This window comes from Sceloporus occidentalis, unplaced genomic scaffold (genome assembly GCF_023333645.1).
Source record: "Sceloporus occidentalis isolate IW3139 unplaced genomic scaffold, rSceOcc1.0.p SCAF_45, whole genome shotgun sequence".
Lineage (NCBI taxonomy): Eukaryota > Metazoa > Chordata > Lepidosauria > Squamata > Phrynosomatidae > Sceloporus > Sceloporus occidentalis.
Window position 1 is genome coordinate 691,432 of NW_028317025.1, and position 64,946 is coordinate 756,377.

Consider the following 64,946-nt stretch of genomic DNA (forward strand, 5'->3'; position numbering starts at 1 on the left):
TCCAAACGGTTTTGGTCCAGAATGTTCATTTCGGTGCATCCCTAGTGTCGGTGTGGCAGAGCCTGTCCTGGTGTGTGTGTGTTTGGGTGTCGGTGTGGCAGAGCCTGTCCTGGTGTGTGTTTGTTTGGGTGTTGGTGTGGCAGAGCCTGTCCTGGTATGTGGCTGTCGGTGTGGCAGAGCCTCTCCTGGTGTGTGTGTTTGGGTGTCGTTGTAGCAGAGCCTGTCCTGGTGTGTGTGTTTGGGTGTTGGTGTGGCAGAGCCTGTCCTGGTATGTGTGTGTGGTTGTCGGTGTAGCAGAGCCTGTCCTGGTGTGTGTGTGTGTGTGTGTGTTTGGGTGTCGGTGTGGCAGAGCCTGTCCTGGTGTGTGTGTTTGGGTGTCAGTGTGGCAGAGCCTGTCCTGGTGTGTGTGTTTGGGTGTCAGTGTGGCAGAGCCTGTCCTGGTGTGCGTGTGTGTTTGGGTGTCGCTATGGCAGAGCCTGTCCTGGTTTGTGTTTTTGGTCATCTGTTTTCTGGCACTTTACTTACTGTAGGAATAAATTGTACTACCGTATTTGCTCAATTATAAGACAAAGTTTTTTTCAGAGCAAATGCTCTGAAAATACCCCTCATCTTATAATCGGGGTCATCTTCTAATCAGACCTCAAATAGAGGTCTGACTATGAGACTAAGATCCAGATCCCCTGCAGCGCTGCAGGGGACCTGGATCCTCCTGTATGATAACCTCAGCTGCTTCCGGCACTTCCACCGTTGTCTATCACCGAGGACCGGCGAAAGTGCGGACAGCAGCGGAGATTGCATATGTGCGTACCTTCTCAGTGCCGGGATAGCCCGCCCACTGCCGGGGAAGCAGAGCCGGTCGGAGAGATCAGAAGAAAGACCGTGGACCCCGGCGGCACTGTGTAATTTTCTGGAGGAGGCGGGGCCTAGCGGGGTCACACAGCGTCATTGTGTGTGATCCCATGGGAGCTGCAGTAAGCGCCTGCTGAGGCATCACAGTGAGTGAAGTGCCTTAGTTGCTTGAGTGTATATTATGGTCTGGGTATCTAAGTGTCAGAGTGGGTATGTTAGTGTCAGAGTGGGTATGTAAGTGGGTATATTAGTGTCTGTGTGTGTAAGTGTCCCCCTATATGCCACTCTGCCCCATGTTATGCCTTTTAACCCCCTATATGCCCTCTGTCCCATGATATGCCTTTTAACCCCTTATATGCCAGAGTGGAGGCAGAGTGGCAGCAATTTCACTTGCCCTGTAACACAGAGTGGCAGCAATTTCACTTGCCCTGTAACACACACAAAGTACCTGTGTTCAGGTTTTTTTCTTCATGGATACACCTTCCAGCGTCCCCAGGCTTCTGCACTCATTGAATCCTCAACCAAATCAACTTCATTATATAGGCACCACCAGTGGCAACTCTAGGAACAATATATAGAGGGGGCACATAAGATACCACAGTCAAAACAGTGGGGCACTAATAAGTTCCACCACTAAAACATGCCACTGAAAAAAAAAAACTTTCCTATTGGATTAACATAATGCTTAAAAGACAAGCTTTCAAAAGTTTTCCTATCTCCCTCAGGTATTGCTTCAGACCTGAGAAAGAGAAGAAAACTCTCAAAAGCTTTTCTTTATAGTTTAGAAATATACGTGCAGAGACAGAGCGACAGGCTCTCGGTCTGCCTGGTTGTTGTGAGCAGAAAATTCTGCCCCCCCCCCCATTTTTTTACAGAGGTTATTTTATTTACACTGCCCTTACACACACCTGCCCATAAACACACATATACTCATACACTGCTCTTACACACACCTGCCCATACACACTGCCTTAACACATATTTGCCCCAAAACACACATGTACACATACACTGCCCTTACACACACTTGCCCATACACACCGCCTTAACACATATTTGCCCATAAACACACAAGTACACATACACTGCCCTTACACACGACTGCCCCATCCCTAACCTTTCTCATCTTCCATTCTGTGATGGGAGCCCAAGGTCTGTCATTTCACACCTCTGCTTTAGTGCTCCCTAATAATTACGCGGCGGCTATTGATGCTGAGTGCGGGAATAAGACGTCATATCCCAGTGCTCAGCATCAATCGCCGTCACATAGTGTTTAGGGAGCACGGAAGCCAAGGTCTGAAGTGACAGACCTTGCACTCCCTAATGTTGGGCCGGTAAGAGGATGAGTGTGATCTCCCCAAACAGCCCTGCTCATCAGGCGCCTCCTACCCAGACCAGCGCTCAGCGCTAAACACCTCTCTTTTAGGACCTTACCTCTTCCCAGTTCACCATATATGTATTCTACATGAAATTTGGCTTTCATTTAATAATGGCATCTATTTCAGGCAACATCCATCACGGAATTATTGGGGGTCAAGAGGCAAAACCCCATTCCAGACCCTATATGGTGTATCTAAAAGTTGGAAAGGTGAATTGTGGAGGTTCCCTTATTACTCCCAGTTGGGTGCTAACTGCCGCCCACTGTTATGGGTAAGCACATGTCAAAAATATGCATTGTATGACAATTAATTCTAGTAAGCAGACAGAGGTTTGATTGTATGTAAAGATTGGTATTTTACAAAGTACCAGAGACCACATGAGGCATCAACTATAGATAATTTTTGAATAATTATAAAATGATAATAGTAGGTACATAATTGACCGTGATAATCAACATCTTGTGAGGAGGGTAAGCAGTAATGACATACAGTGAAGGAAAAAATTATTTGATCGCCTGCTGATTTTGTACGTTTGCCCACTAACAAAGACATGATCAGTCTATAATTTTATTTGAACAGTGAACGACAGAATAACAACAAAAAATCCAGAATTGCGCATTTCAAATAAATTATAAATTTATTTGCATTTTACTCAGTGAAATAAGTATTTGACCCCTTTGCAAAACATGACTTAGTACTTTGTGGCAAAACCCTTGTTGCCAATCACAGAGGTCAGACGTTTCTTCTTGTTAGCCACCAGGTTTGCATGTACCTCAGAAGGGATTTTGTCCCACCCCTCTTTGCGGATCCTCTCCAAGTCATTAAGGTTTTGAGGCTGATGTTTGGAAACTTGAACCTTCAGCTCCCTCCACAGATTTTCTATGGTATTAAGGTCTGGTCGGGATTATACAAGTTTAATGCAATATTTGCACTTTTAACTCATAGCCACAGATATGTTCAATCTAACAAATAAGCATAAAATGGTAACAGGTTGGCAAGGTAAGGTGGACAATAGTATCATGTGAAAGGAGAAATTCGGCATTGGTGAGAAAAACCTTGCCTTTTTATTATTGATGGATTGATCATGTATGAAAAAATAAGTTTCAATTAACTTAATGAATGCCTGCCCAGGGATATCACCGCCATACTTGGAGCCCATAATGTGAGTGATCAAGAAGTCTCTCAGCAGGCCATTGGAATCAAAAGCTATCACGTGCACCCTGAGTATTATGATAAACAGCACATACCATTTAATGATATCATGCTTTTGAAGGTAAGTACATTTTGGGGAGAATGCAAGCGAGTCCTGGAAGCTCTAGAAGGGATACTTTTTGATTATTAAATGTTGTCCCTCTTTGGGACCAAACCCTCTTTCGACCCCAAACATCTCTTTTTCAAGAGGGGACCAAGTCACAATCAATGCTGCAGATTGTGTCTTGCCCCAGCAGGTCCCTTCCCCCTCTGGTCAGTGAGTGTCAGAGAGAGAGGGGTCACCCAAGTCATAATGGGAAAAACACACACATTATTAATATTTTTTTTATGTTTTATAATTATAATTATTTTTACATTGATATTACATAACTGATTACTATCTGATTAGTTAAATTTTAGGTCACTGAATATTGATTCACAGATCCATGTCAATTGCCTAAGCTTCTTAGTTTAATTTTACAATATTTATTTTCTTTTTTAAATTTTTTTAACCTAGTAAATAGTTATCTGATCAATGATTAATGACTTTAGGTCTCACTCATCAATAGCTATTGACCTAATCATATTATACACAGGTGTGTAAAGTTATTCCTGCCATAGGTAAACAAGATTTATTAAGGGCTAACCTTAATAAATAATTTTTTAATCCATTCATTCTTTCGCAAATGTTAGCGCCTTTTTCCAGAGTTCTATAGAAAAAACAATGGAATGTTAGCATTTTGCGTACAAATATTGTCCATTATCTCATAATTTATAAGTATGTTGTGAGCTCAGTAGTGTGTTTGCAAACTATAAATAAAATTCAACAATTTTTCATGTTCTACCCTCACTAGCTTTCAACCAAAGCTACCATAAACCGTGTAGTGCAGACAATTCGCCTCCCACGCAGAAGGATGGATGTTCCCACAAATACCCGTTGCAATGTAGCAGGATGGGGGTTTATTGAAAATGGAATGACCACTGACAACTTATTTGAGACCAATGTCACTGTTGTGAGCCGCAAGAGTTGTCGACATTATGTTCCCCAGCTTGATGATGGAATGATTTGTGCAGGAAATGTCAGTGAGGAAAGTGATGCCAGTCAGGTACAGTATACGTTGGCTGCACATTTCCACCAATAAGCAGTTCCTCTCATTAAGATCACTCCCTCATGCGCATATGAATACCAACAATATAAAATAAGCATAAGCACAATGGGATGCACAAGCACAAGGAGATGAGTATTGTAATACAATTCACTTACCTACTATTAGGATGCAGAGGGGGGTCTAGGGATACAAGTGGGAGTCCAGTATACAGATGGGTGGCAATGGTGGGGAAAAATCCTATCACACTCCTATCATGCCAAGTCAGCCAGTACATGCTGGAATCTGGGTATGCCTGGGCATGATAGGGGTGTTATTGCTGTTAACAATCATAAATATATATATTGTTATAGATTTTTTGTCCAATTTTAGTGTGTTACTTACTTTTAATAAAAGTGGGGGGGGGTTGAGGGGGGTTATTTTCGGTTTCGGCAAAGTGAAAACTGAATTTTTGGTTTCAGTCCAGAATTTTCATTTCAGTGCTGTATATGTTTGCTTTCTGGCTTATCAGAAAGTATTTTTTTTTTATCTTTGGCATGTTTTAATATATATATATATATATATATATATATATTGGGTGTATATATAAAATATACAGTCTTTTGAAAAATAAAGTACCCCCCTTTGACTTCTATGGTTTCTTAGCAGATCTAAAAATTGTGTAAATACATCCTCAGATGAACAACATTCGTGTCATGATTTATTCAACAATAATAAAGCCAAGATAGAGAAGCCATGTGTGAAAAATTAAGTATACGTTATGATTCAATAGCTTGTGAAATCTATGTAGATCTTGTAAAATTTAGCAGCAATAACATGAATTAATCATGTTTTGTATGCTTCAGTCTCTCATATTTTTATGAAGGAATGTTAGCCCACTCTTCTTTACAACGTTGCTTCAGCTCATTGAGGTTTGTGGGCATTTGCTTATGTACAGCCAGGGCCGGCCGAAGACTTAACGCCGCTTGGGGCGAAGTTTAAAATGCCGCCCCTCGCCGACGCCGGGGGGGGGGGCGGCATTATTACCCCACCGGTACTTACCCTTAAACAGTCCTGCGGCGAGTCTCCCTGTGCTGCCACGGTGCCGGCTTGTAATGCTGAGCGCCGGAAATTCACGTCACTTCCGGCACTCTGCATTACAAGCCGGCACCGAGACCGAACAGGTAAACTCGCCGCAGAGGAGAGAGAGAGGGGCGCCGAGCGGGTAAGCGAAAACCACTCGGTGCCCCTCTCTCTCTCCTCCGCTTCAAAAAAAACCGCTTGGGGCGGCAAAGTGCCGCCCCTTCTGAAGTGCCGCCTGGGGCAATTGCCCCAGTCGGCTCCATTGTAGGGCCGGCCCTGTGTACAGCTATCTTAAGATCCTGCCACAGCATTTCAATTGGCTGTGCCACGTTTCCACATCTCCACTTTGGTTTCATCTGTCCAAAAGGACATTGTTCCAGAAGTCTTGTGGTTTGTTCAGATGCACTTTGCAAACCTAAGCCGTGCTGCTGTGTTCTTCTTAGACAAAAGAGGCTTTCTCCTGGCAGCCCTTCCAAACAAACCATACTTAGTCTTTTTTTTAATTCTACTGTCATATACTTTAACATTTAACATACTGGCTGAGGTCTGTAGAGTCTGAGACTCTTGATTTTTTGCAGTTTCTCCGAGCATTGCACAGTCTGACCTTGGGCTGAATTTGCTGGGATGCCTGGAAAGATTGGCAACTGGCTTGAATGTTTTCCACTTTTGAATAATCTTTCTCACTGTAGAATGATAGACTTTAAGTTGTTTGGAAATGGCCTTATAAATCTTCCCAGATTGATGGGCAGCAACAATTGCTTCTCTAAGATTATTGCTGATGTCTTTCCTCCTTGGCAGTGTGTTAACACACACCTGAATGCTCCAGGCCATCACAATGCTAAATCTTAAGCTTTTATGGCTTCCTCATCTTGGCTTTTATTTTTGTTCAATAAGTCATGACACAGTGTAACATGTCATGTGTTGTTGTTCATCGGAGGTTGCATTTATCAAATTTTTAGACCTGCTAAGGAACAGATGATTGTTATTATGTCCTGATATGTAAAACCATAGAATTTAAAGAGGGTATACTTTCTTTTTCACACGACTGTATGTATGTATGTATATATACTAGACTTGTGCATTCGTATTCGGGTTAACATGAAAACAAACAGGAACTTACGAACATGGCGGTGACAAAATCGCAGGGGTTAACGGAAGCGGAATTCCGTAGGCTCGCCGTCAGGAGTTAAAGAGCCGTGCGAACGACTCTATTGGCAACCTGCAGGCAACCAAAAGGCTCACTCGTACGGCCCTTTAACTCCTGACGACGAACCTACGGATTTACGCTTCCGTTAACCCCTGCGATTCTTCGTGTTGTGTGTCTACGTTTTGCCACCGCCATGTTCGTAGCGGAAATCTGTAGGTTCGCCGTCAGGAGTTAAACTTGAAGCAGGGAGACAGGCCAAGTTCCCCGTCAAGAGTTAATGGGCCGTGCAAGCGACTCTATTGGTCCAGTAGGCTCACTCGCACAGCCCTTTAACTCCTGACGGCGCAACTTGCTCCAAGAGTTAAAAGTCCGTACAAGCGACTTTATTGGTCGTTCGTAACTCTTGGAGCGGGGAGACCAGTGGTCTCTCCCGGCCAAGTTGCGGCACCAGGATTTTAAAAGTCTGTACGAGCGACTCTATTGGTCATCAGCAGGGGGCTCGTCTGGCATAAACCCATTGGTTGATGTCAGAGGAGGCCCCTGCAGGCGACCAATAGGCTCACCCGCATGGCCCTTTAACTCCTGATGGTGGAACTTGGCTTGGGCCTGCTCCAAGAGTTAAAGGTCCGTACATCGACTTTATTGGTATAGGTGGCGCCCAAGATGGATGCCTCACCTTTCACTACTCCTAATCTTCCCCAAAACATTCTAACTTTCCCTTCACCTTGGCTTCAAAATCTCTGCACTATCCATGGACTCTTCATCTTCTGGACTGGCTGCTCCTATGGACACCCTCACTTTTAACGGATTGCAATGTAACTCAGAGATACAAAGTGGATTGAATTTGCAGCCCTGAGTCCCAAAAGCCCCTCATAGAAGCTGAACAGACAAGCTACAAGCAAGGAACTGTGAAATCCTGTCAATCTTCATAAAAACCCAACTTTTAATCGTCCAGAGGTTCCATCCTGTTTACCTATTAACAGAGCCCCAGTATTACCTATTAATGTAATTCAAATATTCCACTATACACAGGGGATATACATTGGATTTATACAGATTCCTCATAGAATTACAACATCCCACAGAAGGCATGTTATATCGGTAAACTTTTAGTTTCAGTTCTACAGCCACCATTTGTCTGCTATCTGCATTTGCATTAAAATCTTCAAAGCCCTTTCACAACTCCTGCTGCTTTGATTTAACATCTATCCTGGATTCCAATGTATGCAACCAACAACTCCCCAGAGACTGATCTCTAGAACATTAATCCCCTCGTTGCCATGATATCCTACTCACCAAACTTTCTGCATTCACTCTGCCCTTCACAACCTGCAAAGATCCATTGTAACCTACATACCTGGCTTAAATCACTTGGCATCCTTCGGAAAACTATCAGGGGCTGTCGGGGAGGTGCTAAATTTCACAGACTTAAATATTCCCCCACAAATGACCCATCAACCAAGGACCTGCCTTTACAGAGAGAGACCTACCCAATTGTAATGGTCCAGAGTAGGAAACAGCAGGTTCAAAAAGCTGGACCAATAGATAGCCGCTGCCTAATTCCCATCTCAAAGCATGTTGCCTAAAATCTGCAAGAAAATCTGAACTCTGCAGCCAGCCCTATCAGAACCTATGCAATGCCAGATCAAAAAAACCAAGTCAGTCTTGCTTGCATTACTGAAACTTGGCTGGATGAAAATGCAGGCCCCATCTTGGAAGCAGCAGTCCCAAGCAATTATTCAGTGCATCACTGTGCTAGACTGGACTGCAAGGGTGGAGGAGTGGCAATCTGCATCAAATCCTCTTTAAATCCTAGGCCACTCTCAGTTAATACAACAAAGCATTTTGAATGCATAGCTGCCAGCATCTCCTCTGTGAAAAGGTTCAGGATTCTACTGATATACAGGCCACCTGGCGATGGAAAGGGTTTCAAAAAGGAACTTGCAGATCTTTTAACAGGGCTAATCCTGGAACACCCAAAATGGCTAATCCTGGGGGACTTCAATGCCTGGATTGATGACACAGCTTCCCAACTTGGGCAGGATCTCCTAAACATGATGAGTAGTCTTGGCTTCACACAAACTGTCACGTCTGCCACTCATAAAAGAGGCCACATACTCGACCTGGTGTTCCAACTTGAACTTGAAATCCCTGCTGTAAAAGTAAACCCAGTAATTTGTCCAGATCATCACTGCCTAAACTTCTCCATCTCCTCAGAGCTAACCAAACTTCCCCCTCCAAGGCTAGCCAAACGTCGCTCATTAAAGGGTTTGACTTCACCAATCTTTTTATCAAACCTCGACCTAACAAAATAATTGGGCAACTCCAAAGACCCCAACTTATTAGTCAACAGTATAATAAGAGGGTGAGCGATACCTTGAACAGCCTTGCTCCGCATTGAACCTATAAAAACCATCCGCCATGCTCCATGGTTTGACGACACCATCAGAAGGCTAAAGAAAAAAGGCTGTAAGCCTGAAAGAAGGTGGTGTAAAACACACAACCAGGATGATAATCGTTCCTTAACCGAGCACATTACCGACTACCAACTCTAAGAAAACAATACCTAAGAAAAATTCTACATTCCTTTCTCGTGAAATCAGCCTTGCACACAACAGACCGGCCCAGCTCTTCCACACCGTAGAAAGGCTCTCCAAGCCATCCACATATCTCACACAGTCCAAATATGAAGATTTTGCAGCCTACTTTTGAGATAAGATAGCTTCCATCCGGACCTCTATTGCAGAAGGACAGCCAAAGGCATTACAGAGGTACAAAAACGGGGGTTCAAATTCCCCCACCTTGTGGACAAGTTTTAACATCCTGGGCAAGGAAGAAATCATCTCAACCTCACAAAACCTGCGGGCAACCACCTGTCATTTAGATCCTGCACCTACATATCTCCTCCCTGCATGCTCAGAAACAGTAGGCCCAGTTTTTACAAAAATAGTCCAATGTTCTCTGGACTCCGGAGTTTTTCCAGACCTACTGAAAGAAGCAATCGTGAAACCTCTTATAAAAAAAAGCCTTCCTTAGACCCAGAATGCTTAATGAACTATAGGCCGTCTCTAACCTCCTTTTTCTGGGGAAAAATCATTGAAAAATGTGTGTTAATGCAACTAGAGGCCCAACTGTCAAGTAATAATATCTTTGATTCTTTCCAATCAGGCTTCAGAAAACATCATAGCACTAAACTGCCCTGCTTCACGTTCTGAATGACCTCCTGATGGCATGAGACAAGGTTGATCATTTAATCCTAATTCTTCTAGATCTGTCAGCAGCATTTGACAATGCTGGCTCGTCTGCCATCAACCAATGAAGTACAGGTGTACTTCATTGGTTGATGGCAGAGGAGGGCCCTGCAGGTGACCAATAGAGTTGCTCGTACGGACATTTAAAATCCTGGTGCCAAAGTTCGTACCACATTAACCCTGTATTAACCCCTTCTACAAAAAATGAAAAAAAAACAAACACGAAGAATGTACACGAATATTCGCGGTATACAAAGATCCACCCCACAAAGACGAACACGAAGAGTTGGCTGGCGCCCAAGTCTAATATATACAACATATTGGCCCGAATAAAGGCCAGTATTAGGGGTTTAGCGCAGGGATGCTCAGTTCATATCGCTTGACGTGCGAGACATGCAGTTCCGGGCGCCGGGCAGGTGTTTTTTTTCTATTTCATTTATACCTGCAGCAGGGTTAGGATCCAGATCCCCCACAGCGCTGCAGGGGACATGGGTCCTCCTCTCTGGCAGCCGTCGACGTCTGCACGATGCGCGTAGACAACCTCCGCTGCTGTCACTTCTGCCAGGGCTTCCATGGTGGAGCACCGGCGTGACATAACCTTCCGGTGCTCCACCATAGAAGCCCCGGCAGCGGAGGTTGTCAAATGCACCTCCAGTTCTCCCTGACGGAGAAGCACTGGCAGAAGTGCCGGCAGACTTTGTCTACGCGCATCGCCGCAGCTGGTGAACGTCTGCGCGTAACGCGCAGATGTTCACCAGCTGCGGCGATGCGCGTAGACAAAGTCTGCCGGCACTTCTGCCAGTGTTTCTCCGTCATGGAGGGATGGAGGTGCATTGGTAAGTCAGGGGGGTGGCATTTCTAGGAAGCAGAGTGGCATGTCTAGGGGCATACAGCATATCTGGGGGGTCAGAGTGGCACATCTGGGGGCATAAAGCATATCAGTGGTTATAAAGCATATTAGGGGCAGAGTGGCATATCTGTGGGGCAGAGTGGCAAATAAGGGGTTATAAAGCATATCTGTGGGGCAGAGTGGCATATATGTGGGGCAGAGTGGCAAATAAGGGGTTATAAAGCATATCTGTGGGGCAGAGTGGCATATCAGGGGTTATAAAAGCATATCAGGGGAGAGAGTGGCATATCAATAAGAAAGGTGCATTATGAATTAAGAGGGGGACCTTAAAATGGCTATTGGTTTTATATATATATATATATATATATATATATATATATATATATATATATATAACATATGCTGACAAACTGTATAATAGATACCAAAAATGTTAAAATACATGAATTCCTGTTCATTGAATAAAATACTGTTTTACCATTCCACTAAAGTGTATTTTTTCTTTAAAAATATTTTTTCTTTAAAATATCACCACACTTATATCTACGGTATTTACTCGATTATAAGATGAGGTTTTTTCAGAGCAAATGCAAAATGAAAAATAACCATTATCTTATTATCAAGGTCACCTTCTAATCAGACCTCAAATAGAGGTCTGACTACAAGACTAAGATCCAGATCTCCCGCAGTGCTGCAGGGGAACCGGATCCTCCTCTCCAGCATGACGTCACATGACCTTTCCGGTGCTCATTCATAGTGCCGGCAGCAGCAGAGTTTGTCTGTGCATATCGTGCAGACCTCCACCGGCTGCCCCCACTACACACCATGGAATCTGAAGCACGGGGGGAGAAGTCTAGGGAAGCACTGGTAAGTCGGGGGAGGGTAAGAGTGGCATTATAGGGTTGGTATAAGGGCTTTCTAGAGGCATAGTGGCATATAGAGGGTTAAAAGAAATATCAGGAAGGCAGAGTGGCATATAGGGAGTTAAAAGGAATGTCAGGGAGGCACAGTGGCATATAGAGGGTTGAAAGGAATATCAGGGAGGCAGAGTGGCATATAGGGGTATATAAAGCATTTTGGGGGAGCAGATTGGCATATGGGGGTATAAGGCAAATCTGGGGGACAGAGTGGCAAATAGGGGGTCAAGAGGCATATCTGGGAGGCAGAGTGGCATATAGGGATTTAAGGCAAATCTGGGGGGTAAAGTGGCAGATAGGGGGTCAAGAGGCAAATCTGGAGGGCATAACTGGGGGCAGGTTGGCAAATAAAAGGAAATAAAAACCCCAAAAAAACATTTTTCTCAATCATAGTTTTTATTAAATATGAAAAAAATTGTTTACATGTGAATTAATATTTACTAATAAAACTTTTTGCTTAGTCTTTTATTCAGTCTTTTTCTTTTTTTCCTAAATTATTATTCAAATTTTGGGGCGACGTCTTATAATCGAGCAAATACGGTGTGTGTGTATATATATATATATATTTATATTGTATATCAACCCAAGATTTGGTCGTTAAGCAAAAGCCATTGTAAAAAAAAAAAAAAAAGACTCTTTCCTGGCCTGGGACCTCCCCATGATAGCACATTAGCCCGCTGAGCAAGGACAGGTGCCTACAGGGTTAAATCCCAGGAGACATAGAAACCTAGGACCTTACCCATGCTACCTATAAAGTCCCCTTAAACTAATGTGTGTGTTGGCAAGCCCTAGGTGTGCAATTGCAAGTCTGTTTTTGAATTTGGTGATGTAATGTGTACCATAACTAGGTGGAGCTAAATTATGCTAATTATGTGAGTTGGGCAGAGTGGGCAGAGCATAAGGTAAGTTTTAACACTAAAGAGCAGAACACCAAAACTAAAAACATAAATATCCAGTCCAACATCAATGCCTGACCTCACAAATGCTCTACTGGTTGAATGGGCAAAAATTCCCACAGAAACACTACAAAATCTTGTGGAACCCTATCTAGATGAGTGAAAGCAGTTATAGCTGTAAAGGGGAGACCTTTACAGCCTGTATAATAGTGTAAGTTTGCTGTCCCCTCAACACACAGATCCTCAGAGAGTTCTTTGCCATGAGGTGCCATGTTGAACTTCCAGTAACCAGTATGAGAGAATGTGAGAGTGATAACACCAAATTTAACAAACCTGCTTCCCCATTCACACCTGAGACCTTCTAACACTAACGAGTCACATGACACCGGGGAGGGGAAATGGCTAATTGGGCCCAATTTGGACATTTCCACTTTGCGGTGTACTCACATTTGTTGCCAAGGTTTAGACATTAATGGCTGTGTGTTTAGTTTTTTTAAGGGGACAGCAAATTCACACAAGTGTGCAAACGTTTTTTATGTGAGCATGAATGTGTATGTCTTTTTCTATTAGCATGGATGTGTATGTGTGTTTATGTGTTAGCATGAATGTGCATGTGGGTATGTGTGTGTGAGAATGGATGTTTATGTGTAAGTGTGTGTGAGGGAGTGTGTGTTAGCATTAGTGTGTATGTGTGTGTTGAGTATAAGTCTATGTTAGTTTAAGTTTTAGCATGAGTTTACATTTGCATAAGTGTTTATATAAATGTCTGCCAGTGCATTTGCAGAGGCCAAAAGGCCTCCACAGCCCTCCACAACACCGAGAGGATCTTTCAACATCTCTGTCGAATTCTGTGAGACATTTGCTGCCCATCTTGTGAGACACTAAACAATTTTTGTGTACTCTTATGTACTTTATTCATATCTACCTCTCTTCACAGGGTGATTCTGGGGGTCCGTTGGTCTGTAATGGTTATGTGGAAGGTATTGTATCTTTTGGATTAGACCATCCACCAGGAATCTATGTGAGGGTCAGCAAGTACTTGAACTGGATTGAAAAGACCATCTATAGCAATGAAGACTAGACATACAGAGAGCAGCTGTGTGGGGTTACTCTTATTATGCATGCACAGAAATAACATACTTCTTCTCTGTACCCATATCTCTATAATAATGTGTACAGATATTTGTCTAACAGGGAAATAATTATAATTTTTTTATGAATGCATCATGATAAGAATTTGACCCCAATTTCAAAATGTTCAATGGATGAAAATAAAGGATAATATGGATTCTGTGTACATGCGCTCACCGTACTATGGGCTCTGTTTAATTCCTTATCTAAAATCCATACTTTCACTGAAAATTAAAATCTCACGCTAGATAATTACTAGTATAATGTGCTTTGATTATTCACATTTATTCTGTCAATCACAGCACATATCTTGTATTGATTCCATGTGTAAACCACTTTACACCTGATAATATCAAAGGAGAATATCTAACTATTGTTTATGCTTGTTGTTGCCACAGCGGAAGCTCATTGCAGACAAATTAATAGTGTGGGTACTTGCTTTTATGCTTAGTGACCATAACTGAAGCTCTTGAAAGGTCAAGCTAAGAGAAAAAAATCGCAGAAAGCGATCTGTGATGTCGATCTGTGTTCAATAGGAAACTTCAAGCATCCATCCACAGCTGCCTCTTTAACAGGTGATTGTCTTTAAATGACCTGGCAGATCTCCATATGCATACCAGCACTGATTAATTGGATTCATTCCTAAACAACAAACTTAGGACACTTAAAGCTGTACTAAGACATTTTTTAAAGACATTACTATTAGTGCAGTAAGTTATATGACTTATTTTAATTTTAAACAAAAATGTTGCAATTAAATAATTAGTATATGGATACACATAAATATACTATGTGTCCATATACTAATATGGACACTATATATATATATAAAGCACTTTCAAAAGATGGTCAGCACTCCAGGTCTTTAAATTAACAATTTCTCTTTATTAAAAGTCAAGTCGACGTTTCAGTCATTGCTGACTTTCCTCAGGGTATGTCCTGAGGAAAGTCAGCAACGACTGAAACGTCTACTTGACTTTGAATAAAGAGAAATTGTTAATTTAAAGACCTGGAGTGCTGACCATCTTTTGAAAGTGCTTTGTATGGAAACTGCTGGTTACTAGCACCAGGCTTGGGAAATTTGGAATGGTGTGCAATGGACTTTGTGAGTAAATATATATATATATATATATATATTATCTTTACATTTAAGTATCTGTAATATAATTCAATGACATTTGGATGTAATGCCTGTTCACGATGAATTGGACATGGGCTTGTAAAGACTGTCCAATTGTATGAAATATGAATTCAGCACACAAAGCTAAAGCTAAATCCAAAAAATAAAAAATATTATAATTTACTGGAATTAGTTAAATGAGGGTTATTTAATGTGTAAGTAGTTAAGAGATGAATCTGGGAAAGCTTCAGTAAAATTTTTGTTTGTTGTAAATTAACCTATAATGATGTTTTAGAAATAAATGGATAACTGGTGTCCCATACAGTCCCTTTAGGTGAACCAGTGTCAAGATACAATTGACTGCATAACAATGTGAATGTGCCTAGCACAGTACAGACTTCTACACTAGGCCAAGGTCTTCTAGATATGTCCTGAGAACATGCTCCTTTATATCGTTGAACACTGTGCGTATATTGTTGGTGTCAGTGGCACAGGTTAAGTGATGATAAAGTCTGGTCTTTGCCTCTTTCTTATGCTTTTTTACATATGGCGGTTGTGCTTCATTGAAAATTTTTTTGTAGGTTTCAAGAATAAACTCTTTAGCAGCCTCAGCATCATTCCTGGGACCTAAGTCAAGAAAAATAAAAATTTTTAAATCAGTGAGCTTTGTTCACAAAAATGTTGGGTGGTCTCGGGGACAAGTAACTATCATTGTAAGCATAAAAGGTATTGGCAATATAATCACAGCCTATGCATTTTTTTGGGGTTTTGGTTTTATTTTTAATGCAACCCTGAGCAATAATCCAAAGTGGGAACTATTAAAGGTGATTTTCCACAGACATTGTTATTATTATTTATTGTTTAATATAGCGCCATCAAATTCCGTAGCGCTGTACAATGAGTAGACAGGACATAACAAGTTGACTTACAGAGACAACAGGTAAGGAGGGCCCTGCTCAAACGGGTTCACAATCTAGAGAGATTTAGGGTGTATTTACACAATAGGTAAAAGGTAAAAGTGCCAGTGTAAGGGATGGACCAGCCACACTAGTGTAAGTATTGCATTAGAGGGACTAGGAGAGGTGAGCTAAGGGAATATGGGGTATTAATCTGCAATATTATAAGCGTCCTTAAAGAAGTGGGTCTTGAGGGATTTTTTGAAGGACCGAGGGCAGGGGGAGAGACTGGAGGAGGGCATTCCAGAGGATAGGGGCAGCCCTGGAGAAATCTTGTAAGCTTGTAAGTTTTGGAGAGGTTAAGATTCAAGAAACGTTCAGACATCCAGGTAGAGACAGAAGCAAGGCAGTTAGTTACACGATCTAAGACAGAGGGAGATAGATCAGGGGAGGATAGATAGATTGTCGAATTTAGTTTTACTTTTAGTTTACTTTTGATAAAGTAAGCACATAATTAAAAGCATCATTTCCTAGTAGTGTTAAATTTCCTAAAAACTAATTCTTTAATTCACAATTTTATGATTATAATATAATATGGTGTTTGAAAATGTGCTTTCCTGTCTTTACTGACCTTTGAATTCTGGGAAATATGTGGTCAGATCAGACATGCCAATCTTCTCAGCCAGCAGATCAGTCTTGTTGAGGAAAAGAATAATTGGTGTTTCCACAAACCAAGGTAACTTTAGGATAGTATGAAATAAGGCCATGCTTTCCACCATGCGGTTCTGTGTAAGACAGGAAGAAGCAAAAGTGAACCAGTTTATTCATGCAATCAATAAACTGAATTTTACTTACGATTTCCTACAAAGGGTAGGTCCCACTGATAAAAAGACACAAATGGTGTTCAGCAAAGGTTTATCTCACTCGGGTTTCAATGTTTTCCTTACATAATACACTATTTTTTAAGAATGTATCAAAAGTACAATAATAAAATATAGACACATCAAAACATTTCTCTATTACAGGTGAGGAGAGAGAGAACTTTTTATTTTTGATCTCTTTATTAATTTGAATTGAAAAGCATATATTTTTTTAATTCTCCATCAACCAGGGACATTTAGTACATTTTTGTCATTTTTCCACCCATCAATGGTCATATTATTCCTATTTTTTCTTTGTTTTTTTTTTGTTATCTTCCAAGTAGGGATATCTTGGTTTCTCCATAGACTTGCAGGAGACATTTTAGCTGCAGTTAATTTATGGGGTAAGAGATAGTTATCTATTTTGCTCATCTTTGACCATCCTAGATGTAATAAGGCCATTAGTTGAGATTAATATGTTGGATTATCAATAATCTCCTTTATAGCTCAAACATATTTTCCCATATAATCTTAATTATTGATACAGTCCCACCAAATATGTGTTTTCTCCTGCATATTACATCTCCAGCATACTGTTGACTTCTGAGTACATTTTACAAATTCCCCTTGGAACTAAATACAATCTATATAATATCTCAGACTCCATTTCTAATACATTTAAACAATGTACAGATTTTTTATTCTTTGGGATGATGTTTGAACAATGTTTATAAGAGATCTCGATGTTAAGATTTTTTCCTCATTTCTTAAAGACACCAGTAAAATCACTCTCGTCGATTGCAGCAGCCTCTTTAAATAGATCACTCTGTAAGATTGAATGTGGGACAAAAACTCAAAATAAGCTTAGATTTATAGGGTTAATGTAAGGTTAAGGATAGTAGTAGTGAACCGGTTTGGTTAAATATCTATATTATCTAATTTTACATTTAATGGGTGTTATTAAAAAAGTAAGGGGTTAATTTCTTACATTTATTTTACTATATTATTAAAGTTATTTTATTATATTTAGTTTTTTTACCTAAATTTGCATACTTACCGAAGATGACGGGACAGGATGCAAAAAATGTCGGAAAATACGGGACTGTTGGAAGGTTTTTGTTTCACCCCCAGGGCGAAGCGTCCAAACACTGTCAGTCCATAACTTTTGGGAGCGGACTTTCAGAGCTGGAACACTAGGCCCTAGCGTAAACTGGCTACTTCGGCGGAGATAGCAGGCACTGCCACACCGCAAACAGCCGCAGCCACGGGGGAGAAACTACCTTTACCATTAGGGCTATTTTAGGAACGACATTTAGCCAGGAAGGGAACTGGCAGGCAAAATACACTGGCACCACCACCAACAAAAGCAGCATTGGAAAAGGTGAATGGGTGGACAATTGACGACCCGCTCACCTGTTTCACCCCAAGGGCGAAGCGTCAGTCCATGACGTTTGGGAGTGGACTTTCAGAGCTGAAACACTAGGCCCTAGCGTAAAGTGGCTATTCAAGCGGAGGTATCAGGTCGCAAGCAGACGCAGCCAGGGGGAATAAACCACCTTTACCATTAAGGGAAACAGGAAGTTCTACTTACCGAGAGCTTCTTTTCCCTGTCAATCCCTGGTGACACTAAGGATAGACTCCTCCTCCGTACCTGATAGGGAAGGACTCAAAACTTTAAAAGGGCCCTCCCCTCCTACTAACACCAGTGAATACCAAAGACCACACAGGCAAAGCAATCTGATGCAACAAAATTTATTGAAAAGAAGGGAGGGAACAAAAACGTGTCACCCGAGGAGAGCACTGATGGCAGAAATCTGCACCCGGATCGTAGAAGGCTGAAGTCCACAGTCGAATCCTTCCTGGAGGAAATCCAGAACAGAGGCAGAGGAACAGGAAGTTGGCAAAATCCCCTTGGAACAACACCAACTGTGAAATCTCTTCCAGATCTTAATGTATCGCAGAGAGGTAACCTTCTTTCTACTCTGCAGAAGAGTCTCAGCCACATGACAAGAAAAACCTTGAGCTCTCAGCAGTCCGTGTTCAATCTCCAGGCCGTCAGGTGGAACACGGCAGGGTTTGGGTGTAGGAATGGACCCTGATGTAGAAGGTCTTTCCAAGCCGGGAGCTTCAAAGGGGGAGAGAGACCTAGAGCGATCAAGTCGGAATACCAGACTCGCTTCGGCCAGTCTGGTGCTATCAGGATCACGGAAGCGTGGTCCTTCTTGATCTTCTGTAAGACCCTGGAGATTAGGGCAAACGGAAGGAAAATGTATGCGAGACGGAAATTCCATTCCTGTGAGAAGGCATCTATTGCCAAGGGATGATCCTGAGGCCTGAGGGAAAAGAAGACCGGAATCTGAGCATTGTCTCTGGATGCCATCAGGTCGATCTCGGGCAAGCCCCACCGTTGGACGATGAAATTGATGCAGAGCCCACTCGCCGCTTAGCACAGGAGTTCTGCTCAGGAAATCTGCTTGAGAATTCAAAGTTCCTCTGAGGTGAACGGCGGACAGAGTCATGTGATGGGACTCTGCCCAAAAGGAAATCCTGAGCGATATACGGAGAAGCCGAGGACTTCTTGTGCCCCCTTGTCTGTTGATATAGGCTACCACTGCTTGATTGTCGGAACGAAGCAAAATGTCCTTGCCGGCGAGCAGATGCTCCCAGTGATGCAGAGCTTTTTCTACTGCAAGTAACTCCAGACAGTTCGAGGGAAGAAGTTTCGTAGCCGGAGACCAGAGACCCTGCACAAACAGGTCTTGATACGTAGCTCCCCATCCCTTGACGCTGGCGTCGGTGGTGAGAAGTACCTTGGAGACAAGAGACCATCTTCTCCCTGCGGCAAGGACGGTCTGTTGGAGCCACCAGGAGAGGGAAGCTCTGACCTGCGGAGGAAGACAGACACGCCTGTCCAGAGCCGATGGGTTGTCTTCCAGATGGTTGAGGACAAATCCCTGAAGTATTCTCATGTGGGCCAGAGCCCAGGGCACTGCATAATTTGCGGAGACCATCTTGCCCAGCAGGGACATACATAACCGTAAGGAGCTGCGGTGCGCAGAGCGAATCCTGCGTACTAGGAATCGAATCCCCTCTATTCTGGCAGTCGGAAGGAAAGCTTTCCCGGAGCAGGAATCCAGACGAAGACCCAGGAACACTAGATGTTGAGAGGGAACGGTGCAGGATTTGTCCCAGTTCAGAATCCAGCCGAGATCTTGTAATGTGTTGACCACCGTGGAAAGATGAACTCGAAGAATCTGCGCCGACCGGGCATGGATAAGCCAATCGTCCAGATAAGGAATGACTGAAATTCCCTGGACACGGAGATGGGCCGCCACGACTGCCAAAAGTTTTGTGAAGACTCTTGGTGCTGCCGACAATCCGAATGGAAGGGCTTGAAACTGGAAATGCTGGACAGTTGAACCCCGAGGAATCGCCACTCTCAGGAAACGTTGATGAGACGGATGGATGGGAACGTGGAAATATGCATCCTTTAGGTCTAATGAAGCCATAAAGTCGTTGAGGCATAAGGTGTCGAGGGTGGATCTTACGGTTTCCATCCTGAACCTGATGAACTGGAGGTGACTGTTCAAAAAACGCAAGTCTATGATTAAGCGAAGACCACCCGGTCTCTTGGGGATCAGAAAAACCGGAGAATAAACCCCTTGGCCCAATTCTGGCCAGGGGACAGGAACCAGGACTCTGAGGTCCGACAACTGCTGAATGGTGGATAACAGGACCGACCGCCTTGCCTGGTCTGGAGGAAGGTGGGAGATCAAAAACCGGTCTGAAGGTCTGGTCCGGAATTGAAGTTGATAGCCGTGCGATACAATGGATCTCACCCAGGGGTCTCGGGTGAGTGAGAACCAACTGTCGGTGAAAAAACGGAGCCTTCCTCCCACCGGAATGGAGGAGGCATCATGCAGCGTTCTTGGGGTCTTGAAACGCTTTGGGGAAGGCGATCCTGTCAAATCTCCCCCTTCCACGAGGGAATCTGCCTCGAAAGTTTTGTTCTCTAGACGAGGGGTTGAATCTAGAACTATGGGCTCTAGATTGTCCCGGGAAAAAAGGCCGAAAGGACTGCCGTCTTTTCGAAGAAGGCTTTCGTTGAGGCATCCTATGCTTGTCCCCTGTGGTCTTCTCCAAAAGGGACTCCAGCTCTTCCCCAAATAAAGTCTTGCCCTTAAAAGGGCTTGTTCTTAGAGGCATTATCCGCCTCCCAGGCCTTAAGCCACAAGGCTCTTCTAGCTGCCACCGAAAGCGCCGAAGCTCTGGCCATCATTCTGATGTTTTCAATTGAGGCATCACAGAGAAAATCCACGGCCAATCTCACGGCAGCAACATTCTTGAGGATAGTCTCCCTGGGGGTTTTGGCAGCAATATCCTCCTCGATCTGGGAGAGCCAAACTTTGACAGCTCTGGAAACTGAGGCAGAAGCAATTCCAGGTTTAAAGGTCGCAGCTGAAGCCTCGAAAGATTTCTTAACTGCAGCTTCGGCTTTCTTTTCCATATGGTCAGAAAAATGAGAGCCATCCTCAAGCGGCAGAGTAGTCTTCCTGGAGACCTTCATAACAGCAGTATCCACCAGCGGGGTAGCACAAAAATCAGCAAAGTTCTCATCAAAGGGAAACATGCGTTTAACCCGTCTGGACAGGTTAACCCTCCTTTCCGGGTGGTTCCATTCCTGCTTGATAATGTCAGAAAGCGCAGGATGAACAGGAAACGAGGCAGACTGCTTGGAGAAGCTGGCACCAAAGAAAGAGTCATTTTTATGGGTGGAGGCCTCCTCCAAATGCATAGCTGACCTCACAGCAGAAATTAAAGTCTCAATTTCCTCCACCGGGAATAAAAAAGAACTTTCCTCCCGGATCTCTCCTTCCTCCGAGGAACCTTCCTCTACCTCAGGATAATCAGACTCAGAGTCTGAGAACAAGGGCTGACACCCCAGGAGAGCAGGGTCTTGTACCGCGGGAAGGTGATGATAGGCAGGAACAGGAACAGGAACCGTCTGACGGAAGGCAGAGAAGGTAGACTGCATCTCCTCTTTAAGCCAGACCAAAAATTCCCTACCCCCAGACGGCTCAGAATCCGCTACAGACCTCAGGCAAGCGGAGCAGAGTTTCTTCCTTGAATCCTGCAAAGCCTTGTGACACCCAGAGCATTGGGCATGTTTAGACTTCATAACAGCTTTCTTAGGCTTGTCCTCAACAGAGGGCGGCTCAGAATTATCAGGGGCCGACATGATGAAAGATGCAACAGCACCTGATCAAAAGAAAACAGCAGGAACACACACAGCATCCAAATCACTTACCTTCTATATATATACAGTGAAAAGGAGCTGAAATTAGGCTGGAATCTGCAACAGCAGAGAGTTTGGCGCCAAAATTTTAAATTTTGACCAAAACGAGGCTTGGAACGCACAACCAGAAGTGCAGAAGCCCAAAAACCGGAATACATCAGACGCCATATTGGCCGAAGCCAGTAAGCCGCAACAGCGGCATCTGGACGCTGAACAGCCAGACCGGCAGGCGTCCCGGGCTATAGGAGGTGCCGGCAACCCGCCGGTATCACCGTAAACACGGCCGGAGGAGTTGCCGCGCTAACCGCCAGGACGGCGGCCACGATCACCGCCGGGACGCCGGTGCAGCCGCGAACACCGCCGCGACCGGGACAAGCGTTGGGCGACGCAGCACCAGCCATCAGGCTAAGGTGCAAGGTATCCCCCAGGAATGGGGGCTTAGCCCGGGGAAACGGCTCAACCTAGAGCCGAGAAAAATAATAAAAGGTAGACGAGTCCCCTCCCTGGTAGGGCAGGAAAAAAACACTGGTGTTAGTAGGAGGGGAGGGCCCTTTTAAAGTTTTGAGTCCTGCCCTATCAGGTACGGAGGAGGAGTCTATCCTTAGTGTCACCTGGGATGGCAGGGAAATTTACTTTCCATGCTAAGAGATGGGTACCCCAACTTGGGCAGATTGAATTTAAGAAAGGCAATCTGCTCCATCAGATGAGGTGCCATGCATGAGCATATTTCCAGTCATAGAAAACACGCACACACTTTGAACAGTGGTTGGCGGACATGATAGCAGCTGCTGCGCAACCCATGAGAAAGTAGGCCACACACTCTTCTTTTCATCTTAGCTACTAAGAACATTCAATTTGATTGCTAGCTTTCCCTTAATACTTGGATTGCAAAGGCACGCTAGCATAATTTTGGGACTGACCATGGCTGCTACGTCAGGATGTAGAGTGCCACCTTGAACAGCATCACGGTTTTAAAGCAACACATCCATCTTGCTGCCTAGATGGGAGAACACTGGAATTACCTGGCCCCGACTGGCAGTGTTTGATCTTAAATCTTCTGTGGCATCCCTGAATGATTGAAGGACTTGTCACTAGCTGGGCGATCACTGTCCAATCCTCCCTATTCAATGGACATGTAATATGTCCCAATATTGTGCTCTGATGCAAGATTATGGATTGCCATCTGCTGCTCCAAAATCCTCTCCAGCATATCTAAAGTGGAGTTCCACCGCGTACTCACATCTGGTCGTAGACAGTGTATGGGAAGACCTGTCCTCTCTTGCTCTTCCCTCAAAAGTTGGCTAGCCTTAACACTGTGGTGGAAGTGCTCAGCAATCTTCTTACAGTGTGACAGAACTACTGCTGCTAAATTACTTCCTTCTGCCATTGCGGCCTTGAGTATAAGATGGATGATGTACGCTGCACAGCGCACACCAACAATATGACCATCTTGCAGTGCTTTCACCATGTTTGCACCTCCGTCAGTTACTACAAGGAATTAAAGGCATGCTGCCAGCACTCCTCAAAGCGGTTGTGAAATGTACACACTGACCATCAGCCTTGGAAAGCTCCTCTTTCACTGCTGAAACACAGGACCGATACAGTGAGCTGACAATATTCCTACTGAAAGTGGAACGTGGAGGAACTGTGTAGTGTGGCCACTCTACCTCTAGAAAACAAGGTAAAACCTTGTCTTATATTCGAGCAAATACGGTAATTTATTAATGAAATTGAGAAAAATATGAAAAGAAGGAACGAAAGGAACCCCAAAAACTTTAGAGGAAGTTTCTCTTCAGTGATACTGATGAAAAACTATGCACAACTGTACTGTGCTATTGTGTGCTGACTGGTAAAGTGCTTAAGTTATTTAACAATTGTTTAAGTAAAGCCACTAAATGGTGTTATTAACTCAAGTTTAACTATTATAATACACTAACTACTAGTAAAACTACTAGCAATTAAAAAAAAAAAAATTACACAGTCCTAAGAGCAAGATTGATTTATCAGTCTCTTTCTTCTACGACTAGGCTAAAGCCTAGTCTACCCCTAGGCAAAGACAGACACTCTCAAACCCAGTAAGCTAAAGTGAGGTTATATATATATATATTATATTTAATTAATATTATTAATTTATATAATATAGATTATAAATTATAATTATACTATGGGGTAAAAGAAAATTAAACTTAAAATCAGAAGCAGAAAGATATAGTCGTACTACTTCTGCTAAGTCTACAAAAATTAGCTTAATTATTTTCTTTCTTACTACTAGTACTACAGCTACCAGTTGTCATCACATAGTGAACCTTTCTTTAAAAAAAAATTAGAAAATAAAACAGCAAAATAGTTAGTTTCACTGCTTGCTAAATGAAAAACACGCAGCACTTATGCAGCTGTACTCACTAGACTAATAAATTCACTTCACTGATGGACTGAAGTGAGCAAAACAAATGAAATTTAAACAAAAAAGAAAAATATAATAATTTTTAATTAATATTAAGAAGAAAAATTGACTTTGTCTCTTGCTGTTGCTAAAACAAAGCACAAACTAAAGCACTACAGCACCAGTACTAGTAAGATTAGTTTAACTTTAAAATTAAAAATGATTAACTAAGCAATTAATAATCATTATTAGGAATTTCTTATGTTAATATAATTAATGATGATCAACTTTTATCTTAAGCTTAAGGGTAGTAGTGGACTGATTAATCTTTATGTGGGATAAATGAACTATCTTCTATCTGACAGAATGGCTCAAGCACACTAAGCTAATATAATACAGCTCATTTAGCTAGCTAAAATGAATTATAATATTATTAATTATAATTATTAACACACTAGTACTTGTCTACACTAGTATACTATGGTTGAAAGTTAATATTATATATTCTATTACTATTAAATTATATTTTTAATTAATAATACCAACAGTTCAGCTTAACTAACTATTTTATTGACTGACTGTCCTGAACTGAAATTACAAAATCAAGTTTTAAAAATGATTTTAAAAAACTAAGGGAAGACAGTAGGCAAGCAGTATGCACAGGGCAAGGGCACTGCAGTGCCAATGAGCCACTGTGAGCCAAACTGTCAGCTCAACAGCACTGCACAGTTCACAGTTTCACAGAAGCACTGAAAAACAATCCTACTTCAGTAAGAGTACACTGTGAGAAATGGCAGGCTGAGGCTATTACCAGTCTCACACAGAACAATCTCTCCTCTCTCTGTAATGCTCACACAGCAGTGTTGCCAAAAAAATGCAGCACAGACATTGGACAAGCCCAGTAGCGTACCTAGCGGGGGGCGGGGGGGCGTTCCGCCCCGGGTGCCGTTCGTCAGGGGGGTGCCACGGGCTAGGGTAACCACATGTCCCGGATCCCCGGCAGCCTCGTCACTTTTTTTTTTATGCGGAGGAGAGAGAAGGGCGCCTAGCAACCGCTCTGCGCCCCTCAGTCTCTTTCGTGAGACCTCTAACACCGCGACGGAGTTAGAGGTGCCGGCACCGCGACGGAGTTAGAGGAGCCAGCACCGCGACGGAGTTAGAGGTGCCGGCATAGCAGGAAGCAGCGGCAGAGCAGGAAGCAGCGGCAGAGCAGGAAGCAGCGGCAGAGCAGGAAGACGGTGGTAAGTCCAAAACCTTTAACTGCAAAGGGGGAGAGGGTAGATAGTGAGAAGGGAGGGAGGGGGGTAGAAAGTGAGAAGAGAGGGAGGTAGAAAGTGAGAAGGGAGGGAGGTAGAAAGTGAGAAGGGAGGGAGGGGGGTAGAGAGGGAGGTAGAAAGTGAAGAGGGAGGGGGGTAGAAAGTGAGAAGGGAGGGGGTAGATACTGAGAAGGGGAGAGAAGGGGGTAGATAGTGAGAAGGGGGAGAGAAGGGGGTAGATAGTGAGAAGGGGGAGGGGGGGTAGATAGTGAGAAGGGGGTAGATAGTGAGAAGTGGGGGAGGGAGGGGGATAGTGAGAAGGGAGGGGGGTAAATGAGTGAGAGAATAAATGAATGTGTGGATGAATTGTCTGAATGAGGGAGATAATTAATGAGTTTGTGAGAATGCATTAATGAATGTGTAAATTTGTGTGAATAAATGATTGTGTGAATTAATTATGTGAATGAAAGTGTGAATTAGTGAGTGACTGTTAAAGTGTTTGTGTATATGATAGATGTATAATTGATTTGTGGAAAGGCAAAGATGGCACAAGCAGGATGTTTGAGCCTTGGGGACCAAGATGACACAGGCAAGGTGTTTATGGGACAAAGATGGCACAGGCCGGGCTGTTTGGGGACAAAGTTGACTCATGCTGGGCTGTTTGGGGACAAAGATGGTAAATCTTGTGTGTGTAATCTGGGTGCTGATCAGGTTCTATGTGGGTAGTGTGGATGCCAGATCTGGCTTTGGGTTGTGCAACCTATCATCTATGCCTGAAGTTTTATCTCTTGCTATGTTTCCATACATTATTATTGTGTACCTGCAAATACGGGATTTGTATTCTATGCCTCCAGTGCTGCGTTCACATGTGAACAATAATAATAACAATATTTATATTGTTATTTATATATATACAATATTATACAGTATATACAATATACAATATACAATATTTATATATATATATATATATATATATATATAATTGCTAACAGCAATCACACTCCTATCATGCCAAGTCAGCTAGTACATGCTGTAATCTGGGTATGCCTGGGCATGATAGGAGTGTGATTGCTGTTAACAATCATATATATATATATATAAATATATATATATTTATTAATATTGTTAATGATTTTTTTGTCCTATTTTGCTGTGTTACTTACTTACTTTTTTATGGTGGGGGGTCATATTTAGTTTCGGACAGGTAAATGCTGGATTTTCGGTTTCAGTCCAGAATTTTCGTTCAGGTGCATCCCTAAGCCAGACAATGAAGTGGTAGGCCAACACCACATCAATGTTTGGCTTAGTATATAGTGATAGGCGTTATGCTGCACTATTATCAGTGTCTGGCTCAATGTATAGTGATAAGGATTACGCTGTACCACCGTCAATGTCTGCCTCAGTATATAGTTTTAGGTGTTATGCTGTATCACCGTCAATGTCGGCCTCAGTATATAGTGATAGGTCTTATGCTGTACCCCCATCAATGTCTGCCTCAGTATATAGTGATAACAGTAATGCTGTACCACCTTCAATGTTTGTGCCAGAATATAATGATAGATGCTATGCAGTTTTAAAGTGTTTGTGGGGGGGGGCACATACAGGATCCGCCCCAGGTGCCAAATACTCTAGGTACGCCCCTGGACAAGTCATCAGCATGATGTCACAAGAGTGAGCTGATTGGAGAAACAAAGATCAGCTCACTAAATCAATGTCCCTCCTCTTCTTTAAAAAATTGGCGGGCACGCCATGAAACTAAGACAAATACGAACAAACGAAGAATCTTTGTTTTGTGCGTCTTCATGTTCGTTTCTTCGGTATTCAGTTTGAACAACGAAAACGCACTTTTCTTGTTCATTTTCATGTTCACCCAAGTCTAGTTATTATTATTATCTTTTATTTATATAGCGCCAAAAATGTACGCAGCGCTTAATACAATACATAAATTCAAGGGGTATGACAAGACTAGAATTGACTGACTCAATTATAAACTTTTTCAAAAATAAACTTTTTGTGGCTATACCAGCACCACCTACACTCATGGCAATATGGTGATCTCACTAAATTTTGAGCTCTGGAGATGGAAAGAGGTTGATAAGCTTTCTCTATCTGCTTCTTATTTCGACCTGCTATGTGATTTTTTCCCTTTTATTACTGACAACCAAAAAGAGAGAGAATGTTTGTGCAAAACAGTTGACCTCACAAAGGTGACATTAACTTAAGTTAGGGCTGTTGTGTTAATGTCGGGTGAAGAGGCAAATAGTATATAGGAAAGGAGGATGTCTATTACCCACAGCTTCAGTTTGGGGAACACTGGGAGTTTCAACAGTACCCAACCAGGCCCCTCCCAAGTGTGATAGTTTTCATTCAAATACCAATAGCCTCTTACAGCATTTTTGCTCTCCTCCAGTTGTTGATCATATTCACTCAGTGAAGCCAAATATATAATTGCATACACATTCTGAAAAGAGTGAATCCATTTTGTGCGCTCCCCTCTCTGCCCTCCAACATCCACTATCCTGTAGCAAAAAAAAGAAGTTAAAGGATGATTGAGGGTTGAGTTTCAGAGAGAGCAATTATAATCAAAGGAAAGCTAACTAAATTAGTAATGACACAAAAACGCATGGTGATCAAGTTTCCTTCATACCTTAGGTTGCATTTGTCCACAATGAAGCAATATTCTCTAATTCCTGTGGTTGGCATTCGGATCCTGACAATGTCTTCATCAGTAGGAAGATACCCATCAGATGTGAGACGTTCCAGATTGGACATAAAACTTTATTTTAAAAAAAATGGGCAAGTCAGATTCAATGTTAAAACTGCTTATTCCTCATTAATTAAGACATATGAAGTTTTTGGAGCAGTGCTGAGCTCAGTCTCCACGACACACATGAGTAATCCCAACACAACTGTATCTCCCTCATTCTGTGTATTACCATTCCTGTTATGTTACTACTTTCATGGTTGTATTACCCTGGGGACATACGAGTTTCGTACACTTTAAGCAGTTTCCACTCATCATCTCCTGGTCAACACTGATAACATGTTTATTATGTCCGTTGTATTACCAATTAATTGAAACAAGTGTGGTATGGTATTGGTGATATGTTACATGATAATTTTGGATACACTGTGATATGTAAGATTCCTGCATAAGTGTCCTATGTCAACAGACATGGTCACCTATTATGCGGAACTCACTTTAGAATACTTGATGCTTAAATACTATGTAAATATTAGCTGTACATGTCATAGCAACTTGTTAACTCTTCCATAGTGACTTTCATGTTCCCAGTATGGTGTCATGCCATGCGAATCGATATAAAATTTCCAGTTGGGTCTTATATTAAGTTGGAATAGAATCTGCAGACCCAAAACTCCCTGTACTGTCCTGTTTTCCTTGTACGGGGAGAATTGCAAAATACCCTGTGTCGAATGGAATTTGAAATATGAACCTGGCAAAACCTAGAGGAAGGCAGACATTCCCGATCAAGTGCAAGAAAAGTGGTTTCCACAGTTGAACAGCATATTTGCTAAACTTCACTGTACAGAAAGCAGCTCTGCAACTTCCTCTAAATGCAGTCGATGCTGTTTTAGACACTTGATCATTGCTAAGGCGTTGCCCATATCTCTAATCTCTTTCTTTGTATAAAGATTATCACATACATACAAATAATAATAAATAAAAATTATTCATATGATGCTGTTTTTACTTTTACATGTTTCATCATCTCCTTATAATGGGGCACATTATTAATGGAGTCAGAACCAGTGTTAAGTCCGGGGTGGGGGTGTTATATGGGGGGCATAAGGCTTTTCTGGAGGCAGAGTGCCCCATGATATTCCTTTTAACTAGGGCTGCAACAACTAATCGATAAAATCGATAATAATCAATAATGAAAATCGTTGCCAACGAATTTCATTATCGATTAGTTGAATCGATTTTTATTGATTATAAAATGAGGGTTTTTTCAGAGCAAACGCTCTGAAAAATACCCCTCATTATATAATCCGTTTCAGTGACTCACAGCAGCAGTTCCTACTTACCAGTCCCTCCCTGTAATCACTGTGACAACTGCCATAACCACATGGCTGTGACACTCATCTAACTGTAAGTATAAAATTAATATTTGGGCTGCTGAAAGTTAGGGGAAGTGGGGGTTAATTTAGGGGAAGTTATAGTTAATGGGGTGTTTAGGGTTAATTTAGGGGTAGTTATGGTTAATAGGGTGTTTAGGGTTAATTTAGGGGCAGTTATGGTTAATAGGGTGTTTAGGGTTAATTTAGGGGCAGCTATAGTTAATGGGGTGTTTAGGGTTAATTTAGAGGCAGCTATGGTTAATGGGGTGTTTGGGGTTAATTTGAGGCAGTTGTGGTTAATGGTGTGTTTAGGGTTAATTTAGGGGCTGTTGTTGATGGGGTCTTTAGGGTTAATTTAGGGGTAGTTATGGTTAATGGGGTGTTTAGGGTTAATTTAATGATGAGGACTGAGGGTTCATTTAATTAATTTAATAATGTTAAATTAAGGTGCAGTTAGAGATAAAGGGGGGCAAACTAAGTGGAATCTAAATCCTGAGGGCAGTGAAGATTAACCCAGTACTTATTTATGTATGGTGTCAGTGTGATGCGAACGGGTCTGTGACTCTATGAGGGGACTATGAGATATCTGGGGGGTATAAGGCATATCTGGGGAGGACGAAGAGACATATCTGGGGGTATAAGGCATATACAGTATATATAAGGCATATGTAGGGAGGGCAGTGTGGCATGTCTGGGGAGGACGGAGTGCTGTATCAGGGTGTATAAGGCATATCTGGGGCCACAGTGGAGTGGCATATGTGGGGAGGGCAGCGTGGCATGTCTGGGAGGCAGTGTGGCATGTCTGGGGAGGATGGAGTGGTGTATCAGGGGGTATAAGGCGTATCAGGCACAGTGGCATATGTGGGGGTACAGTGGAGTGGCATTTGTGGGAGGCAGCGTGGAGTGGCATATGTGGTAGGCAGCGTGGAGTGGCATATGTGGGAGGCAGCGTGGCATGTCTGGGAGGCGGCGTGGCATGTCTGGGAGGCAGCGTGGCATGTCTGGGCTCAAATGTGCATACATTTGGGGGGCTAGTTGGGAAATAAAGACAAGAAATGCATTTTATCAAAAAATGTATTCTGCTGTTTGTAATTAACATCATTTGTTTATTAAATTATTTTAAATAAATGAAAAATGTACATTCATTTTTTTATCCGATTAATCGATTAATCGAAAAAATATTCGGCCAACTATTCGATTATGAAAATAATCGTTAGTTGCAGCCCTACTTTTAACCCCCTTTATGCCACTCTGCCTCCAGAAATGCCTTTTAACCCCCTATTTGCCACTCTGTCCAGAGTGGCATATAGGGGTATAAGGCATTTCTGGAGGCAGAGTGGCATATAGGGGGGTATAAGGCATTTCTGGAGGCAGAGTGGCCTCCTATATGGAACTTTTTCATCTAAAAACGTTTGCAGTAGTAAATGTTTTGATTCCATTATGTCTAGTGTATTTAATTTATTAGGGCCTTTTAACACTTTTGATTTCTGGCATTTTAGTACAAATAATGTGATAAAAAGAATGTTTTATAGTTATTTGTATGGAAAATAGTGTAACTCGGGTTTGTATAAGGGGTGAGTGCGGGTACAAGAGCTCGACCGTGAGATAAACGATATGGGGCTGGTCTCCAAATGTTTCCAAGGCTGCTTTTCATTCCCAGTCTGGCCCTGGCACCATCCCAAGCTTTGGGAAGAGTTTTGCACTGCGGGACCACCAGGAACAGCAGCTGCACCACTGCACATCCAGCAGCATGCTATAGGATTGAATTTAGAAAAAAAATTAGACCATTTTGATTAATTGATCTCTCAGATTAAGGAAGGTGATAATGCAGCTGCAGCAGTAGTAGTAGCAAGACACTAGAAGTGAGTAGACACTGCCACATATCCAGCCCCACAATACAGGACACTGTTTAAAACAAATATAAGTGTACTTATTTCAATGAGTAAAATGCAAATAAATTTATAATTTATTTGAAATGTGTTATTCTGGATTTTTTTTTTATTCTGCTGTTCAAATAAACCTACCAATGTTATGATAATTACATACCTAAAATAATAGACTGATCATGTCTTTGTCAGTGGGCAAACATACAAAATCAGCAGAGGCTCAAATATTTTTTCCTTCACTGTATCAGGGAGGCAAAGTGGCGTATAAGGGGGGGAGCAGAGTGGCAAGCCTGGGGCAGATGTGCATAACTGTGGGCAGACGTGCATAACGGGGGGCAGGTTGGCAAATAAAAGGAAATAAAAACAAAAAAATGAATTTTTCTCAGTCATAGTTTTTATTAAATATGAAAAAATTGTTTACATGTGAATTAATATTTACTAGTAAAACATTTTTTCTATAAGGTAGTCTTATATTCAGGCTTTTTTTTTTCTTCTAAATTAATATTCAAAGCTTGGAGGGTCGTCTTATAATCAGGGTCATCTTATAATCAAGCAAATATGGTAATTAACTCTATATTATACATTTTCATGGTCCTCTTTTCCTTATGTATTGGCTTTATATATGTTCACATTATATACATTTAAAAACACTTCCAGTTTTCCCAAATCCTACATTTTAAAGTTGTAAATACTAAATAGCCCCATGTTACTGTGTTTACAGATTCAGGCAGAGTTTGTAAGAAAAAGGGAGAAAACCTTAGGGCATGAAATTGATCAGATAATCCTAGCCCTGCCACTCTGAGGCTTAAATCCATCTTTATTTCCAGAACAATTACAATCGTTGCCTCCCAGCAGATATGGCAATGGTTAATATGGTGAGGAGATTTAACCCCTAATGACAAAGGCATATTTATACTTGTAGACAAAATTTTCAAAATTTCTACTATGTCCTTGTTTAACCATAATTGCCCCCTTTCTCATTTAGCGCATCCACACAAATAATATATTGTTTTTTCTGACAAGAAGCGGCTCTCTTTTTAGGTAAATGAAATTTTATTAAGTTTTTTAGAATAAAGTACAATAAACATCAAGACAAATACAAAAAACAAAATGTAAACAAGGCGATATCAGAAAAGACAATGTCCCCTAAGCAAGTAGGGGCTTGAAGACTAGAGGTGATCATACAGAGGGGCCTTGCAAAGACCGCACCTCTCCTCTGAGACAAGGAACAGGAGTTGTGGAGCAATGCGGAGTGGTGAGCCCATAAAAGTAAACACAAAATTGAAGTCGCTGCATGCCCCGGACATCGCGAGAAAAAAGAAAAAAGAAAAAAAAAAGTATGGGGGGGCAGACAGACCAAAACAAACATGTAACACACAAGACAAAAAGGAGGAGAACAGAGACGGACGAGGGAGGGGAAAAAATAAATAAATAAATAAAGAAAATTTTAAAAATGTAAAAAAAAATAAAAAGGGGGGGGAACGGTAGGGAGGAGGGGGGATCGGAAGGGGGGGAGGGGGGATCGACAGGGGGGAGGGGGATCGGTGAGGGGGGGAAGGAGGGGACAAGAGAGGCATAGGGAAGCATCAGAGAGCAGGCATGAAGGAAGGAAAAGGGTAAGCAGTTAGCAAAGAATCTATTGCCGAAGCAATAAGGCCAAAACAGGTGAGGATTGGAAGGACAGCCAGCATGCCCATGTCCCGGTGTAAGTCTCCATCCTATCGGTGGCCAGGTGGACCAGTTCTTCCATGCCCCGTATCTCCTCCGGGACACCCACTGACGCAAAGTAGGGACTTCGGCGCGCCGCCAATAAAGCGGGATAAGACTACGGGCCGTGTTGAGAAGATGGCGGATGACCGAGCGTTTCATTTGACCCAAAGATCTCCCCGAATGAAGCAGAAGACCCATCCCCGGGGACAGCGGGACCAGTTCCCCCGAGACCTCCCCCAAGCAACGGAACACACCAGCCCAAAAGGGCTGAAGGCGCCCACACCTCCAGCACGTCGGATCACTCCCCAGTCCCATCCTGCTGAGTGCCACCGGAGTCCTATACCACATCGTCAGTATTTTGTAAGCCGTCTCTTGGTATCGCGAGGCGATAGAACATTTGTGCGCTAGGATGCAGACCGTCTCCCACTGACGATTTGAGAGAGTTTCACCAAGCTCAGTTTCCCACCTACCCAGAAACGTAGGAGGTACCAATGAGTCCCGCTCGAGGAGCAGACGGTAAATGATAGAAATCCCTCCCCTAGGGAGGCAGGCTCGCCTGGCAAGTTGTTCGAAAGGAGTTAAGGCTCTAGACAGATGATCTTGCCCGGGAGCGCCTTGACATACCGCACCAACTGGGCGTAGCGAAAGCGCTGCAGCAAAGCACCTCGGGCCGTGGGGATCGCCCGCTCAAAAGGCAAGGGGGCCGAACCACTCCACGTCAGAGAGACGTTGGCGTCAGGAGACAACTCCAAGGAAGCAAGGTAACCCTCTTCCAGACCTGGGACAAAGTCGGGATTGCCAGCTATAGGGGTCAGAGGTGACGGATAGGAGGATAGAGCGCCACTAATCCGCCTCCTACGCCAGACCCCCCAGGAGGCCCTCACGAAGGGATTGGAGCTAAGGGAGGGCTGGAGAGCTTCGGGCCGAAGCCCAATGCAGCCAGAAAGGGGGATCTGGGTATCAGCCTGCTCCATGGCCACCCAGCTCTTAGGAACAAGATGATACCTCCACTCGAGGAAGCGTAGCAAATGAGCGGCACAGTAATAGCCGAAGAAGTCAGGTAGGGAGAGGCCAGCCCTGTCCTTGGGACGCGTAAGTACGTTATAGCTGAGTCTGGGGCGGCCGCTCCTCCAGATATATCTAGTCACTAACGTGCGCAGATCCGTAAAGAACGATCTTGGGACCGTCACTGGCAAGGTTTGATAAAGATATAAAACCCGTGGGAGGACATTCATCTTTATCACATTAACTCGTCCGTGCCATGATACGTGAGGGAGGGCCCAGCGGGTGAGGTCAGCCTGCAGTTGTTGTAGGAGCTTTGGGAAGTTCACCCTGTAAGTCGACGAAAGGTCCCGTGGGAGCCACACACCCAAGTATTTGATATGGTCTTGACACCATCTATACGGGAAAGAAACACCCACAGCCCGAGACTCGGCAGTGGACAAGGAAACATCCAGAACCTCACATTTGTCCGCATTAATCTTGAAATGGGAGAGGGAGCCGTAGACCCTCAACGCGTCATGGATGTGCGGAAGCGAGACAACCGGCTGAGAAACCGAGAAAAGCAGATCATCCGCGTAAGCGGACACCTTAAACTCGCGGCCGGAGCAGGATAAACCATGGATGCTGGAATTATTCCGGATAGCCTGCAAGAAGGGCTCCAGGGAGATAGCGAAGAGCAGGGGTGACAAGGGGCACCCCTGGCGGGTGCCATTGCGAATGGGGAAGGAGGCCGTGAAGGCCCCATTCAGGCGAATACGTGCTGACGGGGCAGAATAAAGAGACATAATCCAATGGAGCCAGGATCGACCAAAGCCCATGACCCGGAGTGTCTGAAACATGAAGTCCCAGGCCACCCTGTCGAACGCCTTCTCCGCGTCCGTAGACAGGAGAAGAATCTTCTGGCCCGTCGACTGGGCAAAGTGTATAGTATTGAGGGCTCTATATGTCCCATCACGCCCCTCCCTCCCCAAGATGAACCCCGATTGGTCGGGGTGTATCAATGAGCCCAACACTCCCTGCAGTCGAGTAGCCAACACCTTGGCGAAAATCTTCAGATCGACATTTAAGAGAGATATGGGTCGATAACTTTGACACAGCAGCGGGTCTTTGCAGTCCTTTGGTAAGACAGTGATCGTCGCCATCAGGGAGTGCGGGTGCAAAAGTTCACCCGTCCGGATAGCATTGAGGAGCGTCGTGAAGGGGGTCTTTAACTGCTCCCAAAAGATACGATAATATCTCAAAGGGAGACCGTCAGGCCCCGGCGCCTTCCCCGTTGCCATTGACTTCAACGCGGCCCACACCTCAGCTTCCCCAATCTCCCCCTCCAATGCCTCCGACTGCTCTGCAGTCAGTTTACTACTGACATGTTCGTCCAAATAGGCCCTGATAAGGGTGGCACGGTGGGCATCAGTGGAGGAGCATGGAAGATTGTACAGAGAACGATAATAATGACAAAAAGACTCCGCAATATCAGCGGGGGAGCTGGAAACCAATCCGGCAGGCGTTTTAATCCTATCGATATAAAGAGTTTGTTGTCTAGCCCGCAGCGCTCTGGCCAAGAGGCGCCCACTTTTGTTCCCATGTTCATAAAAGAGAGAGCGGGTACGTAGAAACGACCTCTGGACGTCATAGTTAAGCAATGTGGTCAGGCGGCGCCGTAAGTCAGACAGTTCAAGATAAGTCTGTTCGTCATAGGAGCGCTTGTGGACCGATTCCAGCGCAGCTATACTCCGCGTGAAATCGGAGATCTCCTGCGTCCGGAGCTTTTTAAGGTAGGAAGCCTTGCCGATAAAGACACCCCTAATCGTGCTCTTGTGGGCTTCCCATACCGTGGGACAATTTACCTCCGAGTCAGCGTGTTCTCGAAAAAAGTGCGACAGTTGCTCAGAGACCTCCTGAATCACCTCCTCATTAGACAGGAGGGAGTCGTTAAGACGCCAAGAAGTCACGGTAGGCCGAAAGAGCCGAGCCCTGAGGTTCAAAGTTACCGGGGAGTGGTCGGAAACCGCTGCCGAGCCAATAGCGCAGCCGTCCGCCTGACCAAGGTGGTAGTGCTCCATCAGGAAGAGGTCAATCCTGGAATATGAGCGGTGTGGGGCCGAGTAGTAGGTGAAGTCGCGCTCCCCCGCGTGGAACGCCCTCCAGCAATCTACAAGTCTATATTTCCTCAGAACCGAATTAAATTGCCGTACGTGAGACGGCAGGGCCCCAGATGGGCGCCTAGTGGAATCCACGCGAGGATCCGGCGCCACATTTAAGTCACCCCCCACAACTAATATGCCCTCTTTGAAGTCCATGAGCGCACGGAGGATACGGGACAGGACTGAACATTGACCCCGGTTGGGAAGGTACACAGACGCAAAGGTAAACAGTTGTTCACGTATAGTGCCTTTGACAAACGTGAATCGACCATTGGGATCATCCTTCAAAGCAGTCGGGAGAAAGGGGGTATAGCGGGAAAACAGGATAGCCGTACCACGCGATTTAGAACCCGTGAAATGGCTGCTGAAGACCTGCGGGAAGGCCGGGTGTCGGAGTCGGGGCGCATCAACACCCCGTCTCCTGCAGGAGGACCACCGCGGGAGCGGAGCTGCGGAGGGTCCGAAAGACCCTCGACCGTTTCTCCGGCGAATTGAGTCCCCGAACGTTAAGGCTCAAGACCGCCAAGTTCGACGCGCGAAAGGCAGGGGCCGCGCAGGGCATTGTGCGTGTACGAAAAAGTGCACGCAGAGCAGAGGAGAGCAGGGGAGAGGGGATCTAGGAGAGAGAAAGAGAGAGAGAGAGAGAGAGAGAGAGAGAGAAGGGGGGGGAATTAAAAAAATAAAAAAAAGGGGGGGGAGGGGGAGAAAGTCAGGAAGGGGATCCTAGGAAGAAGGGGGCGAGAAAGGAAAGGAAGGAGAGAGAAAGGAAGGAGAAGGAAAGGAAGGATAGGGGAGGGAGGGGAACACACCACAGGGAGACGAAACACACAACACACACGTGGAAGCCCGATGGGCGTGTATAGCCGTGTATCAGCAGAGATCGGGGAGAACGATGGCGGGGAAGCCAAGCACTCCGAAAGATGTGGTCCGATCTCCTAGGGGCGAACGGAAGCACCGCCTTGGATAGCAGCGAGAAGGGAAGGAAGAAAAAGAAGAAAAATTAGTTCACTCCGCGTTACTCCACAGCCTTAGCTCACAATTTAATAAAAAGAACAAACCATCCGTGAACAAACATAGGTCACAATAACCATCCAAATAAATCCCCCCCCCAGCGCCAAGTCCGCACAGAATATAGCAATGTAGCAATATGAACGGGCCTGGGAAAACGACAGCCCTAAGTTGGATATAGAATTTGAGCATAGGGACAACGGACCCCAAATGAGGTGGCTACAGGGACCCACTTTTTCCCGTGTAAAAAATAAATAAATAAAAAAAAATTAACCCCGTGAGTGAGAGCAATACGAGCGGGCCCGGGAAAGTGTCAGCCTCGACTTGTCCGCAGATTGTGTACATAGGGACAGCCGGACCATAGGTAAGCAGCGACAGGGATGATTGCATTAAAGTATTTCCATACACTGCAGTGCATCTAGTTGCACACTGTAATACCATTTGTGGCAGTTCTCCCCCCGGGTGAAACATTTTGCAGTTAGAGTGTTATAAAGCTGATTTGCGTGTGTGTGAATGTGTGCGTGGGGGGGGTGCATAAGGAGCAATAATTTGAAACTGTGAAGTCTATACACATATACGTCCACATGTGAGTGTGAAGCATGTAGGAAAGTGACAACCCCATCTTGGCCATAGATTGGGAACATGGGGACAGCCGCAGGCAAGAAAGAAGAAAAGAAAAAGAAAAAAAAACAAAAAACCCTGAGTGATAGCAACATGAGCGGGTCTGGTAAAACGACAGCCCTCACTTGGATATAGAATTTTGAGCATAGGGACAACTGACCCCAATGGATGTGGCTACAGGATGATGGGGCCAAATACGGCAACCAGCAAAATAGAAACCATAATAAGAACACCCCAAGGCACAGTGCATGAACAACAACGACACTCAGTGCAAACATGTGAAACCAGCAGCATACAGTATACCAGTGCATGGTCGCAGATCCCGGATACCATGTTAGAACAGACCGCAGCCGGGCAGCAATAGGCCACGGCGTGTGCCCCAAAAAAATAAATAAATAAATAATAATAAAAAAAATAAATAAAAAATAAAAATAAATAAAAAAATATATAAATAAAAAACAAACCCTGAATAATAGCAATATGAGCGGGCCTGAGAAAACAACAGCCCTCACGTGGAAACGTAATTTTGAGCATAGGGAAAACTGACCCCAAATGATGTGGCTACAGGGTTATGGGGCCAAATACGGCAACCAGCAAAATAGAAACCATAAGAAAAAACACCCCAAGGCACAGTGCATGAACAACAATGACACACAATGCAAACATGTGAAATCAGCAGCATACAGTATACCAATATACCAGTGCAGTGTAACACAGTCCCCCAGAACATGAGTAGGCTCAGCGAAGGATGTCACTCTTCACGTAGAAGCGGGTGGCGTCGTCCATCATCCGTGTCACCTCCGCGCCGCGGTCTGGACCGCCTGGGCGATGTGGTAGAGTGAGGAGCTGGAGCAGAAGCAATCCCTGCGAGAGACCAATCTTCCACCTGTGGTGCGCGCAAACCGAGGGCGGGGGCTACGTCCGCGATGTCGCTCTGTTTCTTCACAGTATAGGTGGCACCATTATGGGTGATGGTCAGCTGAAACGGAAAACCCCAGCGGTATCTGATGCCTTTGTCTTGAAGCAAAGTGGTGAACGGTCTCAGCATCCGTCGGTTACGCAGCGTGATAGCAGAGAGATCTTGAAACAGCGCCAGTGGCTGGCCCTCAAACGTGAATGTGCGGGAATTACGTGCTTTTGCCATGATTTCCTCTTTCAAGATAAAATCCTGGAAGCAACAAATGATGTCCCTTGGTGGATCCGAGGGCCTACCCCGGGGCCGTAGTGCGCGGTGTGCCCTGTCTAGGCGGATAGGAACGTCCAGATCGCGGCCTAATATGGAGTTGAAAAGCCGCTGTAATATGGCCCTTAAGTCTTCGGCGCCATCTGATTCCCGCAGGCCCCGCACCCTAATATTGTGCCGTCTACCTCTGTTCTCGAGGTCTTCAACGGAACGCCGGAGATCAGCCGCCAGGTCTGTGAGATGTGAGGTCGTCCGCTGCAGCTCCGTCAATTGCCGCGTGTAGTGAGTGTGCGCGTCTTCAAGGTGAGTAGTTTGTCTCTCCACTCCCGTTATGTCAGCACGGAGGGCTGCTACTTCCTCGTGAAGAGCGCGTTTAACCTCCGCAATGAGGTTGCTAAAGTCTGCCTTGGTAGGCAAGGAGCGGAACATCTCCTGCAGAGCATCTGCTGATGGAGCGACACCGGCCTGAGAAGGTGAGTGAGGGGCCTCGTCTGAAGCCGTCGTGCTCGCAGGGGAGGGCGCCATGTTGGGTGAAGGGGGCTGTGTGTCCAAGGCCGCGGGGGTCTGGAAATACTGCCGGAGCGAGTGCCCCGAGGATCTCGGCTGTGACTCCGGGGGCTCCTGGCGCTGATAGGGTCGTCTCATCTTGCCCATGGTGAACTACGTGGTCGGATGGATGCGGATGAAGGCGAGCTGGCTGCGGAGCAGGAGATTCAAGCTGCCATCTTCAAGCGAGGCAAGTCACGCCCCCCTCGTGGCTCTCTTTTTAAACCATATTAATCTTTATAATCCAGCATTCAGTATAAAAACAGCTGGTATAAAACATATTTTACAGCTGGTGACTTTGAGAAATAGGTACCCAAAATATATTCATTATTTTTCATTTTCTTACAGTTATAAGGCAAATTTTACAAGGTGTGCATATTTATTTTTCAAAATTTTAATATTTTCAAAGTTGGTATTCCGAGTCCCTAACTTGATGAATGAAGCTCTCAGAGCTCAAAACACTATATAAAACTATATGTTTCTGAAAAGTGGACAACCCAGGGTATAGCACTATGGCCATTTTGACATATTTTGTCTGGCATTGATACCAAGGTAGCTCCAACTGCAGAAACAAATATTAATTTCCGTTCTGCGACGTTCGTCGAGAACAGTGAGGAATTATTCTTGAAATCAATATAAATCATAAAAAATAAAATATAAATAATTTAAAAAAAAATGAATATTAACATGCTGATATACTGAGATTTTAGCATATTTAAATATTTTGTCTAAAAAGCTACACATTAGTTAATTAACTTCTTTTAGTTGTAATTTCTACTAGCTATTCTGCATTTTGCAAACTCACTATTTAGCCGAGTCGAGTAGATGGTACTCCCTTCGCCTGTCGTAGCATTGCTTAATCCCAGGATCGGCCCATATTTTCTTGATAGCAGTAGCATGTTCTTTACTAAGTGTATGAACTTTATATGCATTCAATTCTTGGATTAGATTTCCATTCACCTGTATGAGGAGAAAACACCCAGTTAGACAGAAAAGAGATGTAATAAATTCTGCCTGTCAGAAGAAACAATGAGAAATTGCCATTGATCTAAGCAAGTTGTTTTACAAATAAATCTAACAGAGTTACCTGGCTTTTAACATAGCCCTCTCTGTGTTGGGACAGCATGACCAGACACGTTTTCCTAACCCACATAGGGGATGGAAACAGAAGAACGTAGGTCTGTGCTAACTGTGGGCTAGTTTAAAACTCATGAATCATACACAATTGTCTGTATTATGGAAAGGGACTAGTATTTTTTCCTTATGTCTCAACAAGGAAGAGGTAATTACCAAGCTATTGAAAAAAATAACTCTTCCTCATTTGAAGGTGAATCATTTAGATTTTATAGAATCTACTGTATTATGTCTACAGCTTTTATAAATAATATACCTGACAGCAATATTAGAACACAGCTGATAATGTTCAAATCTCATTAATCTACTAGTTGTCATAAACATCTTGAATGAATAAGCTATACCTAGGTGTGGTGATTTCACAAGGAACGAGGGAGAGGCCAAGAAACAAAGACACAGACAGAATCTGTCTCAACATGCAAGCATTAACGATCAATTAAATGTTTAACAATTCTACATTGATCATGCTATAACAGGTAAATAAGTAATGGAACAGTAATTGCAGAACACAAAAACTATATTTATTTATATATCACAAAAATGGGCAAACTAGGTTGAGCAGAATTCCCCTTAGCCACCATCAAATTATATGTTCCTATGGTTGGAGGATATCAGAGATCCCCCTTTTACAGTGATCCAGGTTTCAGCTATTAAAATACTGAAATTGAGCTCACAACGGCTCAGGGCCAACATAGGGGAGTTCTAGTTGTCATTAAATAATCTAATCTTACAGGCTTGTGACTTAATTGTGTTTCCCAACCACAAGATGACACAGTCAGTGTAGCTTGGCATCACTGTCCATCCTTCTCTCCAAATGTTCCCACCTTATTCTCTTATTTTAAAGAATAAAGAACTGTTTTTTTACCCTTGATGAGCCTCTTTCACCGGCTATACTTGTGAGTGCATATACTCATCACATATATTGTTTTTCACATACGTTATCACACTATCAGATATATTTTTCTTTTTTCCTATATACACATGCGCCCCGATTGCTGTTTCTGTACGTTTTCTGAACACTGAGAGGAGTGTTTTGTTGGGCTGCGGCAGTGTAAAATAGGGAAGTATTTTTACTTTATATTTGATTTCTCTGTTTTTCTCTTTACTTCTACACGTGACAGGGTGTTAAAGGTTTATATTTTCTGGTCACCTTATTCTCTTGCCTGGTGTAGGGTATCTGCAAATGTTCCATGGCTCCCACCAATGACTGTGCGCAAGTTACAATGTTTTGGTGCACAAGTCGGGCATACATCTTGCGGTCTTCTTCTGAGAACCCAGCTCCATGGATGATGCGCATCTGCTTGATAAATGTGCTCTTCCCACTCTCTCCTGCTCCTTTTATAAATTAAGAATGACAGCAGTTAAACTTTTCATGATTATTGTAGCAAATAGTAAAGCACTGTTAATAAACAGAATCCTAATATAGCCCTCACTTAACAATGGAATGCAAACTCTGGTCTGATCACTAGGTCACCAAAAAAGTTGATACCTGTATTACTATAAATTAGTTTACCTTACTAATATAAAATCATATGTGCATTCAATGTGTATATACTTACAATGGGTATATACATTATATAAATAAATATATATATAAATATATATATATATATATAAATACACAAAAACTTGTGAACAATAAAGTATCTCCTCTTTGAATTCTATGGTTTTACATATCAAGACATAATAACAATCATCTGTTCTTTAGCAAGTGTAAAAATTAGGTAAATACAACCTCATATGAACAACAACACATGCTATATTACACCGTTTCATATTACACTGTGTCCATCAAGGTGTTGCAATTGCCTATTTAAAGTCCAGACCTCAACATGATTGAAATGCTTAAGAGAGCTGTGCATAAACAATTGTGTGTAAACCTCAATTAACTGAAGCAAAATTGTAAAGAAGAGGGGGCCAAAATTCTTCCACAATGATGAGAGAGACTGAAAAAGTCATACAGGAATCAATTACTTCAAGTTATTGCTGTTAAAGGTGGTTCTACAAGCTAGTTAATCATAAGGTGTCACACATGGCTTCTCTATTTTGGCTTTATTTTTGTAGAAGAAATCATGACATGGTGTAATATGTCATGCATTGGGTGGGTGTACTTTCTTTTTCACACAATTATATATAATTCACTGTAATGATGTACAATATCTGAAAGAAAACTGATGTGAGATGTCACCTATGGTGACCTTACACTGCTATCCATATGGTAAAAAATATTCACCAATTAGGCCCCACAATAAATCAATTTCAGAATAAGTGATTTTCCCATTTAAAAAAACCTGCTCTAACTGCGGTTGGGCTGGAGTCTTAATGTGTCGCTGCAGTTTATATTACAACCTTTATGTACTTCCTATATATTGTGCTTCCCTCTGCCGTCCAGGTTGTTTATATTATTTGCCTTCTGTGGTGGATTCTCCTCTGCCATTCTTGTATATGTTTTGATTGTCTCTTACTACTGATATGTACCTTGTATATCTCCTGTGATGATACTGTATTTGTATCTTGTATTTTAATTTGCCCTCCTTTCCTTTTTATGTACTTTGCTTGTACAATTTCCTCTTTGAATAAATTGTTTTAAAAAAAAAGGGATAGGAAAGGTCAAATAGGATAGATAGACTGAGGCTTGGATCTTGAGGCTTGTTGCTGTAATTTGGAATTGCATTGAAAACTTTGTGTTCCTCAAAACTAGCATCTACACTGCAAGCATATGTGACAACCAAGAATATGGTATCGGCCAATTAAAGAACATCCAAAAACAGTATAAATTACTTGATCAATTATATTTTAATAATGCATTGATTAATACTGTATAGTACAAGGTGCCTGAAGCTGAGAGGTGATGGGGATTTAGAATAATTATAGTTACGATGTTCCCATAGAACTTTATCTGAATGTACCACTCTATGACAGGTAAGACCTTGCAGTGCTTAAGCTGGAAAGAGACTACTGCAACATTTAAAGGACTGTGTGAGAATTAAGGAGCTATAGTACAAGAAGGATTTGGTACAAGAGGACCATTAATCTAAATGGCCTCCGTAGTAAGGGCAATAGCGACAGCACATCAGTATGGAAATAGGTGATCTGGTCCATGTGTGACATCAAGTGTGCCAGGGACTTGCCACAGAAGGACTCTTAACTGGACCAAAATGTTGATGGAGAGGACATTTTGGAAATTATCTTGGTGAGGTTGAGCCATGAGTTGGAGCTGCAAATTACTAAATATTCTAAAAGGCAGAGTATGAAAATACCTGGGAACTTCCCATGGCTAGTTTCACAAAAAAAAAAGCTTCCTGTTTCCTTAAAACAGGAAGAGGGTGTATCCCAGGTTAAGGAGACAGATCTAGCCACTGTCACAGAAGCCTCCGAGCCATGGGCTCCGGGAGGGGACTGAGTGCCAGCCTCCTTCCTACAGACTATGGGCCCTGGTAAGGAGTGCCACGTTATCCAAATCATAAGAGACTCTAAAGACTGTGGAGCTCGGAAACAGATTTGGGGTTACTGCATTTTGGGACTGTGACGGTCCCTAGAGTCACCCTACCCCTCAGTTAATGTTATCCAGCGACATGAAGCCCTTTTGTGTGTTTTTAATAAAAATGTATTTTATTAATAAGGTCTGGGAGATAATCTAATCAGGACAATGTATATTCCTTATCTTAGTTGTGTCCTTTTGTATCTGAGATGCAGATTAAGGGGCCGGTCTGTATCCCAGTATTTTGTTTTATGTTAATATGTGTTTTGCTGGATATATCCAGCCGTCTGTCTCTAGAATAAATCAGTTCTCTTGTTGTACCTAAAGATAAGTCTTACTGCATAGCGATATCCCTTTACTTTGCTTGGGGATATTGCCGACGGATTGCTGGGAATTATTGTCCTGAAGGGAGAAGTCGTCTCTTGGCGGAGAGGGACAAACTGAGGTCCCTGGTCGGTCCGTCACAGCCACATACAGAGGTATTATTATTAAAGACTAAAAGGGAAGTTGGTGAGGCCTAATGCTCTTGAAACACACTTGAAATCTTGTATTCTAGTTGAATATCACTGTTCAGCTAGCATGTATGTATTGATTTCCAATAAAAATTGTTGAACATAAATGTTCTCATTCAGATTCCAGAGGAACTTGCCATCAGATCAGTACACTCACTGGCCACTTTATTAGGTACACCTTGCTTGTACCGGGTTGGACCCCCTTTTGCCCTCAGAACTGCCTTCATTCTTGGTGGCATACTTTGTACAAGGTGCTGAAAACATTCCTCAGAGATTTTGATCCATATGGACATGATGGCATCACGCAGTTGCTGCAGATTTGTCGGCTGCACATCCATGATGTGAATCTCCACCACATCCCAAAGGTGCTCTATTGGATTGAGATCTGGTGAGTGTGGAGGCCATTGGCGTACAGTGAACTCATTGTCATCAGAAGATGGGTACACTGTGGTCATAAAGTGATGGACACAGTTAGCAACAATACCCAGGTAGGCTGTCGCGTTTAAATGATGCTCAATAGGTACTAAGGGGCCCAAAGTGTGCCAAGAAAATGTCCCCCACACCATTACACCACCAGGCTAATCCGTTGATATAAGGCAAGATACTTTCATGTTGTTTACGCTAAAGTCTGACCCTGCCATCTGAATGTCGCAGCTCGAATCGAGACTCGTCACACCAGGCAACGTTCTTCCAGTCTTCCTTTGTCCAATTTTGGTGAGCCTGTGTGAATTGTAGCCTCAGTTTCTTGTTCTTAGCTGACAGGAGTGGCACCCGGTGTCGTCTTCTACTGCTGTAGCCCATCTGCTTCAAGGTCCGATGTGTTGTGCATTCAGAGATGGTATTCTGCATACCGTGGTTCTGTCATCTCAAACCAGTCTGCTCATTCTCCTCTGACCTCTGACATCAACAAGGCATTTTTGTCCACACAGCTGCCACTCGCTGGATATTTTCTCTTTTTCAGATAATTCTCTGTAATTGAGTTGCTACCATGTGATTGGCTGTTTAGCTTTTTGTGTTAACAAGCAATTGAACAGGTGTACCTAATAAAGTGGCCAGTGAGTGTGTATATACAGTGGATAGAAAAAGTCTACACACCCCTGTTAAAATGCCAGGTTCGTGTGATTTTAAAGAATGAGACAAAGATAAATCAGACCTCTTTCCACCTTTAATGTGACCTATAACGTGAACAATTGAGGGTGTTATAGCTGTGTTCAGAATTAACCAATCACATTCAAACTCATGTTAAATAGAAGTCATTACACACCTGCCATCATTTAAAGTGACTCTGATTAATCACAAATAAAGTTCAGCTGTTCTAGTAGGATTTACCTGACATTGCTTAGTTGCATCTTGGAGCAAAAGCCATGGTCAACTGTATTTGCTCGATTATAAGATGACCCCCCAAAATTTGAATATTAATTTAGAAAAAAAGAAAACGCCTATAAGAAAAAAGTTTTATAAGTAAATGCTAATTTACATGTAAGATATTTTTTCATATTTAATAAAAATTATAATTGAGAAAAATGCAATTTTTGTTTTTATTTCCTTTTATTTGCCAACCTGCCCCCCAGTTATGCAAATCTGTCCCACCGCTTGCTACTCTGCCCCCCTGATATGCTTTATACCACATATATGCCACTCTGCCCCCCCAGATATGCTTATACCCCCCTATTTACCACTCTGATCCCAAGAAATGCCTTATTCCCCCCTATTTGCTAATCTGCCCCCTGATATGCCTTATACCCCCCCTATATGTCCCCCCGACTTAGATGCATCCCTAGACTTGTCCCCCATGCTCCAGACTCCCTGATGTCAAGTGGGGGCAGCCGGTGGACATCTGCACGATGTGCACAGACAACCTCCACTGCTAACCACCGAGGCTTCTATGACTGAGCACTGGAAGGTCACGTCATGCCGGTGCTCCATCATAGAAGCCTCGGCGGAAGTGCCGGCAGCAGCGGAGGTTGTCTGCGCGCATCGCACAGAAGTCCACCGGCTGCCAGAAAGGAGGATCCAAGTCCCGTTCAACGCTGTGGGGGATCTGGATCTTAGTCTTGTAGCCAGACCTCTATTTGAGGTCTGATTCTAAGATGACCTTGAATATAAGATGAAGGGTAAGACGTGGGGTAATCTAGGAGACCACATTAACCCCTTCCGCCCCCTATGGACGTACCGCTACGTCCATAAATTGCATCTCATGAAACCCCTATGGATGTACTGGTACGTCCTTGCAGGACCTTCTTGCAGCAGCAGGGATGTGTCTCGGCAGGGAGATCAGCTAGGGCTCCCCTCTGTCAGCAGAAGCCAGCATCGCGGGCTTTCTGCTTCTCGATATCCTGTAACAGCTGCTGGCACGAACACCAGTTACAGTTTTAAATGCCCGATTGCACGGGGGGTCCTCTAACCATGCTATTAGAAAAAAAATACAAAAAAATAAAATAAAAAAAATGTACAAAAATTATAAAAAAGATGTGCGAAAAAATCTAAGCAACACAGAAGTGTTGGTGACAAAAAAGTGCAAGAAATAATTTCTGCGGCCACCTTCGACAGTGATTGGTGGCCAAATAGCTGCATGAAGAATGCGAAAATACCCCTGATAAGATTATGGTTGAATTAAAGATAATCAATAAACTAAAAGACCCTTATGGAGATTAAATAAAAATGTATTGATGGATGAAACATATAATAAACAACTGCAGAAAATCACTAAACAGTTTTTCGAAGAGAACAAACCCAGTGAGACATCTTATACAAACACTTGGTGTGCATATAAATGCATTATGAGGACATCTGATCAGTAGGGCTGCATACCTAAAAAAAAAACGCAATCAAAGACTCAGATTTATATATTTATTTAGAAGATCCAACCAGGAAAAATAAGACACGGTTTGATTTGGAACTTAAATCCAAAATTGAACTAACTAAAAAAACAATTAATGAATTACTGATGAATAAAGCCAACAATATATTAACAAAAACGGTATTCTCAACAACTATCATCAAGAACAGCTAATTCAAGAATACATAAAATTATATATAATGATAAAACTTATATTTCAGAACAAATAGGATAAGCCTTTCGTAAATGTTATGCAGATTTATATAATCTCCCTGATAATAGTCACAAGAGGGAATTAATTAGGAAATACCTGCAATCCACCAACATAAATCAACTATCGACCACCCAATCAGAAACCTTAGATCTTCCAACAGAAGAACATGAAGTGACTAAAATAATAATGCAATTAAAAAGAGGCAAAACACTGGGTCCTGATGGATATATCGCTGAATTTTCTCAAATTTTAAGTTCAATTTTGACCCCCTATTTACAAAACATGTTTAATGAAATAAAGAATCATAGAAAATGTCCTCAAGAGATGCTACAAGCAGTTTTACGCCCTATCTTGAAGCCTGATAAACTTTCTTCAGACCTTAAAAACTACAGACCAATAAATTTAGATACCAAAATATATTCTGCGATAATTGCAGAATAAGTAGAATTAGAACTAAATTATTACATAATAATAATAATACATAAAGATCAAACAGGTTTTATACAATCTAGATCCTCTAGTGATAACGTGAGGAAAATAATAGATATTTGCAATTATGCAAACATTGCCAGGGACCCCACGCTGGCCCTTTCATTAGACGCAGAGAAAGCATTTGAAAGGGTCAGCTGGGTGTTCCTGGAAGAAACTCTAAAGGTAATGGCCTTTGGATCTGGACTTATAGAAGCGATAATGGCATTATATACTATTCCCACAGCTAAGGTTGTAGGTCAAGGATTTGAGTCTCAATGGCAGAATATTTTTAACGCCACAAGACAGGGCTGTCCATAGGCTCCACTACTATATATAATCTCATTGGAAACATTTGCATCTAAAAAAAGATATAATACTAACATTTCTGGTAAAAAAAAAAATTTACATCTGGAAATGAAAATGTCCCTCTACGGAGATGATGTCCTGATTACTTTGGGTAATACAAGAAACTGAACTATATGGTAGTCTAATTGCATGATTTTACTATTACCATGACGTAAAGTCATGATTTTATTAAAGACACGGAGGCGAGTATTGCTTAACTCTTTCTTTACTGGAACAAATAGCAGCAAGAAAATTTGAACAGAGAAAAAATAAAACACAATCTGTGGCTCCAACAGCCAATCACCACACAGTATACACTATAATACAAGTCTCCTCCTGGAAATCATCCTCTTTCTTTGATCAGCACCACAAAACGAAACGTCCGTTGTGAGACAAGACGAAAAACGCTTGAACACCCGTAGAAACCAGGATAGGAACGAAGAAGTCAAACTGTATGGAAACAAGAAAAACAAGAATCTACAGGTTAACTCCAGTGCATGTGAAGCAGGGAAGGAGGAAAAAACCGAGCACACAGAAAATGGCATAAAAACATTCGGTGAAATAAGGAAGTGCATGATATACAAAGGACAAACCACAGTGATCAAACAGCCTCACATAGCACAAGAGGCAAAGAATGAATAAATAAATAATTAAATAATTAAATAAATAATGAAATATCCACCCCATACAAACCATAAGCCACAGGGCGGGAGTGAGTCCCACGCAGTGGAAGAAGGGGGGGAAGCAATACTCGCCTCCGTGTCTTTAATAAAATCATGACTTTACGTCATGGTAATAGTAAAATCATGCAATTTTATGACAAGACACGGAGGCTCCTATTGCAAGTTCAAAGCTGAGCAACAATAGGAGAGAAAATATGCGATGAAGGTCGAAAGTAGAACTCCTTAAAGGTAGATGGCCTGGACCAGTCCGCAGCCTTCATTAAATCCTCCAAACGTCCACCAAGACTGATGACTTTCGTGGCAACCGCACTCCTAGAGGAATGGGCTCCAAACACCGAGGTGTCCACTCCAGCAAGACCCAGAACCCTCTTCAACCAACGTGCCAAGGTCGTAGAGGAAACTGGACCGAAAGGAGCCTTGAAGGATATAAAAAGATTGGAATGAGACGCGGATCGCAACTGTGCCGTGCGCAGTTCATATTCTTTAAGACAAGCCACAGGACACAAGGAAGGAGAAGAAGGAAAAACCGGGTAAGACACAGACTTGATAGAAGTCTTAGTACGTCTGGATATATTAAAAGTAACTCCCGAAGGGTCAAAAGAACGACTATCAACATCCAAGGCGCGAACGTCCGCTACCCTCTTGCAGGACACTAGACACAGAAGGGTAAGCAGTTTAGCCAAGTCCCTGAGAGAAAGGGACTCATTAGGAGGCCAAGAAGCTAAAAAGGAGAGAACGCAAGAAACGTCCCAAGTGGACGAATACCTAGGACGGGGAGGTCTGGTAAGCCTTTCATCAAGCGACAAACCAGAGGGTGTTGCCCAATCGGACAGCCATTGAGACCATCATGAGATGCCGAAATCGCCGATCGGTAGACGTTGATGGTACGGTAAGCTCTGCCGTCCTCAAACAGAGAAGAGAGAAATTGGAGAACCGCATTTAAAGGTGCAGAAGAGGGATCCAAGTCCCTAGCTAAGCACCAACCAGACCAAATTCCCCAAGCTGATCCATAAGCCTTCCTGGTTCCCGGGGCCCACGACGCTGCCAAGAGGCATGAAGTCGTGTCCGAAATTCCGTGGATTGCCCAAGGTCCCCGGAAAGCAGCCACGCCACCAGGCGTAGTGACCCGTCCAGAATCAAAGGATGGGAATGACCCTCCGGACTGAGTAGAAGGAGAGGTGAGTGGGGCAACAATCTGGGCGGCTCGATCGACAGCTCCAACAACGGAGGAAACCACGGCTGAGACCTCCAAAGCGGGGTGATGAGCACCAGCTGAACACCCTGGCGCCGAATTTGTAGCAGGGTGCGCGGTATCATGGAAAACGGAGGGAAAGCATATTGGGTGCCGTCGGTCCAATCCTGGGCGAACGCATCCACTGCCAACGCGCCTGGATCCGGTCTCCAGCTGAAATACCGTGGAAGCTGTGTGTTGAGTCTGGAGGCGAACAGGTCCATACAAAAAGGACCCCAGATCGACACGATAGAACGGAACACCTCTGGATCCAACCTCCAATCGCTGGAATCCCGTAGATATCGAGAATACCAATCGGCCACGGAGTTGTGCAACCCGGGGAGATATTCCGCTTGGACCACAATATTCCTGTTGAGACAGAAGTCCCAGAACTGATGAGCCAAATCCGTCAGGGTCTTGGAGTGGGTACCGCCGAAATGATTGACGTACCGCACCGCCGAAACATTGTCCATCCGGAGTCTGATGCAGACGTTGGCATGTTCTTTTGAAAAACTGCGGACAGCAAAGGACCCGGCCAGTAACTCTAGAGAGTTGATGTGAAGACCGGTCTCCTCTGGGGACCATCTGCCTCCCGTAGTGAGCCCTTCGCAATGAGCACCCCAGCCGTGCAGGCTGGCGTCCGAATCGATGGTGAAGTCCGGACGAGGACCCACGATGGCCTTGCCATTCCACGCTTCCAGATTCCGGATCCACCATTGCAACTCGACCCTCGAATCCGTGTCCAGAGAAATGAGATCCGCATAGGACGCCCCTTCGCGAAGATGAGCGATTTTCAAGAGTTGGAGAGCCCGATAGTGGAGCGGAGCCGGAAAAATCGCTTGGATTGAAGACGTGAGCAAACCCACAATCCTGGCCAGGAAGCGGATTGAGATGGACGGGCGTTGCAGAGCACGAGTCAGTTCCTTGCGAATAGAACGAATCTTGGAAGTCGGTAGACTGAGCATCTCCTGATCCGCATCCACCATGAAGCCGAGAAACTCCAACCTGTGGGAAGGTATCATACAGGATTTCTCCTCGTTGATGAGGAAGCCCAACTCCGAAAGGAACGATATCGACAAATGGAGATGAGACAGCAGAGTGTGACGATCCTGAGCCATGATTAGAATATCGTCCAAGTAAATGATAAGTCTCACCCCTTGCGTGCGAAGCCATGATACCACAGGACGAAGCAACTTGGTGAAACACCATGGAGCCGATGAGAGCCCAAACGGAAGACACGTAAAGCGCCATTTCTGTGCTTTCCAATAGAACTGAAGGAGATCCCGTGACTGTTCCGCCATGGGAACCGTGAGGTAGGCATCCTGTAGATCCAACTTCACCATCCAATCGTTCCTTAACAGTAGGTCGCGAAGTAGATGAATCCCCTCCATCTTGAAATGCCTGTAACGTACCAAAAGGTTTAGAGATCTTAAATTGATTACCGGGCGGAAACTGCCGCCCTTCTTTTGGACCAGAAATATGTTGCTGACATAACCTGGGGTGTCATCTGAGGCCGCTTCTACAGCGCCTTTTTTCCACAGAGTGGTCAATTCGGCGTCTACAAGCATTTGGTCCTGTTGAGAAAACATAATGGGAGAAGGGAGAATCCGCTGATACGGGTAAGAGATTAATTCGATCGTGTAGCCCCGGACACAATCTAGGACCCACGTGTCCGCTGTAAGATTTTTCCAAGATTGGAGACGTCCACCCACCTGAAGCGGGAAAGAAGGGATGGTTAGTAGCGTACTCACCATAGGGACGTCGATGACCCCTTCCGGAACCCCTGGACCGCCATGGCCTGGCTCGTGAAGGGAAGAACGGTGAAGGTTGCTTGAACTCCCGTCGTGGAGGGAGTTGTGTGAAGGAGCCTCTGGAAGTTCGAGAAGAACTGAAGGCATTACGGCCGGCCAGACGGCCCCTGAATCTGCCGGCCCTGGTGGAAACCCGAGGTTCAAACACACGTTTCATAGACGATTGGGCTTTGTCCAACGCAGTGAAAGCCCCAACGAATTGCCCTAGTTCTTTAATGAAGGAATCCCCAAACAGGAGACCCTGAGCATCCTTACCCGCCTCCGATAAGGCGAGATTGGCCAATTTAGGCTCTACCTTTAGAAGGATGGCCTTACGTCTCTCAATGCAGAAGGAAGTGTTAACATTCCCTGCGATACAGATTGCCCTTTGGATCCACCCCAAAAGGGTGTCTGGGTCAACAGATTCCCCTTTCTCTTTGGCATGGGACGCCAATTCAAACAATTTTGTCAATGGGCCAAACACATCCAGGTGTTTATCCTGGCAGGACTTAAGGGCAGACTCTAAACCCTTCCTAGGGTTCCAGCCAGATTTGGCAAGATACTGGACCATTTTTGGATCCACCGAAGGGGTTTCACAAACTTTATTAGGGACAATAGGGCGTGGGCATTCCGCTCGCAATTTATTTCTAGCGGATTTAGAGAGAGGGCGCCTAACCCACTTTTCAAGATATTGTGCAATGTGAGCAGATGGTACCCATTCTGATGAACGTGGGTGGTGAAGACTTTCAGGGTCAAAAAGGCAGTCTCCCTGAGGATCAAGAATCCCTGGTGAGGATATAGAGTGAGAGACCCCAGGGTCCTCTTGTTTAGGGGAACCTGGTTCCAAGGAATCAAAAGGTTCCTCATCCAAATCCTCATCAACATCAGAGGAATCTTCAGTTGGCACGACCTCCTCAGTGGAGTCAAGCTCCGAATCTGAGTCCTCGGGGAGTGTCTTAGCAGACTTCCACCGCCGCGCCCGTTCTGCCTGGCGCGGATAGGCTCTTTTGCGTGCTGATGCCTATCTAGGGCGGTATGGGCATCGCCGCGTTCAACAATTCTGGAGGTCGGGGGCTCAAGGTGCCTTTGTTTGGCCACCGCTTTTTTATGTGCCGTCACTTTAAGAGGTGCCAAAGCACCTTGGAGAGAACAGGTATTAATTGCCTGGGCAATAGACTGTGACAAAGTAGATGTCATGGATCCCATAGCAGCCAGAATAGCATCAGATACAGACTTTTGAAAGTCTAAATGAGGCCCAGAAGTGGAGGGGAGATTACTACTCCCACTAGCCACAGGCAAAACCGGTTCAGAAACCAAATCCCCCAGGGAGAGAACATTGTCTGCCTGAGAAGGCACCTCTTTGACAGGCTTAGGCATGACAGCAAACGGGAGTAATTATAATTAAATAATTGGTAGAACAGCCTGTCAATTTGCAATGCCGCAATAGAAAAACGGGAGTTGAAAAGAAAGATGCTAACAGGAGCACCAGGTTGGGAGCTTACCCCTGCCTGGGCGTACAGAGAGCCTTGTCCGGAAGAGTGGGGATGACGGAGAACACCACCGAGCAACTGAGCCACGTGGAGGAAAAAACCGCAAAGAAGCTGAGGAAAAGCGATCGCCGCGCGCATGCACGGAAAGTCAATATAGATCTACTCGTGGAGAGACGCGAGTAAAAATCTCGGCAGCCAAGCCGATAGAAGGAAAGGGGGTAACAACAAAGCAGGACATACCGGGAAGGAAGGTAAGTCAAGGGACCGAAAACGGAACCCGAAACGGGAAGAAAACAAAATAAAATAACCCCTAACGAAGGGGAAACCAACAAAAAAGGGCAAGGCCAAGACCAAAAGAAATTAGGAAATATGAACCTGAAATAAAAGCATGAAAGCAAACACAGAAACGTTCAAAACGATAGAGCAGGGAATCAAACGGAAAATATATATATAATAATTATGATTAGCACATATAGAATAACGGAATACACTGGATAATACTTATCTGATCCAGTGAGCAGCAAAGAAAGAGGATGATTTCCAGGAGGAGACTTGTATTATAGTGTATACTGTGTGGTGATTGGCTGTTGGAGCCACAGATTTTGTTTTATTTTTTCTCTGTTCAAATTTTCTTGCTGCTATTTGTTCCAGTAAAGAAAGAGTTAAGCAATAGGAGCCTCCGTGTCTTGTCATAAAATTATAAACTAAATATAGGAAAATCACAAGCTATGTGTATAGCAATGACAGAGGATGATAAAAAAATCACTTAAGCATAGTTTTCAGTTCCTCTGGCCAGAATCTGGTCATCTAGATCTAGATCTAGAATATCTACGAGTAATGATCCCTGCAGAAGGTGTCAAGATTATGGAAAAAAAACTGTCAACTCCTCCTAAAACAGAATATCTTGGATGGGGAGAATTAATATTATAAAATCATATATACTACCGGCATGGCTATATAGATTTAGAATGATCCCAGACGGCTTATCCAGAAAATGGTTTAATTTAATACAATCAAAATTAATGAATTTTATATGGCGTGACAAACATCCTAGAATTCATAAAAATACTTTGTTTTTGCCTAAGAATCGAGGCGGTCTGAGTCTTCCAAAATTATTTCATTATTGGCAGTCATCTATGTTATTGCATATATATAAAATGCAATTAACACAGTCTAAAGAATCTGACTGGTATATAATAGAACAATCCATCCTGGGTCTTAAGGATCTAGAATTAGTCCTCTGGTTGCAGAATAACGATTTAAAGATATATTTGAAAGATCTAAAAGAGACACCACTTAATTCAATGTTATTGTTCTGGCAGCGATTTAAGAAAAAATATGTGTTTTAATGATTTAATCACTAAAAAGGCCCAGATAAAGCTCTTAAATAAAAAAAATTCAAGATACGTGTCTTAATGGTTGGATACATAGCTGGATTAATAGGATAGAGGATGATATGATAGGTAACAAACTCATGGATTTTTCCTTGCTATGCTCTGAATTTGTACGGACCTGATCTTAGAATTAGATGATCTTAAATCTCCATCTGCCTGGAATAAATGGGAGACAGACTTAAATATAGCTACCTCATCTTCATCCACAGAAGAACGATGGATAAGACCTTGGAATCAGGTTATGAAGACTATACACTGCCTAAATGTACAAGAGATCGACTTTAAAATAGTTAATAGGTGGTATATGGTACCGTAAAGGCTCCACTAGATAAACCCTCTAAAACAAAATCTCTGTTGGAGATGTGAAGAAGCCGAAGGTACTTGGTTACACACATGGTGGTCTTGTAGTAAAATAGTAGATTGCTGTAAAAAGATTTTTGAGACTCTCTCTTTCACAGTAGAGAAACAGATAGACATGTCGCCCTGCAGAGCGTTATTACTTTTAGCTACCCTTCCTTAGCTTTGCTCGTTGGGAACTATGCAAACTTAGTTTATGAATAATATGTATGCTATAGATGTACTTTACCTACAAAATTGATTTGTAAAAGGATTTTCCCAATATGTCTGTATTAAATTATCTAAATATTTGCCTTATATCTGTGGGTTTTTTTCTTTATCTCTGCAATGTACTAAACTAAAAATAAAAAAGAGGAATTATTGTTTAATTGTTTTTTGTAATAATGGTTTGAAATGGCACTGAAATCATAACTCAAACAATGTACTCAATTTGGCCAGACCCAAAAATGAGTACATTACTTGAGTTAAAATTTCAGAGCCATTTGTGTACAGAAAACATCTGAATGCACAAATCAGACATTTCCTATAAATGAGCAATCTACCATCGTTGTCCCCAAACAGCTTGAGAGTACCATTCTCATCCCCAATAGCTTAACAGTACTATCTTTATAACCAAACTGCTTACCAGTGCCATCTTTGTCTCCAAACAGTTTAATTGTGCTACATGTGCCCCCAAAACAGCTTGTCTCTGTCATCTTTGTCCACCATCATTTTCCATTAACAGTTTGTCTATGCCATCTTTATCCCCAAACAGCTTGTTTCTGCCATATTTGTCCTAAACAGCTTAACAGTCCCATCATTGTCCCCACACTGCTTATCTGTGCCATATTTGTCTACAGTTTGTCTCGTTATTGTTACCCAAATGGCTTAACAGTACATCTTTGTCCTCAAATAGATTAACAGTGCCATCTCTATCCCCAAGCAGCTTGCCATTGTCATCCTTGTCTCCAACAGCTAAACGGTGCCGTCTTGATACCCAGACAGCTTCCCAATACTAAATGTATGCCCAAACAGCTTGGTCGCTGTCATCTTTGACCCCAAACAGTGCCATGTTTGTCCTCAAATAGCTTGTCTCTGCCATCTTTGCCCCCAAACAGCTTAACAGTATCACCTTTGTACCTAAACAATTTGATAGTACCACAGTTTCCCCCAAACAGCTTCTCAGTGCCAAATTTGTGTCCAAACAGCTTGCCTCTGTAATTGTTGTCCCCAAACAGATTAAAGGTGTCATCTTTTGTCCTCAAACAGCTCTTCTCTGCGATCTTTACCCCCAAACAGCCCAATAGTACACTGTTGTCTCCAAACAACTTAACAGTGCCAAATTTATCCCCAAACAGTTTAACAATGTAATCTCTGTCCTCAAGCATCTTGCCATTATCATCCTTGTCTCCAACAACTTAACGGTGCTATCTTGGTATCCAAACAGCTTCCCAATGCCAAATTTGTCCTAAAACAGCACGTCTCTGCCATCTTTGCACCCAAACAGCCCAACAGTGCATTGTTTTCTCCAAACAGCTTAACAGTGCCAAATGTATCCCCAAACAGCTTCACGATGCCATCTTTGTCCCCAAACAGTTTAACAGTGTCATCTTTGTGCAGAAACAACTTGCCTGCTACCTTTGTGCCACAAACTGCTTCCCGGTGCCATCTTTGCTTACAAACAGCTTGCCAGCTTACCTGGCTGAAGACTTCAGAGTTTCTCTGACTGTGCCTTGTTTCCTCCACATAACAGCAACTTGCTGGTTTTGCGGTGCTAGCGCCAGCAGTGCCCACATAGCTTATTGAGCCAGCAGGCTCAGTTCTTTTTCGAGTGGGTCGAGCTGCTTTTTATGCCTTGTAAAGGCCAAGATATAGCACTGGTTGTGACTTCAACTTGATCGTCTTTATTGAAGGCTCTGAGACAACAACAACAGCATGGTGTTTTACTTGCCATTCCATATATGGCTAGCTGGTGGCTGTAATAAATATGCATTAACCTGACAGCATACTTTCTGTGCTACTTAAAAGCTCTATATGCATGACCTTCAGAGGTTTAGGTTTTGTGTGGGCCAAACTAGTATGCAAGTTGGATAATTTTAGTATATGCTAAGACCGTATATTATTGGGTCACTTTACCCTTGGTCTGAAAGTTACTACACTCTGTACCATTTAGGACTGAATCCTGGCCAAAAAGTCCCAGCCCTTACCTAACAGCCTTTCTTCCACTTATTTCCATTCATCAATACTGCATCTATTCTTTTTTTTTCTATCTATAACTATTTGAGTGCCAGATGTCAGGACACATTGAGAGGCCAGAACAATTGTCCTAGTTTTGCCACAGTGATATTTAGGGACAATCTTAGAAACAGTTTAGATTTTATGTAGGGAAACCAGACACACTTACAAATACACATTTGTGGTCACACATACACACTCAAGCTCACACACACTTACACATTCATGCTCACACACACACATACACATCCATCCTCAAAAAGGGCTGGTCCAACCTTAATGGACCTTTATGAAAATTTTTGGACTGGCCAGGGGGCAGCCTGTCTTTGCGTGCCAGTGGGGAGCTCCCTCATGAGTGAGCCCCTAAATATGCTGCTGGTTGGTACTTTAGCCCTTTTTGCTACAAACATAGCTGACACGCTTAAAAACTTCAGATAAGCATACAATTCATCCTCTTAATACTTCAGAAACTGCAGGCCACCTACTTTTCCACATGTTCTTAGCCACAATCAAATCAACCATGCCGAATCCCCTACAATTTCTCCTTCTACACCAATGTGTCTTATGATTTATGTAGTTATAAATTTGCATCCCTCGATTTTACCGTCACATAAATAAACTGATACTAGAATTGTGTAACCATTCGTGAAACTTACCCAGAAGCAGAAGTTTAAGCTCCTTCTTATTAATTTGCTCCGTTTGTTTCAGCATTCGGTCTATTTGCCTGCTAACAGTTAGACCTGACTTCTCCTCCTCAGACAGACAAGGAGGACAGAAACAACAGCAGCACCACCAAGGCATGTCAAAAGTAAATACCTAGTATAAACTGTTTCCAGTCCTAGGCCTCACTCTCATACAAGAGATAACATCACTTGTCTTCAACTTGAGGAGCTGTCAAATCAAATGTTTCCCAATGTTTTGAACAAATGCAAAAAGCAAGCTTTAGGCAGCCTCTTCTTAGTGCTGGTCTTCCTACTGGTGAAGATCTTAAATTTTTAATCCACCGATGATTCTATATTCCTTCAGAAAAGGAAGACAGTCTTCAGTGAAAAAGATAGATAGATGACCTCCCAGTGCCAGCAGAAAATGCGTATTCCCATGATGATTTACAGCAAAATAAAAATGTTACACAGTACAGTGGCACACTCTTGGGAAGAGGCTGATACTGTGTAACCATGCCCGTCATTACAGGTGGTTTCTTGCAGTATTAAGTTCAGTAGAGTAAAGTTTTCATGCCTTAGGCAGGTTTTCTGAACAGAATTTTTGATACCTGCACTTTTATAAAAATGCACTGAGCTTCTTTATCCTGTTTCTTGACCTTCTGCCCTTCTTAGACAGCTGTCCACCTGAGCTTATTCCTTAGCTTGCATCTGAGTGATCGCTTATGCCAAAAGATTTAAATACTGTGGCTAGACCTAAGCAAAGACTTGATACAAGGAACAAGTTTTTCAAGCTAACAATTATATGACACACCACTGCTGTGGGTTGCTTTTTCTTGATAGCTGGCAGAACAGGTTAGGAGCTACTCAGAGCTGCCTCCTCCTACAAGTAAAATCCAGACTGTGTTAAAAAAAGAGGATAGGGCTGTAAGGGGCTTTCAAAAATAGGTCCTTGCCATAGTTCTGTTTTGCACAAAAGGAAAAAAATGTGGCTTCCAAAATATCAATGTGCAGCCATTCTGTTGCAGAGTTTGAAAAGTAGTCTTGCCACCATAGCAATGGAAAGCAATGGAATGGTTCGATTAACAGTATTTAGTTTGGTTGCCATAGTGATAGGCACAAACTTCATCTTTGGAAGTTCACATGAACTCCATTGTGTCTACCACAATACTTTTTTTTATCACGTGTTTCAGAAGATTAAAACTGTAAACATCAGAAAGACAAGTGGAATAAGACAAGACATATTCTAAGATGTTAATTATGCTTTACAGATTTATGACTCATTTCCCAATAAAACAAGCAAGCAGATCATTTCAAAATGAGAGCAGAGATTTTTGTCACACCCAAGCTGGTACATTTCTACTTACTGTAATTCTTCAAATACTTTCCTTTGGTGTTGTTGTTCACTTTGTTGCTGTTCTTCCAATTAAATTAGTTCCACATATTTACAAATAAAAGAAATTACCCTAAAAAAAATGCAAAATGTGGTGTTTTCATGCCAACCAGCGCACATTGTGCATTGATTTATTTTAGGGCTACAGTGTTTTAACAAGGTAAGTTATTTTAACTTTGCCCAAGTTAAGAATAGCATATTAAATACACTGCTCAAAATAATAAAGGGAACACTTAAACAACACAATGTAACTTGAAGTCAATCACACATCTGTGAAATCACACTGTCCACTCAGGAAGCAACACTGATGGACAATCAATTTCACATGCTGTTGTGCAAATGGAACAGACAACAGGTGGAAATTATACGCAATTAGCAAGACACCCCCAATAAAGGAGCGGTTCTGCAGGTGGTGACCACAGACCACTTCTCAGTTCCTATGCTTCCTGGCTGATGTTTTGGTCACTTTTGAATGCTGGCGGTGTTTTCACTCTAGTGGTAGCATGATACGGAGTCTACAACCCACACAAGTGGCTCAGGTAGTGCAGCTCATCCAGGATGGAACATCAATGCGAGCTGTGGCAAGAAGGTTCGCTGTGTCTGTCAGCCTAGTGTCCAGTGCATGGGGGCGCTACCAGGATACAGGCCAGTACATCAGGAGATGTGGAGGAGGCCGTAGGAGGGCAACAACCCAGCAGCAGGACCGCTACCTCCGCCTTTGTGCAAGGAGGAGCACTGCCAGAGCAGGCCACAAATGTGCATGTGTCCACTCAAACGCTCAGAAACAGACTCCATTAGGGTGGTATGAGGGCCCGACGTCCACAGGTGGGGGTTGTGCTTACAGCCCAACACCGTGCAGGACGTTTGGCATTTGCCAGAGAACACCAGGATTGGCATATTCGCCACTGGCGCCCTGTGCTCTTCACAGATGAAAGCAGGTTCACATTGAGCACATATGACAGATGTGACAGAGTCTGGAGACGCCGCAGAAAACGTTCTGCTGCCTGCAACATCCTCCAGCATGACTGGTTTGGCGGTGGGTCAGTAATGGTGTGAGGTGGCATTTCTTTGGGGGGCCGCACAGCCCTCCATGTGCTTGCCAGAGGTAGCCTGACTGCCATTAGGTACCGAGATGAGATCCTCAGACCCCTTGTGAGACCATATGCTGGTGCGGTTGGCCCTGGGTTCCTCCTAATGCAAGACAATGCTAGACCTCATGTGGCTGGAGTGTGTCAGCAGTTCCTGCAAGAGGAAGGCATTGATGTTATGGACTGCCCCCCTCGTTCCCCAGACCTGAATCCGATTGAGCACATCTGGGACATCATGTTTTGCTCCATCCACCAACACCACGTTGCACCACAGACTGTCCGGGAGTTGGCGGATGCTTTAGTCCAGGTCTGGGAGGACATCCCTCAGGAGACCATCCGCAACCTCGTCAGGAGCATGCCCAGGTGTTTTAGGGAGGTCATACGGGCACGTGGAGGCCACACACACTACTGAGCCTCATTGTGACTTGTAAAGACGCAAGTATGTCATACGATTAGTTCATTCATTCAGATCTAGGATGTGTAATCTTAGTGTTCCCTTTATTATTTTGAGCAGTGTATGAAGTACTTTAATATGGTATGGGTGTTTGGGATGGTCCCTTTAGGAGGAGACTCCAGCTATCAAATCCACTCTAGTACTCCCTCACTTTAGCTCTTTTGCTCCAATGAGTAGGGTTGCCACCTGGCCAGTATTTCTGCGCAAGTTCGCAACCGAGCAGAGGAAAGCCTTATGTCCTGCGCTGTCTGTCTGCTCGGCTGAGCAAGGCCTGGATTGGGAATTTGGGAGAAAACTTGCAAGGTAGGTGACTGTAATACAATCATGTACCTTTAATATTGGCTCATTTAGGGACAGTGGAAGCATGTGCAGTTACCCACAGATATCGTATATATTTTAAAAATGTATCTAATAGAAATTTATCAGAGCATCATAAAGTTCACCTGTGATGTTATGCATATATAATTATGCAAATTAGCATGTCCGGTATTTTTTTGCAAGAAAGGTGGCAACCCTACTGATGACATGTGTTTGACTGGAAAAACACATGTGATCTAACAAAACCCCCTGTGCATATGTGCAGAAAACACTCCCACTGATTTCAACAAGAACACTTTCCTAGTTCAAGCAGCCAAAACATAGGGGGAATAACCGAAAGCAGGGGAGTGGTACACCACAGCTCTTAAACCACAAGTGTAAATGTATTTTTTCTTACAGTTAAAGAATGTATATTAAAAACCAAATACACATTCTATGTGAGCGTGTACACCAAAAAGGAAAAATAACTCCCATATTAGTTCTGCAGCAATCCCCAAAAGTACTTCCTCAAGTACAGCAAAATATATACCGTATTTGCTCGATTATAAGATGACCCTGATTATAAGACGACCCCCCAAAATCTGAATATTAACTTAGGAAAAAAAGAAAAAGCCTGAATATAAGACGACCCTAAAGGAAAAAAGTTTTACCAGTAAATGTTAATTCATGTAAACTATTTTTTTTAATAAAAGCTATGATTGAGAAAAATATTTTTTTTGTTTTTATTTCTTGTATTTTCCAACCTGTCCCCCAGTTACGCACATCTGCCCCCAGGCTTGCCACTCCAATATGGCACTGTGGCCCATGATATGCCTTTTAACCCTCTATATGCCACTGTGCCCCATGGTATGCCTTTTGACCCCCTATGTGCCACTCTGCCTCCAGAAATGCCTTATACCCCTATATGCCACTCTGCCTCCAGAAATGCCTTATACCCCTATATCCCATTCTGGCATTTAGGGGGTTAAAATGCATATTATGGGGCAGAGTGGCATATAGGGAGGTATAAGGCATTTCAGGAGGCAGAGTGGCATTAAGGGAGTTAAAAGGCATTGTATAGAGCACTCTGCCTCCAGAAATGCCTTATACCCCTATATGCCACTCTGGCATTTAGGGGGTTAAAATGCATATTATGGGGCAGAGTGGCATATAGGTGTATAAGGCATTTCAGGAGGCAGAGTGCTCTATTAAATGCCCCCTTAACGCCACTCCAGAAATGCCCTATGCCCCCATTTAACACACACACACACACACACACACACACACCCTATACCCCCATTTAACTAACACACACACACACACACACTCTCCCCTCCCCTCCCCTCTCAGCCCTCTCTTACCGGTGCTTCCAGCCGGGGCAGCGGGTTGACGTCGCCTTCTGCTGCAGCCGGAAGGAGGTGGAGTTGGCAGCGGGGGTTTGTCTGCGTCCGTCGCGTATACTTTCCCCGGCTGTCAGAGATCAGAGTTCCCCGCACCGGTGCGGGGAACTCTGATCTCTGACAGTCGGGGAAGGTTTGCGCGACGGACGCAGACAACCCCCGCTGCTAGCCACACCTCCTTCCGGCTGCAGCGGACGTTGTCTACGCGGATCGCGTAGACGTCAACCCGCTGCCCCGGCAATACAGCAGGAAGCACCGGTAAGTGTGTGTATGATGGGGGGGGGTGAGACAGGAGGATCCAGGTCCCCTGCAGCGGTGCGGGGGATCTGGATCTTAGTCTCCTAATCAGACTCTATTTGAGGTCTGATTAGAAGACGACCCCGATTAGAAGACGAGGGGTATTTTTCAGAGCATTTGCTCTGAAAAAAACCTCGTCTTATAATCGAGCAAATACGGTATGTGGACCGGATGGGAGCGCAGAACGTGTGGGAAACAAAAATAAATAGAAACACAATAGTGTAATATTGAAAAAAATATAAAGCAGTGGTAAAATATTGCACTCACAAAGCCTCTATGGTAAGTGAGCCCATCGAAATTGTGTAGAAAATATATTTTAATAATTACTTTAAAAACAAAGAGTAAATATATGGTTAAACCACTTACAGGAAATAAAGGCACTCCAAGTGGTGTGCATAACAGCAATATATATGGCTCCAAATGGCTGAAAACGTCTTCTAATAGGACTCAGTCCATCAGTGGGACCGCCACTCGTCCAAAAAGTGAAGATTGTTCCTCCAAGTGGTATAAATGAGCTTCCTCAATGTGTTTCATCAGCTATGAGGTAGCATCCTCTGGAGTACTAAATAAAAATCACTATATATACCTAAAGTAATGTATATTAAATAACTTACAAAGTACTTTAAAATGCAGTCTTCAATGGTGAAGCTGTAAGGTGCAATAGACTGTTTCTTTGAGCAGCCCTTATTAGTTTTGCTTAAATAATGCAAAAAGTATGCCCCACAGATTACTCATGAAGTTACTATTACTATCATGTTTCTATTTTAAATTGTGTAGTGATATTGTGTACCGTGGTTAACCCCTTCACGATAAAGCCTGTACATGTACGGGCTCACGATAAAGCCTGTACATGTACGGGCTGCTTTCAAATACCTGCAATCGCCACGGTCACGGCTTTGCAGCATCCAAGGAAGCCTCGTAAGTGAGGCTAGCCGTGAATCATGGGAGGAAAGCCCCCCAAAAAATGGCCACCGCCAAACCGATCAACAAAGATGGCGGCCGGCTAAACCAGAGCTTAAGAAGCAACAGCAATAGCTTCCTACGCGAAATCGGTGGTTGTGAGTGCTCCGAAGAGCAACCACAAGCGCCATCAGTGAGTGCCATTGGTGCCACTCACAAGATGGCGGCGCCAACTGACACACCAATGAGTTCACAGAGGGTCTATCGAGATCCTCCTGAGAACTCTTGGACTCCCCCTGCAGTTTGAATATAGGTACTGCATTCAACCATGCAAGTCAATGGAGCCCAGCTCATTAAAATAAAAAATGTAAAAACAAAAAATTTTTTAAAAAAATAAACATTTGGTAACGGAAAAATAATAAAAAAAAATAATACATATATACAAATACAAAAAAGTCAATAATATGCGCTATATGTTCGCATAGAAAGAGTTAAAATATTGGCACTTTGAAAAAGTTTATGATTTGATGGGG

The 64,946-nt window shown here is 43.3% G+C and overlaps 2 protein-coding genes across 2 annotated transcripts; one reads left to right on the forward strand and one right to left on the reverse strand.

Annotated features, from left to right (window-relative positions):
• The first annotated feature begins 2,338 nt into the window (after positions 1-2,338).
• LOC149289415 (mast cell protease 1A-like) lies at positions 2,339-13,729 on the forward strand. The gene is made up of 4 exons (XM_089490509.1): positions 2,339-2,499; positions 3,360-3,501; positions 4,274-4,525; positions 13,586-13,729. Exons 1-4 carry the CDS (start codon positions 2,339-2,341, stop codon positions 13,727-13,729), a joined length of 699 nt encoding a protein of 232 aa, XP_089346635.1.
• A 1,570-nt stretch (positions 13,730-15,299) lies between these two features.
• LOC149289416 (guanine nucleotide-binding protein subunit alpha-15-like) lies at positions 15,300-58,726 on the reverse strand. Its single transcript, XM_089490510.1, has 7 exons — positions 58,582-58,726; positions 42,055-42,239; positions 40,576-40,730; positions 28,241-28,369; positions 27,983-28,112; positions 16,427-16,580; positions 15,300-15,526 (listed from the first exon to the last, which is right to left on the reverse strand). The coding sequence occupies exons 1-7, from the start codon at positions 58,724-58,726 to the stop codon at positions 15,300-15,302; spliced, it is 1,125 nt and encodes a 374-aa protein (XP_089346636.1).
• Between the last annotated feature and the right edge of the window lie 6,220 nt (positions 58,727-64,946).

What these genes read in the sequence shown, in the direction of transcription:
- LOC149289416 (XM_089490510.1), bottom strand. Translation starts at nt 58,726, where the DNA reads ATGCCTTGGTGGTGCTGCTGTTGTTTCTGTCCTCCTTGTCTGTCTGAG. An exon ending in CTACTCGACTCGGCTAAATA is followed by an intron (nt 28,370 to 40,575) that starts GTGAGTTTGCAA and finishes TTTAAAATAAAG; the next exon opens with TTTTATGTCCAATCTGGAAC. An exon ending in ATATTTCCCAGAATTCAAAG is followed by an intron (nt 15,527 to 16,426) that starts GTCAGTAAAGAC and finishes TTCTTGACTTAG; the next exon opens with GTCCCAGGAATGATGCTGAG.
- LOC149289415 (XM_089490509.1), top strand. Translation starts at nt 2,339, where the DNA reads ATGGCATCTATTTCAGGCAACATCCATCACGGAATTATTGGGGGTCAA. An exon ending in ACTGCCGCCCACTGTTATGG is followed by an intron (nt 2,500 to 3,359) that starts GTAAGCACATGT and finishes ATGCCTGCCCAG; the next exon opens with GGATATCACCGCCATACTTG. An exon ending in ATGATATCATGCTTTTGAAG is followed by an intron (nt 3,502 to 4,273) that starts GTAAGTACATTT and finishes TACCCTCACTAG; the next exon opens with CTTTCAACCAAAGCTACCAT.